A 72089-nucleotide genomic window follows, 5' to 3' on the forward strand; every position below is an offset into this window, starting at 1 on the left:
ATTGTCAAAAACTTTCTAGGCTATTTTAAAAACCCGATTGATATTCATTCCAGCAAATCCTTCAAGCTTTTGTAACTTTCATCAGATATCTGGTGCTGCCTGGGCCACAAATGCCAAATTAATAGCATGGCTATTTACAGGAGCCGCTGGGTCAAATGGATGTAAACTCAGAATGCTTTCTGGAGGTGTTCTAAGAATGCTCTGGGAGATTTATCAGTCCCCTGGACAACCTCAGTCATCTTAGACAAATTCATGGGCTTTCATGCAGTCCCTTTCATACCCATGAGAAGATACCAGTGGACATTGTCCAGAGGTACTGGGGTCCCAGTCAGGCTGGGTGGAGGGAAAGGTCTCCTCTAAGAGGTCTTGGGACAAGGCCTTGTCCTCTGGCCTCTTTACTGAGGCCAAAAAAGACTTTTTGGCCTCCTTTCTAAGTCGCTACCTCTCCTCAGCCGTAAAAAGAGTCAGGAGAAGCTGCTGACAGTTATCCCAGGTGGGCCAGTGAGTCCAGAGTATAGACTCAACCAGTGAGGTTAAAACCTGAGGTTTCTCAGAGAAGGGTGGGTTCTGGGCCTTCCAGTTGTATAGGTCAGAAGTAGAAAAGGGAACATAGACTAGAAATAGGATTGAGCATTCACTACCAGATGGGGTGGTGCCTCCCTTAAGGGGAGAAGTAGGGTAGCCACCTCCAGTCGAGGCTATAGTCAGAAGGTGACAGGAGGAGAGGCCACAGGAGACAAGGGTGAGGAGACAGAGGAGGACCCTAGGGGAGCAGGGGGATTATAGGGTGGGGGTAAGGGGTGAAGAGGGCTCTCCTCCTCCTCAGAAGGGGGAAGAACAGAAGGAGCGGAGAGAGCAGAGGGTTGGGGTAAAGGAGAGGTTTTGCTTAGAAGGACCTTGGATAAAGGACTGTGAATGGCCCAAGATTAGAGCCAAGCGGGGAGGGTTCTAAACTAAGTCTAGCAATTGATCAATATAGAGAAATTGATCAGGTTGTCCAGGCATCCTGGTGATGACCTGCTAAGCAGCCTGAACCATCAGGGGGTCCAAGGACCCTGTTGAAGGCCATCCAGTTCCAAAGCTTGGCCATTTCACTTTGCAGAGTCTGGAGTCTAACTTTTGTAAGGTGGACTCCGTAGTTATCTGAAAAACCTGAGGAGAAATTTTTTAGTATGCACTGGAGGGGAGAGGGGGTTTGAGATGAGGACATACCCATGATGTGTGTCTCCCTCTGATCAGTAATGCAAGACAGACAAGGGGAGGGGTGTCCATTTAAAGGACTACTCAGATGCCCACCTGGCCGCATCCCTCACAGGAACTTAAGTGCCTCTTAGCATTGGCAGGTCAGTATAATACCCCAATTCAGATAGAACTTAGCCCGATTCTGCCTTAAGCCTTATGAGGTCACCATGGAACCACAGGTTAGGGCCCACTCAGACTCCATAGTTTTCACCATGGAGCCACAGACTGGAGGTTCAAGGGCAACCCTTTGAATTTCACATTTACTCGCTCACTCACACAGAGTTTATTACATTCCCTTATAGCCATTGAATAGGAGAGAGACTAAATTCAACAGAGAATCTCAATGACAGAAAGCTGGAACTCTGTCCTCCAGCATCCTGGAGTGATGACAGAGTCATGAGGGAGGACCTCCATCAGGGTGGGTTCCCTCTCAGAGAGACAGAGTCAGATCTGACTTACCTTCCTGGGAACAGGGACTGAGGACTCAGGGGCTGATTTTTAGTGGGCTCACCATCAGTCAATTCAGTTCCCTCTGGAAGACAGTGGGCTACGGGGCCCTGGAATGTCTCAGGCAGCACCTCCCCTATAGTCTACCATTTGTCTAGGGGAGCCTGGAATGAGTTCAGTCTGTGCCCAGTGGTGATCTTGCTGGGGCCTCCAAATGTTATACCCAAGCGAGTTAGAAGGAAGCAACACACTCTGAGTTTCAATTGACAGTCCTTTATTTCCAGCAATGGAGAGTCAGCTCATGCTCAAAACCCTCTCAGCCCTGATGAAGGGGAGGCAAAGTCTTTTGTAGCCATTTTTAGGGATGGGAGGGAGAACCTAGCAGAAGTGGAATTTTACAGAAGCAGAACAAGCAAGTTAGAAGGAGGAGCTGGTTACCAGTTCTCATGATTGTTAGTTACTAAGGAGGGTGATCACAATGGCTGGGGGACTTGCCAAGCAGGGTGTGGTTACAACAGTTGTAAGAATCTGGGTACAGTGTGACCCAGCTGTGCTGTGAAGGGGGAACTGGCGGCAAGAGTGAGGCTAATATGGAGTTCGTCAAGCTCACATTTAAGATGGGAGTCTGTTTGGCTCATTCAATAGGAGATACCTTGAAACTCTTACCAAACCTCCCACCAATGATATTAATAGTCATCAGTGACTCTTGCCTAAATGTACTGTTACTATGATAATAGCAAAATGATTTTTTGAACTCCATAATTTCTTCTATTCTAAGGATGTTGTATTTCTTTCTTTCCTAAGTTCCCTCCCTCCCTCCCTACCTATCTCCTTTCTTCCTTCCACTTCCTTTCTTCATATATATATATGCATACATATATTAAAAAAAGGGAGATAAATAAGAATAAATGCACATATATAAATATGCATATGCATACATAATAATAAATAATGCATATATATGCACACTTTCTCATTTATATGTAAATAAATATATGCATATATACATACATATAGAGAGAGACAGAGAAAGAGAGAGAGAGAGTGCATTCCTTACTTTCTGGAACACAATGTTCTTCAAGACTGCTTTGCTTTTTCTGCCCCCAGATCTGGAATTAGTCATTTCTCCAAGGACTGCTGGTTTCTTTTAGTAGAGAAGCCATTCTGAAACCATAATCTGAGAACAGAAAGGGGTTATTGCTGATGATCAGTGCCAACTTCTAATTAAATTCTAAGCAAAATTGCTTTTACTTTTTTATCTAAATTGCTATTGGTAAAGAGAAGCTATGCAAATATGTTACTTTGAAACAATTATACTCTATCTTTCCTCCAGCACAAATAAAGATAAATAATAATGATGATCTACAAAAACTGAGCAAGGAAAACATCAATCAAATTCTAAAAATTATATTTGTCTTTGATAGGTTATAATGCTGTTGTTTCTCATATAGACTTGAGAATTTCCTGGATATCAAAATATGTATAATACAGATTTTCATATCTTATTTTAATTGAATCAAGAAAATTATTTTATTTTCTTTGAGAAAAACACAGCTTTCTAATATTTCAACATCTAAAAATTGCTTCCTAATAGAAAACATGTGACTTTCCTTAATTGCCTTCATCATTCATTTTCTATTTTGAAATGTAAGAATACCTCAAATATTCACATCCTTTAAGTGCCCACATCAATTCTCACCCAAGCACTTTGTACTGTTTTCTCCTAGTAAGTCCTTTCCTGAAGGCATAGTGCCAAAAAATATTAGCAGATTGTTGTGCTCCATGAAAAGGTTAACATATCTTGACTTAATAATGAGTATATGTGTGTGTGTCTGTGTGTGTGTGGGTGTGTGTGTGTATTTATTTATGTATATATATATATATATATATCACTTTATAGAGATGGGAAATAAATACTTTTAATTTATGCTGTTACTTTGACCGGCAGATTTATCTCATTTTCTGATGGATTCATCTGCTGTGGGTGGTTAGTCACCACTAAACCTTTTCTTTTGCATCCTGGGCTTAGAACACATGTGAAAGTTTTCCTTTCACTGTTTATCTTGAACATACTTTGTGAAGCATTTTCAGTAAATAACTCCTAATTAAGTCTATTGTTTGCAATAATACAATGCAAAAACATGGAGTACGGAGAAAATATTAAAGCACTTTTAGCAAGGATCATCAATAAATATTACAGATCGACACATAAGCTTATATTTAGAGATATAACACCATCAAACTTTAACATGGACATTATTATTTAGGGATCTAGTTACACTAAAACATTGATTAGTAATGCTAGGCAGAATTCTAATATGATTCCCATGAGCATTGCCACCTGGTATTTTACTTGTGATTATAAGTTATGTGGCAAAAGTATATTGTATATGCAGTGAAATTTACTAATTAGTTGACCTTAAGATGGGGAACTTGGCTAGGAAAGCGTAACTGACATGAATCCTTAAAGTAGAGAGGTTTCTCTGGTTGACAGCAAAAGAGTAAGTCTCACACATTCAAAGTGTGAGTGGGATTTAATCAGAGGAATACTGTTGGTGACCTTGAAGGGCTAAATTGTGATATTATAAGAGACGAATGAGGACAATGGCATGGGAATTTGAGCATCTTAAAAGATGACAGTGGCTTCTGGGTGACAGCTTGTAAGGAAGTAGCAATATAATTCTTACAACTGCAGGAAAAGATTTCTGACAACCTTTCTAGTGAGGTCCGAAGCAGATTCTTATAGCATCAGATAAGTATGCAGTCAACCAACACATGGAGTGTGAGATCCTAAGACAAAAATCTAACTGCTGCAATTTGCTATGTCACAGTTTCCATGGATTGGGAGCCTACATGGCTCAACTGGATCTTCCAAATGTAAAGCATTGTATTTATAAAGCTTTGAAAGAATATTCAACGTCTTCAGAACCTTATAATTCTTTCAAGAAATCGATTACAAGGCCACCCCACACTAAAATTCCTTAAGAGAACACACCCCAACTACAGTTAGAGTTTCTGCCTTACAAACAAGTAATACAGGGACTTTTGCATTTAAAAAAATCAAATAGTCTAAAATCAGACAGTGATTGCAACAAACACGTCTTTGTGTGGTGTATGTCTTCCAAATCAGAGATATTTGCTGTATTTGGATGATAATCTTGTCAGTAAACTTTACCCACCTCTCCCTGTAAAATAAGAAAATGGCAGTTACTTCCATAGCCTCTCTTGAAGTTAGGACACAGAAAAACCAAACCTGTAATTTTTATTTAGGGACAATGATATAAAGAATGTCTGAGGGAAAAAAATATTTTGATGGCAAGAGATGTAACAGTATTGATATTCTAGGGTACCAATACAGGTACACTAATGGTGTCCAGGAAAGGGTAGTGGCAGTGTGGGCTGGCTGACGTGTGGTCCTGATTGAGTGGAGCAGGAATGGGTGGGAAGTTGAGAAGGTAGGACAAAACTTATTAGATGTTTACTCTGTCCAAAATCCTGAGATCCGCCATGTACATTATGTAGAAAAGAGTTAACATAGCAGGTAGCAGGCCCCAAACTGTTATCCTTTAAAAGGCCTGCCAGCTAGCCATTGGCTGACATCTGGAAACTTGGCTTTTAGGAGTATTCTCACCATTCACAAACTGCTAGAGTAATCCACTGTGCACCAACTGTTTGTGCATATAATGTGTTCTTCACTGAATACCTGCTTTCATTTTGAGAGTCTGGAATTTTGGTGTGCCCTAGTTATGGGTCACCTATTGCACCCCCCAAAAAAACTCTGGCCACTGAGTTTCTAATGAGCTTCCCTGGGCAGAAACATCATAAACATGTTGCTGCATTTCTGTTGCTGGGGAACAATGTCCTCTGTGTGATCTGTCACGGGAAGGAATCAACATAAGGAAAGCTGCACATCATTTCTTCAGGACTCCACCTGTGTTTTTGCCCTTTTGATTTGGCCATGTATCCTTACTAAATCACAGTCATAAATCTTGTCATGAGTATCATTATATGCTGAGTCCCATGAGTCCTTCCAGTGAATCTCCTAGATTCAGGGTCTTGGGGACTCTGACACACACATACATCATTTACTTTCCCGATAACTATTAAACGGATATATTCCATTCACTTTGATAAATTAGGAACTGCACTCTACATTACTGAAGAAATTGTCCAGGTTACAGTGTTGTGTGACAGCATGACTAGGAGGCAAATCCAAGTGTGTCTAACAAGGTGTTTTGGTTGAATTGTAGCCTATGCTAAAATTGGAATTTAAAGTATTGTCTTGGCCTACATTCCTCCTACTGTATGAACTATTACCATCCTATGTTAAATCCTCATCACTCAGCCACTAATCCATTCAGTAATATGTCCTTTAATAAATATTCATTGGGTTTAAAGTCCTAGCCAAATATGGGCTCTGCTAGTTACATCTGACTACATTTCTGTGTAGTTCAGCCTGTATTTAAACTTTCAGCCTGTAAGAAAAACTTTTTGAACAACAACTCACAATCAGCCCTCTATGTGCTTACCTCTGGACTGATCTCTCATTGTGGCCATCATGAGTAATTCTTCTCTTCCACAGTTCTGAGATTATAAATCTTATATTATTTTTCAGTCTCAAATATTACATACAATTATATCCTGGTTAAGAATTGATACCAATGATAGATATTTGATATTACTATTCTTTTTTTTTTCTTTTTTGAGGCAAAGTCTTATTCTGTCGCCCAGGCTGGTGTGCAGTGGCACAATCTTGGCTCACCATGACCTCTGCCTCCTGGGTCCAAATGATTCTCCTGCCTCAGCCTCCTGAGTAGCTGGGACCACAGGTGCATGCCACCATGCCTGGCTAATTTTTTGTATTTTTAGTAGAGGCGAGGTTTCACAGTGTTAGCCAGGATGGTCTTGATCTCCTGACTTTGTGATCCACCTGACTCAGCCTCCCAAGTCAGGGAGGGGACTATAGGGATGAGCAACCATGCCCAGCCCCTTGATATTACTATTCCTAAACTCAAGTTTTCCAACCTTTTCCTGCAACTCTCAAAATCAGGACTAGATCAAAATTATTTGTCCAGATAAGGGTCTGTCTGAAGAGCATAGTCCCCATAAAGTACTTAAGAAGTCATTGCTCTAAAACACATTCTAAGTCAAGGCCATTTATTCATCATAAAAAGCTCATTATTAAGCATTTTATGTCATAGCTTCAATATTGAAGGTTTCTACACCTGCTGATCATTTGTATTATTGTATTTGGTAAAATGTCTATTCAAGTACTTAGCCTATTTTATTAGTTTTTTAAAAAAACTATTGAGTTTTGGGTGTTATTTATTTATTTTAGAGATTAACCCCTTATTAGATGTAGATGGTCTGGAACTAGTAACAGGGTTACATCCAGATAAACTCATCGTAAGTTGAAGATATTGTAAGTCAAAAATGCATTTTGTATCCTAACTTACAGAACATCATAGCTTAGCCTCCCCTACCTTAAATATGTTCAGAGCACTTACATTAGCCTACAATTGGGCCAAATCACTTAACACGAAGCCTGTGTTATAATAAAGTTTTGAGTATCTCAAATAATTTGTTAAATACTGGAAGCGAAACATATAATGTTTGTATGGGTGTTCAAGGAATCCTTTTTATAAATGGGCATAATTTTTACAATAATTTAAAACTATAATTCAAATTATCATAATTCATGACTGTGTATAGTTTTAAAATATTTCCTCCCGTTCTGTATATTGCCTTTTCACTGTTGATTGTTTGCTTTGTTGATACAGTCTTTTTAATTTGATACAGTCTCATTTGTTTATTTTTTGTTTTGTTGTCTTGGCATTTGTTTTATATTTATAAAATCATTGCCAAAGCCCATGTCATGAAGCTTTTCCTATCTTCTTTTTATTTTAAACTTTGGATATTTTAACCTCAACTTGAACATTTATTTCTTTTTATGTTGACAAAAATCATATATATTTATGCCTGGAGAGGATTTGAGAGATGTTTGTCGAAGGATACTAAATTTCAGTTAAAAAGGAAAAATAAATTCAAGAGCTCTCTGGTTCAACATGGTGACTGTAGTCAATAATAAAATTATATACTTGAAAATTGCTAAGAGAGCAGATGTTAAGTAATCTATCACAAAAATAAGTATATGAGGCAATATATACAGTAATTAGCTTGATTTAACCATTGTACAATGTATTCATATACCAAAACATTGTTTACTACCCTATGTTTTCTTTTAGGGTTTTAGAATCTAAGAATTACATTTAAGTCTAACCTATGTTGACTTGACTTTCGTGTAATATGTAAGGATCCAATTTCATTGTTTTGTATGTAGATATCCAGTTTCTCAGCACCATTTGTTGAAGAGACTATCTTTTCCCCATTGTGTATATCTGGCATCACGGTCAAAGATCAGTTGGCCATATGTGCATGGGTTTATTTCCTGGCTCCTTTTTCTGTTAAATATCACTAATCATCAGAGAAATTCAAATCAACCCCCCTGCAATGATATATCACCCCACTCCTCTCAAGATAGCAATTAAGAAAAAACAAGTGTTCATCATGTAGAAATTTGAACCCTCACACACTGTTGGTGGAAATGCAGATGGTACAGCTGCCATGGAAAACCATATGGAGGTTCCTAAAAAATTTAAAAAGATAAAACTATCATACCCTGTGATCCAGCATTCCAGTGTATTAATATATATTCAAAAGAACTGAAATCAGAATACATTAGCACTTCTCTGTTCATTGCAGCATTATTCCCAATAGCTCAAATGTCTATCTACAGATAAACGGACGAAGGAAATGTGATATATACATAAAATTGAATACTCTTCAGCCTTAAAAAAGGCGTTATGTAGTGCAGTATGACATATTTAATTTGAAAGAATAAAGTTACTTTGAGGAAAGCTCTATAGTTCTTTGCTAGTATGAAAAACAAAAAATGGAGTATCTAACTTAAGACAAAATAATGTTATGTTAAAATTTATTTTTTCTTCTGTGATTATGGCAAAAGTAGGACATATGCAATTCATCTGCATTAATATCATAGATAGTCTAATGCAAGCTCATTTTCATTAAATATAAGTATTCTTCACTTTTGCTACATTATTATTTTATTTTTCCCACCTTAATTCTTTTCCTCAACAAATTTTTATTGTGTTTATGCCATTTTGTGTCCCACAAACACATACACATAAACGCATTACAACTGTTATGATTTTATTATAGTGTGCTTGTTTCAAATCATCAAGATTAATTATTGTATTAGTCAGCTCAGGCTGCCATAACAAAAATGCCCAAGAATGGGAAGCTTAAACAACAGAAACTTATTTCTCCAAGTTCTAGAGGCTGGAAGTCCTAGATCAGGTTGTTACCATGGTAGAGTTCTGGTGAGTATCCTCTTCCTGGCATGCTGATGGCTGCCTTCTAGCTATATATCTTCACATACAGAAAAGACATATTTCTCTCCCTCTCTTCTTATAATGCCACCAGTTCCATAGGATGAAGACTGCTCACCTGTAACCTCATTTACTCTTAATTACCTCCTAAAATGCCATCTCCAAATACTGTCACATTTTGGGTTAGTGCCTCAACCTATGAATTTTAGGGAGGAGGCACAATTCAGTCCATAGCAGTTTTAATGTAGGTCATAAGAAATGGACCCTTATTTTGTCAATGTGTTAACTCTACAGAATTATAACAATTTCATTCATGTTTTAGTTGTCAGTAACTAACTGTAATTGAAATCCACTATAGCACTGATGAGTCTTTGACAGTTGCAAAAGTCTGGAGTAAGGACAGAATCCTGATAGAATAAACCAGCCAACCTTTGGTCATGCAGTAAGATAAAAAGGTTAACTTCATTTCTTTACCTGGACCAAGCTTTGGGAAAGGTCGTCAGCCTACTTTCTCTCCTCATTTAAAAGTCTGAGCAGGTAAGGTTTAACATTAAATCTCCAATTTCCTTTATTGGCCAAGAATTAATCTTTGTTAAATTCTTGAAATATGTCTATGCATAAATTATTAAGCAAAATTAGTAATGACTTTATATTTGAACTTGGTACAAAGAGGAAAAAATAAATCGTATCTAATTCAAAGTGTGATTTCTACGTTTTTGGATAAAGAAAATAATTTCAAGGTAGCATTTTAAATTTACATTTTCCTCTTTGTAAATTTTGACCTTTATTTAATTGTCCAAGTGTAACTTTTAATCAAATTGACTTTGGTAACTGAGTGAGTGAGTTTCACTTTGTGTTACATTGTCATTCCCTTACACAGGTAGATCTCTAAAGTCGGAGGAGTAATAATCCAGGGGAGCGATGCTTCAGACACTTTCTAGGGCCTGATTTTCATGAGGTTTAGCATGTATTCTTACATATAAGATAGTTTAATAAATATTCCTGGAAGTGAATTTGCCTCAATTTGGGAAAAATGTATTTTTATAAGGAGTTTTTACTATATTTGAGCATTTTAGGGAAGAAAATAATGCATAGGTTATAATCTCTACTCCCAATAAAATAAGAGAAACAAGACGTTTACAGGAGAAAGAAAAACACAATATAAAAATCAACAAAGTACAATATAGATTGTAACTTTTGGAAGCCTTCATGGAAATTTAGTAGGTTTAGATTAATATCAAATGACAGAAAAAAATTGTATAGAAGAGTAAAAAGGCATGTAGGGGAAATAGAAATATTAAAGCAAGCAAGAATCTAAGCCAAAATCTGGGGTTGAGCAGAGGGTTTACACTGAGGTGTAGTGAGAATAGATAAAGTAAGAAGGATCCAGTGTGATGTTTTTGAGTTGTTATGTTTTTCCTTCTTAATCAGGATTTTGTATGGTTGTTTTTTATAAATATTGCAGGTTGACCACTCTGATCCTTATTGACACTTCTGTGCTGTAGATATATTTTGGCAGTTCTGTCCAGCTTATCATATTTTGGCAGTTCTGTCCAATCTTTTCTGAGAGCATCTTTCTCCTTCTTTAGGGTTGTCAATCTCTCTGTTCACAAATTAGATTTCTACTGTTTCCTCAATTCTGTCTAGTTGCTTAGACCAGGAGTGGACATATGATCCAGATTGGCTATAGGGATTATAAAACTGGGGGTCAGAGGCAACTAATAACCTTCTCTCTCCTGGTGAGACTGACAGGCATTTAAAATATGTAAGTTTTGGGGAGTTATACTCTGTGGACAGAGAGACCTTAGAAAATTGTTTTGAAACAAAAAGATTGAAATAGATGTGAAAAGAGACACAAGAAGATGTCAAAGAAAGTTGCCAGCTGTTGATTGCTTCCCAGTTCATATTTTTCTCTTTTTCCCCCTTCCTTTCTCTCCTCCTTCCTTTCACTTCATTAGGTAGTTTAGATAGCTTTTGTAACATGTACCTACAAATCAGTTAGGGAAGAGACCATTGATGTTGTGGCATATTTAATATTAGTAGTAGTGCATTTTCTTTGATTAACCTATGGTCTGTACAACCAGTACAAATCAAATATAAGGTACTAGAAATTATAATATACCAACACAGCCTAACACTAGAACTGTAAGGTGAAGTAAGGAAATTAACCATTAAAAAGAGAAACATAGAAAATCTATTTGACTGGGAATACCACTCTCACATTTAACTCCAAGATGGTATAACCTGGGATAGTAGTTTACTTTTGAAACAAGTTTATTCTAGGATGGTGATTTTAACATTGTCAGTTTCCAAAACATGTACTTTTTATTTAGTTTTCAATATTCTCAGAGTAATAATTGGTTTTACAAATTAAACACCAAAAATATACTTGGGAAAATATATTTTAGTACATTTTCTAATTTACCTTCAAATAAATCTATTTGTTTAGTCTCTCAGAAAGGATTCGTACTTTTTAAAAAAAAAAAAACTTTGAAATCTGCCTTATAACCCAAATCTAAATTAGTACATATTTAATGGATGATATTCCTTTATGAATCACAGGGTCAGAAATATCTTCCATCCAGCTTTGTTGAAGTTTTGGAACATATTATTGTTTCTGATAAAAATTAAAGTTGCCATTGTATGAAATAATGTATTTTCAGAAACACTGAATTTCAAAGATATTCTCCTTAAATAGACCTCTCTATTTATGTCTCTTTTTGAAATATGTTCCTAAGTAATATCAGTGTGTTAGATTCAGCATAAATATCACTTTTTATCCTTCATTGAAGTATGTTTTCTCATTTAGCTTTTACTCCGTTCACAGAATTTTGTTCCCCATGTCTTTCTCTCTATTTCAAGAAGCAAATTGAGATATCAAGATGAAAATGGATGTATGTTTGCAAATAATTTTAAAGACTTTCATTACTGTTGTAACATCAATCTATTTTATACAAAAAAAAATGATCATCCAGTGATTATTGACAATTAGGTTTCTGTATGGACACTAATCTTATAACAGGAAAAAACAGATAAAATTTCACAATTTGATCTCAACTGCAGAGAAAACTCATGAAAAGAAAATTTAACAATGAGGTCTCTGTTTAAATGTTCCATTGATGACATATAATATTTTGAGTTGCTAAGTTAGATGTTTTTACTTTCTCTACTGATCTATTGCACCTTTGGCTTTTGACCAAGATGGAGTAAAAGAAACTGAATTTGTACTTCTGCCTTAAATGAGTGACCCAGACACAATATATGAAACAACAGTTTTCAGAAATTGGACAACAGCCAGCTCAGGAAAGTCAACACAGGTATAGACAAACAAAATAGCGCTATAATTGCCCCAGTGTTTTACCTGTAAAGAGTTTCTAAGCCACAATGCATGAACGGGGCTACCCAGAGCCAGTCCTATGTTGAAGAGACAGAATTGTGAATTTGGGAGACCAGTTAGAATTTTCAGGGCAAATTATAGAAGAGAGGAGAGCTGCATGGGCAGCAGAGAGTTGTATACAGAAGATCACACAGGGTTTCCTTTAAGTCCTCAGCTAATAACCAATCAGAGAAGAAATATATATGAAGTACCCAAGATTGGAGACAGACCCATCAAAAAATAACCACAATGAGAAAAATAAGTAAAGGTGACTATATGAGATATGAGGAGTATTTAATTTGCTTGACTACAAAGCAATCACTTCATTGTGTATATTTATATTAAGATAAGTACATCAAAATATCACATTGTAAACTTTAAATATATATAATAAAAAAAGAAATTTCCCTGAGGTTGGTGGATCATGAAGTCAGGAGTTCAAGACCAGCCTGGCCAAGATGGTGACACATATGCCTACTAAAAAAACTACAAATATTAGCCAGATGTGGTGGCAGGTGCCTGTAATTCCAGCTACTTAGGAGGCTGAGGCAGGAGAATGGCTTGAACCTGGGTGGTAGAGGTTGCAGTGATCCTAGATGTGCCACTGCACTCCAGCCTGGGTGGCAGTGAGACTCCATCTAAAGATGACAATGAGACCCTGTCTAAAATAAATAAATAAATAAATAAATAAATTCTCAGAGTTTAAACAGAGCTACAAATAGTTTGTCTCTCTACCTGCCAAAATGGAACAAAACCTTACAATGAATTGAACATTAGACAGGATATTCAGAGATGTATGGACTCAGTAGTTTAGAAAAATTAGCTCTAGACTAACAGCTTTCTGAAAAGCTGTTAAACAAGCTTATAAACAAGACTTGGAAATGTGAGATCTTTCCATTGACTTGACTGTGTCCTAAAACAAAGCTAAGAAATATTTACAGAACACATCAGTATCTAGCACAAAACATGATAAATAGAATACTCAACATCTAAAAAAAATTACCAGAAATACAAAGAAGCAGAAAAATATGAATTATTATAAATTTAAAAATCAACAAAAAGATATAGTTTCAGAAATAACACAGATGTTAGAATTAGTACACAAGTACAATTAAAAAACTTACTGTAACCCTATATATACCACTAGGTAGCGAATGTATGACCATGTTAAAGGGAGAAATAAAAAATTTAAAAAACAAACATCTAAAAGAAAAAAGAAAAAAAGCCTGATATGAAAAATACCCCATATGGAATTAACAACAGTATACACATTGTGGAAGTGTGCTTGTAGTGACAGCAATGGAAATGATCCAAAATAAAACATCCAAAGAGAGAAATATAAAAATAGATAACACAGTACAAGATTAACAGTACATCCATGAACTATGAGACAACTTCAATGGCTTAATATATATTTACTGTAATTGGAGATGCCAAAGGACGGAAATGATGGGGGTGGCATACTCTTTGAGAAATAATAGCCAAAACTGTTCTAATTTGCTGAAATATATAAACATACAGACCCAGAAAGCTTAACAATCCAAACCTCAAGTACAAAACAATATGAAGAAAACTACATTAAGAGTCATCATTGTTGAATTTCTGAAAACCATTGAGAATGAGACAATTTTAAAAGCAATCAGAAAGGACACATTACATACAGGGGAAGAAAATATTACAATAGCAGGAGACTTCTGGTCATAAAAAGATGCAACCCATGAAACAGTGGAGCACTATTTTTAAGGTACTAGAAAGATAAAACTGCCAACTTAGAATTTTATACCTAGTAAAAATACCTTCAAACATAAAGGTAAAATGAGTACCTTTCTGAAATAAAACAGCTGGAAGAATTAATCACAGGCAAGCCTCTATTCCAAAGAATGTAAAAGCATTTTTTTTTCAGTCATAAAGAAAATACCCACTGGAAATCTGAATCTATGCAAATTATTAGGTTCAGTGGAAATGGTAAAATGTAAATAAATAAAAAATATTTTTTCTTGTCTTTCAAATATCTATAAAAGATAATTGACTGTTTTAATGAAAGTAATAAACTTTCTGAGTTAACTGAGTATCCCATATTTTGATTAGGATAGTAAGTACATGGGTGTTTGCATTTCTCAAATCTCATCAAATTGTAAGCTAAAATCTACACAACATTTTTTGTGTAAATTATACCTCAAAAATAGATTTGTTTGAAATGGGAAAGAATTTTTTTATAATTTGAAATATATGGAATATCAGTGATACTAAATTTATATATTTCATCTATTTATTGTTAATTTGTGGTATTTTATGCATTAATTATTTGAATCTATCTTCTAATTTTGTTTCAGAAATTGTTCTGAAGTGTGTGAACATTGTTCATTCCAACTACCATAATAAGATGTTAAGTTCAGAGTAAAAAATCAGTGAATACTTAGAAAATTCCATGTAGATAGTATAGACTGCCACTGTCATACTGTCCAATCACAAAAAAAGTATCCAATTAGATTAGTCTAATTGATTATTAGTAATCCTAATTATCTGTTTTAAGGTAGAAACTGGGGTTATCTAGTGTCTGATTTAATGAATACATTTGTTTCTCTAAATTATACTATGCCATGTGCAGTAAAAAAAACCAAAAAGCCCAAGGAAGAAAGTCTTAAAATTTATTAGTAAGGGGATGTATATAATGTGAAAAGAAGAAGTTAGTTTATAGGTATGCCAAGTTTTGCATGGGATCATAGAATTTCATTATAATTGATCTTCCATAAAAGATTTTTTTTAAAAGATCCTTTTCTTTTATTAAAAAAAAATAGATCCTTGTTTACTAAAAACTGCAGCTCTCTCAGATCTCAAATTCATTTGTGTGGGTGTGTAACTTTTTTCAGCACTGTGCAGTTATTTGAACCAATCTAAAAGGAATTACTCAAATCCCTTAATTCAAATGAATTTTCCATAATGGAAGAAGATGTTGCTAGGATTTCTTTCTAAATACCTGAACAGTAGCGGTCAATTATATTTTGTGGAAATTGCTATCTCATCAATGTCCTTCATGTGGATTTTTTTATTTCTAGTTTGGTAAAGACATTGAGATTGTAATTTCTTTTAAACATCTAATAAATTACAACTGTTTTATCAGAAATATATGTTGTATGTGTGCCACATTTGGCTCTCGCCTCCAATTCTCCCAAACGCAAAAGCTCTATTACTGGAAACTGTCAGTTGAGTTATTTCATAACTGTCAAGCACATTGTTATTAGGGAACCATGTCCCTTTTGCCATATCCAGCATATTGACATTCCCTTTAAATCAGGGGTGACAAGCCAAGTATAGATTTGGCAGTTACCTTAGGGGTTTAATTAGTGGCAGCTGGAGATACTGAATTCCCAATCCCTCATGTTGAAAAAATACTGAATTTCCACCTAATTTGAAACTCTACCTTCTTTTGAGAATCACATTAGTCTTCCACCTTGGAAACTCCTTTATCTACAAATCACTTTTCCTGACTATTGGTTACAATGAATCTATTAAATGCCTGAAAATAGAAAGAAAATGACACTAGTGTGAATGATTGATAGCAAATACATTTTTGCCTTATTTCTAAGCTATTATTTTACATGTGACATCTGACCTTTTCCCCATGGCTCTAGATCAGAGGTTCCAGACTGTTGTAGTTTTTGGACCAACTGCATCCACATAGCCTGAGAACTGGTTAGAAAAGCAAATCTTCAGTCCTGCCACAGACCTGCTAAATAAGAATGTCTGAAGGTAGGGCTCAGAAATTTGTGCTTTACACTGCCATGTGTGTACCTACGCAACTGTCTTGCATGCTCTGCTCATGTACCCCAAAACCTATAATCCAATAAAAAATAAAAAAAAAAAAGAAAATCTGTTCCAAAAAAAATAAAAAAAAAAGAAATTTGTGCTTTAAGAAGTTTGAGAACTTCTGATTTATATGTGTAATACTGGCAGGTTGTGGTAGCTCAGGCCTATAATCCTCGTACTTTAGGAGGCCGAGGTAGAAGGATCACTTGAGCTCAGTAGTTCAAGACCAGCATGAAAAACGTAGAGAGACCTTGTCTCTGCATGTATATATATGTGTGTGTGTGTGTGTGTGTGTGTGTGTGTGTGTAAATAATATGTACATGATATATATGTATATAATACATACAGGTCATATATAGAGCATATATATACATAAAATACACATACATACATAATACACACACATGTGTGTATGTGTTTCTGTGTGTGTGTATTAGCTGGCTATGGTGGTGTATACCTATGGTCACAACTACTTGGGAGGCTGAGGTGGAAGATCACTTGAGCCAGGGCAGTGGACTGCAGTGAGCCATGATCATACCACTGCATTCCAGCTTGTATGAGAGAGTGATATTCCATCTCAGAAAAAAGGGAAAAGAGAAAGAAGATATATAATACTACTGTACCTCTTTACTCATATCTCTTTCTTCAACTTCCCTCCTTTAACTTCAAGATATATATTTTGCTTCCCCAGACTTTAAAAGGAATATTATTTAAATCTTTAAACTTTAGTGTATGAATAAATAAAGGTTTATCAAATTTTTTAAATTCCAAATCTAACATTTTCAGGGACATGTTTTAAATGAACAAAGGTATGCCCTGTTTGTGTCCCTGGATTATTCAACTATGGCCAACAGATAGTAGTTTATATTTATTATAGCTTTTCTCACTGCAATCCTGTGGGCTATGAGGAATAAGGGAGAAATGTAAATTCCCAAAAGAATTAGGTAGATAGGAACATAATCGCAGAGTCCAAGTCTACAATCATCAGCATAAGGAATCCCTACACCCTTAAAAAAACTCACCTTCAACTGTTTCCTAAGTGCTTTATGAACATTATCATACACTAACATTTCCTTCATGTATGGTTTGATGCAGCTCCTGATTTTCATTCCTGAATAACTCAATCAGTAGTAACTCCTAGATGTTTTTATACTGTTGCTGATCTTAATCTTTGTGTGTCTGAATGTGTGTTTATTTTTTTTAATTAATTTAATTTAATTTTAAGTTCTACTATACATGTACAGGACTCACAGGTTTGTTACATAGGTAAATGTGTGCCATGGAGGTTTGCTACACTATCTACCCATCACCTAGGTATTAAGTCCCACATGCATTAGCTATTTACCATGGAGAATTGACTTACTCAATAGTATTAGATCACACTACTCCAGTGAGTTGGAAAAGTTAATATTTCGTCATTAAGATTCCCAAAGAATGACATCACGCTTTCTTGGTAGCTGCTTCTTTCTAGAAACTTGGGACAAGTTTGTTGATGATGTTGGAAAATAGTTGTGTGTTATGTATCACAGACTCATTTCACTCCAATATGTTATCTTATTTCATATCTGAGAATTCTGCAGTAGCTTTTCTTACATCTGGGATATAACTGGAGGGATTAGGTGCTGAATAAAACACAAAGGATTTTGTAGTCTTTGGAAATCATCTTGTATCTTGAATCATACTGAGATGTTGTCCTGATTCAAAGATATATTAAGTGAGTTATACATGTTGAGATTCATTGTCTCTGTTCTATGGAGAACAGAGATCATCCCCATAGTTTACTCTTATTTATTTAATATGACATTGTTATTTATTTATCAATATGTCTTTATTCTTTATTTATCCCAGGAGATTCCCACCCAGGAAGTTAGAGCTGCACACATCTTTATTGTACATTCCAAAAACTTGTTAAAATACTCATCAAATCTACAAGAGAAAATCTCTAACTACAATTTATGCCAAAGAGTCTTTGAAACCATTACCAAAGAATCCTTGCTTACTCTTCTCATCTATTAAGCTATTACAGTGTGATCTTTCTTCAATCATAAGCCCTTGCACTGAGAGAACTGCCTTATACCAGATGAAAAATCTCAGTAAATATACTTTACTTTTCCACTCTGGGTCATTACTAAGGCCCTAGAAAAGTACCATTTTCTAAAACTCAAATTCGTCTCATCAAATTTGTTTTGGTTAAGTTTGGGAAAGGCAGCATACATATGCAGCTAATATAACATGTTCAGATTGCACATTTATACACACTACAATGAGATTTACAAAGCAAATGCAGTCCCCATAATTAATTTGGTCCTAATTATTAGACCCTATCTGCTGACTTATATATCCTCGCCTCAGTCCTAGTAGATGTTATGAAACCACAGAGTCTCCAGTGGCATTCATTTTGGATCATCATAGTAATCTAGAAATGGGTTCCTTCTTGCCTGACATCAGTACTCAAATCAACTAACTTCCAAGTATCCCCTTAGGGTGATCAGAAAATAATGAATTTTTCCCAGGAATAATAATAGCATAAACCAACCTCCCATTTTTCTTAATCTAAATTTACTGCCAGAATTTCATTTCCTCAGGATTCTCAAAGAATGCACTTTTGAGAAACAAAGGAAGAATGATACACAGATTACCATTTTATGAATGACTGAGCTTGAGTGTCATGTCTGAATCAGAACTTTTTGATAGATATGTAATTGTTAGATGTAACTTAGATTTTAGTCTCGAGTTATGATTCTAATTTCTCTATCACCGTCTACCTCATGAGAACTGCTGGGGCATGTATGCCTAGAACAAAGAAAGGGCTCCAAGTGAATTCATTTTCTTGGACACTGTCAATGGTGCAAAGTCTAGAGAATGACTTGGTTGCCCCACAAGCTGTCCTGATCCAAGTCTGAACCAGGACACATAGAGGATATGTTTGTAATTTAAGACATTTAAATTTAGCCTACTACCCACATCTAGTTCAGTGAGCCTCACTGGGTGGTAATTGTGGTAGGCAGAGTAACAGCCCCCTGCAAAGATATCCAAGTCCAAATTTCTGGAGGCTTTGCATTTGTTACCTTATTTGGCAAAGAAAAATGAATTGTATATAGAATTAAGGCTGCAAATCAGTTGATGTTAAAATAGAGAGATTATCCATTGTTATGTTGTTAGTTCAATGTGATCACCAGGGTTCTTAAAAGTAGAAAAGGGAGAAAGAAGAAAAGGTCAAAACTATGATACAATGTGTGAGTGACTTGACCTGCTGCAGCTGGTTTGAAGATGGAGGAAGGTCCATGAGGCGAGGAAGGTCCATGAGGCAAGGAATGTGGGTAGCCTCTAGAAGGTAGAAAAGACAAGAAAGTGAATTATATTGCAGATCCTGCAGAAACAAACAAAGATAGCCCTATCAACACCTTGATTTTAACTCATCAAGACCTGTGTTGGACTTTCATTATAAAGAAATATAATAAAACATATTTTTGTTATTTTAGCCACCGAGTTTGCGGTGATCGATTATAGAAACAATGAAAACTAATTTGCCAATTACAGTCTCAGTGACCCTTTCCTTGGAAACAAGTGGGTAAAGTAGAGAGGGGTACTGGCAGACGGTAATAAAGCTACACCTTCTCCGTTCTAAATGAAGCACGCCTTTCTTAGATACTTACACCCTTTGTACATGCTTCTGTCAGTACAGTTATTATATGAAATTACAGATGGAGATATGTATATCTGATTGTCAATGAGATAATTGGTAATTTAATGACCAGCAATATTATTTTATCTTCTTAAGTTGCATTCCAACATTGAGTATGTTTCACTTAAAATCATAACGTATTTTTAATTTATTCAACAGTAAGTGAGCTCCATCTATGGGCTAGTAGTAACAAAGGAGATTGACATGCAATTAAAAGCCCCCAAGAAGTCAACTTGCTAGCATTACTTGGAAGAGATGGGTAATGCTGAAGTCATATATGACCCCAACATTTCAGTGGCTAACAACAGAAAATGTTTATTTCTTGCCCATGACACATGAGCAACATAGGTCAGCTTTGGCTCTGCTTCATACATTCTCCAACCTAAAATCCAGACTGATTTGGAGGACAGAATCCAGAAATAGCCTCCTTACTCCCTTGCCATTCTCATGACAACAACAACAAAAAGGAATCACCGGGCGTGGTGGCTCACGCCTGTAATCCCAGCACTTTGGGAGGCCGAGGCAGTGGCTCATGAGGTCAAGATATCAAGACCATCCTGGTCAGCATGGTGAAACCCTGTCTCTACTAAAAATACAAAAATTAGCTGGGCATGGTGGCACGTGCCTGTAATCCCAGCTACTCAGGAGGCTGAGGCAGGAGAATTGCCTGAACCCAGGAGGCAGAGGTTGTGGTGAGCCGAGATCATGCCATTGCACTCCAGCCTGGGTAACAAGAGTGAAACTCCATCTCAACAACAACAACAACAAAAAAAAAAGGAATCATGAGCACCTTTGTACTTGTGCTATAAACTTTTCCCTGTAGGTAGCATATGTTACTTTTGCTCACATTTCATTATTCAGAGCAAACCTAAATGGTCATACCTGGAGCCAGTGGAGCAAGAAATTATGATTATCTCCTAAGGAGATGCAGCTAATATTGGTGAGAAACAAACAAACAAAAAACAAACACACATATAATCTAATGCACTACTACATCTTTAAAGATTAATTCTATTCTCGTTTTCTCCAAGAAAAATGGGGACAATTTATATTGTTCACCGCCTCAAAAGTTGACAGTTTAACCACAATGCGCTTTTCTATTATTAATTTAATAGGACTGTATGCTGATTTTGTTATTCTGGCAACACTTAAAATAATTCTGGACATAAAAATGAGTTCCAATAGATGCTTTTTTAGTGTTGAATTTAGTGTTTAGTGTTGAATGAGGTTGTTGTGATATATATGTTAAATATATTTATATTACTAAATATATTTATATATATATTAAATATACATATATATTTTTCCCCAAAATTTAACTGCTATAAAACAAGCCACTTGAACTCTGGTGAGGCTTGACCTAGAAATAAGTCCATAGTGTCTTCATATTAGATAGAATAGAAAATATAATGTGGCTAACATACAGCAGATGCCTGTTTTATGGATGTCTACTATAGGCATAGCTGCAAGGCCACAGACAGGTTAATTATGACTATCAAGCACAAAGAAACTATGTGAAGGGCAGTAATTTTCCATTGGAGAATAAGAGAGGGCATTTAAATAATAATGGTATCATAAAAACTTCTATATATTAGAGATGCAATAACAAGCTTCTAAGTAAAGTTTCTCACAATTTAAAATGCTAATGGGATAATAAACACTCCCACCACAAAGACAGACCCACACACATACACCATATACACATGTGTGCAAACACACACACATGCATGCATACAGACATATACACACAGTGTATGAAACACTTCTGATAATTTCTGATTATATAATGTGATACAAAATCTAGTATTCTGATAAAATATAAAATGGATAATACATTTTAAGGAAAGTTTCAATATAAAAGCAATTTCCAAGAATTATAATTCAATAAAATTCCCTGAATATTAAAGCTCAGCTGAATATAATTTTGTCCTCTCTATTTCAGAAAGCAATTTAAAATCGTGTAGGGCATTAGAAATGTTTCTTATATTTGTAGCCTATTAAATTTTATAAGGTATTTTTCACATACATTGTCTTTTATTCTCACTATGACCTCATGAAAGGCAGAGCATTATTATGCCCCATTAGCACAGCTTATGACATATAATAGGCAATTATTAATAAATATTTGTTGTTGGAGTGAATGAATGGATTACTCTGTCAGTTAGGAGTAAGGTGAACCTAAAGAAGTTAACTGTTTTACTCAAGGAGACAGACCCTGAAGCTAGAGACGTTAGCTTTCAGAGAAAACCTTCTTTCTCTTCACCATGAATATGACCTCCCTTTGAATATGAACTCACCTTGCTCAAATGATGCATAGAATAGAAGAGTGTAAATAGTGTATTAAAATATAAACGGGCTCTAATCACATCTCAAAAGGATATTGTTAAGTAAAACTTTTTTGTAAAATAAGTAATTTCACTTATTACATAAAGTTTATTTGTGCATGCATTTAGTTAATTGAAACTTGCAGAACCTGTATACAGTGCTACACAGTATGCAGAACACTGGCTCCCACTTTCTGTGTCATAAGCTGCTTGGCAGTAGTGAAGCCTAGTGACCACTCAGAATAATATTCTTAAATGCACAAAATAAAATATGCAGGATTACAAAGGAGAGCAATTATTGCTTAAAAATAGTTGTATCTATGTTGATAACCACTGCATAGACAGTTAACTTACGATAATGATTATTATAATTATTGATTATTATCCATAATATTGTAATATACACACTATTAGAAGGAAAACAGAGCCAGTAATCCTTGTATAATACATATGTATTTATTCAAAGAGAAAGCGAAGGTGAACATGTACATTTCAATGCTTAAAATTCCAAAAATACTGCACAGTTAAAATTTAATATTATAGTGTTAAAGGTCATGCTAATGCAAAATTACAGATATTATTTCATACTCTTCTGTGTGGGTCTGAATTATTTATTTTATTTTTAAAACCTCCCCAAAGGGGAGAATGACATACATCCAACACTATTTAATGGATTTGTTGTGAAGGTGAAACATACTAATATATGGCAAGGCATTTTAAAATTTATATAATACTTAAAATGAAAGGTAGAGTTTTATAGAATAAGCAATAAAGTATGAAATTTTAAAAAAACAAGTCAGACCACAACACTTGAAGTTATGACAGGATATGCAGAGTAGAATGGTTCAATAAAACAGTTGAAGAAATGTCATAAAACAGCCAGTGCATGTTTATTGTCAAGTGTGTGGTATAGATAACTAGGATCATTGGAGGCTGTAGTCACAGAAATAAATATGATATCAGATGGTAAAGTAATGCTAATTTAGCAGGAAGTATTTGGAAGGAACGAAGGAAGGAAAGAAGGAGAAGGAGTGGAGGGAAGGGAAAGGGGGAGGAAGGAAAGACCTTAGTCAGAGGGTCATTGAGGAAATTAGTGATAACCACAGTAAGAAGCTTGAAGTATATTTAATGTTTAACCAACAATAGCTGTTATTATAATTTTGCATCAGGCAATCTTTGCAGGAAAATGCCTTTAGTTTGCAACATCACATCTTCCATTTAAAAAAAAAATCTGGTTTTGTGTCACAGGGAAAGACCAAGGAATAACATTCTTCATTAGCAATTATTTATATGTAAGTATTTGATTTCTACTCTAATAAGCTAAAACCACAAAGGAAAACTTGTTTAAAAAATTAAAGTGCCTGATGGAACTCAAGACCCCACAAGAGACTGCAGAAGCATCTCCAAAACCACCAGGACCCAAAAAGCTCCATGAGGTAAAGCATCCACTTTGTAACTATCAGCTGACTTGACAGCAGAGACATTTATATGAAATCCTTTTTGTAAAACATGCTAACTGCCATTCACTGAAAGTACAACTTATATCCCTTATGAGACTTCAGTGTCTTCCTAAGTTCAGAAACAAAAATGACTGTTGTTTTTCTCTTACTTTGAGTCCACACCTCAGACGAATCATAGAAGTCACATACAATACATACATACCCCAAGCCAGAAGATTGTCATGTGTATATATATATATTATATACTACACATAATATATAGGTAGGTTTATTATATAAATCTCTTATAGTAAATAAAAATATAATTCACACACACACACACACACACACACACTACCATAAATCTCTCATTTATTACCACTGCTAGATAGTCATTCCTTTTACCATTGTATGACTCCTTCTGGATATTATTTTGCCGTTAAGAATATTTGTCTTTCATTTGTTTGTATTTTTCTAACATTAACATGAAAGATGACTCACAGTGTTCATACATTGTGGTGTTTATTGTTAAGCTCTTAAAAAATTATTATACCTTGCATTTTTTTAGGACCTTATTACTCAAAATCATTTCTATTCAAGCCTGCCTACCTTCACAAGATGGCTGAGCTATGAATTACTTAAGCATTTTCATATCTATTAACATTTAGATATTCTCCCATGTATTGCTACTGGATATTAAGTAAAAGTTAAAATACACACACACACACATTGTTAATTGGACTGAAGGAAGAATCTCATTATTTAATTTGTACATGCCAATCTTAAAAGATAGTTACAAACTATTTATTTATTTTTTCCTACTTCTGAGGATTACCTATTCATGTTCACTGATGTCATAGAATCCTCAAGTGAAAATGGAAAAGCTGGAACATGGGAACAACCACATTTGTCAAGGATGCATAGGAGATAACAGCATCAAAGAGCTCTGAAAATTGCAGGCAATCTTGTTCTCAGCCAACCAAGCCCAAACATGCCAATAAGAGGATTTGTAGAAGTTGATTTAAGATGATCCTCAGACCAACTTGTATTTTCTCGCAAAATTGGGTAAATTTAAACACTTATTTCTCCTTAATGAAATTAAAAGAAATTCTGTGTTCTAATTTAATTGCACTGTGGTCTGAGGGACTGTCATAATTTCCATTATTTTGCATTTGCTAAGGAGTGATTTACTTCAAATTACATGGTCAGTTTTAGAGTGAGTGTGATGTGATACTGAGAAGAATGTATAATTCTGGGCATTTGGGGTGGAGAGTTCTGTAGATGTCTATTACTTCCACTTGGTTCAAGCCCTGGATTTTTTTGTTAATTTTCTGTCTTGTTGATCTGTCTAATATTAACAGTGGAGTGTTAAAGTCTCCCACTGTTATTATGTGTGATTCCAAATCTCTTTGTAGGTCATTAATAACTTTCTTAATGTATCTGGGTGCTCGTGTATAGGATGCATATATATTGAGAAGTTAGCTCTTCTTGTTGCATTGATCCCTTTACCATTATATAATGCCCTTCTTTGTCTCTTTTGATCTTCGTTGGTTTAAAGTCCATTTTATGAGAGACTAGGATTGCAACCCCTGCTTCTTTTTGCTCTCCATTTCTTGGTAAGTCTTCCTCCATCCCTTTATTTTGAGCCTATGTGTGTCTTTGCTCATGAGATGAGTCTCCTGAATGCAGCACACCAATGGGTCTTGACTCTATCCAGTTTGCCTGTGTCTTTTGACTGGGGCATTTAGCTCATTTACATTTAGGGTTAATATTGTTATGTGTGAATTTGATTGTGCCATTTCGATGCTTAATGGAAGCATGGTTAGGAAGAATCAATATCGTGAAAATAGCCAAGCTGCCTGAAGTATTTTATAGATTCACTGCTATCCCCATCAAGCCACCATTGACTTCCTTGGCAGAACTGGAAAAAACCAGCTCAACCTTCATATGGAGCCAAAAAATAGCCTGCATAGCCAAGACAATCCTAAGCCAACAAAACAAATCTGGAAGCATCACGCTACCTGACTTCAAACTATACTACAAGCCTAAAGTAATCAAAACAGCATGGCACTGGTACCAACACAGAGATGTAGACCAATGAAACAGAACAGAGGCCTCAGAAGTAACACCACACATCCACAACCATCTGATCTTTGACAAACTGGACAAAAACAAGCAATGAGGAAAGGATTTTCTATTTAATAAATGGTGTTGGGAAAACTGGCTAGTCATATGCAGAAAGCCAAGACCGGATCCCTTCCTTACACCTTATACACAAATTAACTCCAGATAGACTAAAGATTTAAATATAAGACCTAACACAATAAAAACCCTAGAAGAAAACCTAGGCAATACCATTCAGAACATAGGCATAGGCAGTTTCAAGACTAAAACACCAAAAGCAATGGCAACAAAAGCCAAAATAGACAACTGGCATCTATCTAATTAAACTTAAAAGCTTCTGCACAGCAAAAGAAACGATCATTAGAGTGAACAGCAACCAACAGGTTGGGAAAAATTTTTGCAATCTACAAATCTGACAAAGGGCTAATATTCAGAATCTACAAAGAACTTAAGCAAATTTACAAGAAAAAAACAAACACATCAAAAAGTGGGTGAAGGATATGCACATGGACACGGGGAGGGGAACATCACATATCAGGGCCTGTCAGGGGCTGGGGGACTAGGGGCAGGATAGCAGGGGATGGGGAATTGGGGAGGAATAACATTAGGAGAAATACCTAATGTAGATGACGGGGTGATGGATGCAGCAAACAACTATGGCATTTGTATACCTATGTAACAAACCTGCATGATCTGCACGTGTACCCCAGAACTTCAAGTATGATAACAAAAAAAAGAAATTAAAAGAAAAATTAAGTAAAATGAGTAAACTGATTTAATAAGTCAATTAATTTCAAGGGATTAAGTGTTCGTCTAACTGCATCAGCTGTTTGTAGATCAACATGCATTCTAGGGCTTTGCTTTGGCATTGTAACATGGTCTTATAGAAAATCTATAACTATGTTACTGTAATATTTGAGATGGCATCCAAAGACATTGATACTTTAAATAAGACAGCAAACCCTAAGAGACAAAGCCTCCTTACTTGCCCTTTGTTTTTCTAATTTTGTGATTGAGAATGAGATAATAGCTATTTCCATGGAATAGGAAAATGTTTCCTAAAAAGTGAAAAATATTTTACCTCGTGGTTATTGTGTTTGCTGACATTTTTTCTCCTTGGTCAGCTAAACAAATTAGTCATTATTACTATCCATCTGTGCAGAGAAACAAAGTCAGTTAAGTGGCAAAGCCTTTGTTTGTATCCACAGTTCACTTTATAAAGGGTCTAATGACTGGTGAGGTATAATAGCAGGACAGGAGGATTTTGTTAAAGGTAACTCGTCTCTATATTTTCTGTGAAAATCCAGATAATATAACCCAATGGAAAACATATCAGATTGTCTGCTTTTTTCTCATTTTCATTCTGTCTTACCTGTTCTAATTATAGATCCCATTTGTAGACCCCAAAATAAGTGCTCAAACCTATGATCATTCTGTATCTCAACTGCTGACTTAGATGCTAGCTGTTAACTGCTGCCATCTCTCCAGGTATCCACCTGAACTGTTCTTTCACTGTCTGAAGTTAGGTCCCTTCCAGCCACCTTGGAATGGCAATGTTTTGTTCACCTGCCACTGAAGTCTGACCACGTGTGCACCAAGTCCTAAGCTTCTACGTTAGTAGCTTACTCTGCTTGTCAAAACAATCACCCAATCAAAGGATCCATAGCATTCTAGTTTAAGTAAGAGTCAAAAGGTCTTGAAGGTTTGCATTAAGAGAATTTGGTTAATGGGTACATATCTATAGTTAGAAGAAATAAGACCTACTGTGTGATAGATTAGCAAGGTGACTGTGTTTATAATAATCCATTTTGTGTATTTCAAAATAGCTAGAAGAGAATAACTCAAATGTAAATGTCTCTAGCATAAAGAAAAGACATTTTTAAGATGATGGATATCCCAGGTTATACTGATTTGATTTTTATAAATTACATGAGTGTATTAAATTATTACATATACCCTTCAAATATGCACATCTATTACATATCAATAAAAAATAAAATTAAGAAAAAATATATATCTGAATTAATTGCATAGTCACTGATTTATTGATGATCATGTAAATGTCATTACTTACTCATGTAATTTCTTAAATTATGAGACCATATGTTCTTTGTAATATGCTTTTCTCTAAATTTTATTAAGATTTTATAAACAACCTTCATATATAGCAATACCACTCATGTTTCTCTCTCCTTCAGAAGTATTCTCTATTTAAAAAACATAGATTTACTGTAAGCAATGTGATAGTAAATTTTTTAATAAATGTGATCTAGTATCTTGAACAGCATGGAGATGGATGATAAATGACTTGCACTGTCATAAATATGAAGGCAATAATATTGGGAAAGTGACTGCTTTGGTTTTCTGTCATACTCTTTGACTGAGGTTGGCACAAACTAAACCTTTTCCTCTCTAACTATACTTTTTAAGTACCTGGAAAAAATCCCTTTAACAAATTTCAGCTATTACATATTTGCCTTTGTTTTACCTTTTTAATTAATATTTTAATATCAATGTTTATCTTCTCTGGAAATTGTGCTACAGGTATTCTTAATACCTTGCTGGGCCACTTGGTCAGTTTTAATGATTCTAAATTTACCTTTCTTCTTCTGCCTGGAATCACCTCACTCTTACCTGGGCATTGCTATTCTCTATCCTGATAGAGTCAATCCCTCTCTTTCAACTGAGAGTTTGACCAAAAAGGATGACCAGCTTTTAGTTTCAGATTTACTCCTACTATACTGCCTTTCCTTCTTGCTTGGGAAAATGCCTAACCCACATCCACAGGCTGAGCTCAGATGTTCTTTGGACCTGTCCTGTCTGTGTAAAAAAGTAAATCACACACAGCACCAAAATAAGGTTAAAAGTAATAATTATTTGGCCAGGCACTGTGGATCATGCCTGTAATCCCAGTACTTTGGGAGGCCTAGGTGGGCAGATCATGAGGTCAAGTGATAGAGACTATCCTGTCCAACATGGTGAAACCCAGTCTCTACTAAAAATGCAAAAATTAGTTGTTTATGGTGATGGGTGCCTGTATTCCCAGCTATCTGGGAGGCTGAGGCAGGAGAATCGCTTGAACCAGGGAGGCGGAGGCTGCAGTGAGCCAAGATGGTGCCACCGCACTCCAGCCTGGTGATGGAGTGAGACTCCATCTCAAAAAAAAAAAAAGTAGTAAGGATTTGAATGTTATTTCTGAAAAGATACTGCAAGTTAAGAAACTATTTATATGGGACAGAGCAGTTTCAAAGAAGGTAACCAGCTGGAGGATAGCCAAGGTTCATATAGCTAGGTTCAGCAATTGGCATGAAAGTGACAGTATAAGATCATCAACAAAAGTATGGTCTCTAGTGCCAACTTGTCTGGGATCAAAGTCCAAACTGGACTAATCATTTAACCTCAGATAAATCACTTTAATCCTTAATACCTTGATAACTTTTCCTCTATAATAGGAAAAGTAATAATAATACCTATCCCCTGAGATTTTTTTGGAAGAATAAATGATTTTATATATCATGCAATTAGAACATTGCCTAGCACTTAATAATACTACATAATGTTAGATGTTGTTATCCTAACTCATAAGGACAACATTATAAATCTGAATTTGTGTATTACCTTGCTGGCCTTGGGATGTTTACTTCTTAGAACATTGTCTTTCAAGACATACTACCTGTAACAGAACTTCTTGTGGGAAATGGTTAAAAATCCAAATCTCCACACCCACAAGACATCTACTCTGATACAAAGTGGAATTTGAGACTACAGCTAAAATTCAGCCATGGTGAAAGGGTTCTGTGTCGAGACCATGTTGTATAATTCCTGTAGCATTTATATGAACAAACTAGGGCAGCAACCTTATCATAGTCAATAGAAGATGGTCAGGCTTGTATCTGCAGTGATTTTGCACAGGTTTCTTCCCTCTTATATTGATGTTTTCAGCTGGATATAGCACACACCGATGCAAAGAGGGAGAGAATAGAACATTTTATCTATTCTTCTTTTTATTGTACTTCAGCCAGGAGAATCTTTCCCTGCTTCCAAAAGCAGCAACAGCCACCACCACAAAACTGACAGAATGTAAGCTGCTCAACACATTTCTGATCTGGGTAAAAAGAGTTTGGCTACTTAGATGATACAGTTCCCTTAGTCATGAGCCAAGGTGAGCCACTCACTCTAACTCTCTGGAAACCTCTATCATTCATCCTTTGAATGACAAAACAGAATACCAAAGAAATAGACGTAGAAATTTCTAGTAAAACATTTTTCTCAATAGTATGAGGAGATGACAGAAACTTTGGCATTTAGAACTTCTTTTTCTGCTTGACAGAATGCAGTTAACAAAGTAAAGTCTTAATATTCTTGTGGTATTTATTTTCCAATAATCTGTCTTACAATTTTGCTAATGTAAGACAAAAAATATTTCTTTAGATAGAAGTTTGACTAGGACTAGTAGGGGGATCACCTGGCAGTGCCATAGTCAAAAAGTCAGGGCAGAGCTGTCTTAATGTAATAGTATATATTTTCCTAGAAACAAATATTTACCTTCACATGAGAAGACAATATCTGGAAAGTCTTATTTCCTCTAAATTATTAAAGGTATATTATAAAATACATTTTATTATATTAAAAAATACTGAGGTAACATCAGGCCAGAATTCCAGATGAGCAATAGATATGACAGGAAAAGAGAAAGCCAGGGAAGAAGAGGAAGATTGCATTGGCTGGAGAACTGAAGAATTGTCTTTTCAGACAATGCATTTATTTATCTCTTAACTTTGTCAGAAATTCACAATTGATGAATATGCAGGCAGGAGTTAAAATTCTGATTTCTCATTGATAAGCTGTAGAATAATGTTCAAATTCTCAATTAGGAAACTTTTAGGAGGAAGAGCAGAATTTCGTTTTCTCGAATGCAGAGGAGAGCTGTTAAGGTCATGATGTGAGAAAAGAAATGCATTAGTCCTTTGGGAGCAAGAGGAAACGAGCATTGACCTCAATTGTGAGGCATGAGGCTTAAGTATGGCTTTAATTGTTTTTTTAAAAAAAGTATGTGACTTTCAGCAAGCCATTTCTCTTTTCTCATTTATTAATGTAGGAATTGAGCTAATCTTAATGTAGAATGAATAAGAAGAGGTTTCTTGGTTAAATGAATATTTGTGAAGGGGAAAAGATTATGATGCTTACAGGAACCAATTCTTCCCATAGTTATCAAATAATTTTAAATGTAATAGATTGCTACGGGAAGAAATATTAGAGATATATACTAATGTATTTGAATGTAATTACATTTCTTAAATAAAGTACTGATTGGGAGAAAATGCGTAAAGGTCTGCCTGAAGAGAAAAGAATATGGAAGAGAGGAAAGGTGAAAGTTCTGCCTAATAATTTTTCTCTTTGCTTCCAAGACTCTACACATTCTATGACTAAAGGATAGTGTTGGGGGAAATGTGCCTAAAGTCTTCTGGGATAGGGTAAAAGCCATGCAAGCAGTGGGAATCCCAATAAAACTAGGCACTCTTTCATTTTTGAGTGTGACCTCAAGAGAAACAAGTGTACCTCAATATTTTACATGATTGTCTAAGGAAGAGAGCTGGTGTCAATGTCAGTAGAGAGAGAAAATGGATTTTAAATATTGACAGACAGCACTCACCAACTTTCAAAATCAATGTGAATTTTATTTTCCCCAATCTTCATATGTGTATGATTTCTTCTTGTTAATTATAATTGTTTAGGATAATCAGAAATTCTAGAAGTTCTGGCAGAAAATATTTTATGTAATTAGTTCCATAGAGAAATCATTAAAAATACACTGATAAAAACATAGATCAATAAACCAAAGTGAATGAAAACATTTTTCAAGTGCAGAATTTAAAATTTGAGCCTATTTTTATCTATTCTTGGTTACATCAAACAGCTACAAAGGGTATTTATAGAGAAGTCTTATAAACATTTCCACATAGTGTATGCTATGATCCAGAAGATTGATTTTTTTCAAACATTGCTGAGATTCTACATTGCCAAATGTAATTTATCATAAATATTTCAAAGTCTTACATACTGGTGTGTGCAGGTTTGGACTCTGGTTATGTACATATATACACACATATCAATGTTATTCTAATGCAACTGGTACATAGATGTGTGTTTTGAAAATATGGGGCTAAAGAATGGTCCAGATGCCATTCTCAGGAAAAAATGATTTAGTCTGTTTCTTTCAAAATTTCTATTTATGTCAATATTCTTAGATTGTTCTGTTTAAAGAAAAGACCATATGATATACCAAGAAATTTTTTTGCACACCAGTCTAAGCAGCAGCCGAGATTTAAGGCTTCAGGTCTCACATTTGGAGCTGTGAATCATGAATTCATGGTATGTGTGTTAGGTGTGAGACAAGGAGGACTATTGTTTAGATAAGTTTGGGAGGCGAAGCTATTTGGTAATCAGATTTTATTGTCACCAGTACTTTATATTGCTGAAATCAAATCATTGGTTAATAGGAAAAGAAATTAAAACCTTTATGAAAAGATCCTCTAATGTTCGTGTATGTGTGTGTGTGTGTGTGTGTGTGAGAGAGAGAGAGAGAGAGAGAGAGAGAGAGAGAGAGAGAGAGAGAGAGAGAGAGATAGAGAGAGAGAGAGACAGAGAGACAGAGAGAGAGAAAGTGTTTTGATACCAGTTAGTTCTTTGCCATCCGAACAGGCTCTGAAACATCATTCAAATCTTGGAGTTAGTCATGCCTTTCACTTTGTGGAAATCTAACCTATTTGTTCCTGAGCTAGATGATGACCTTGGAAAGTGATGTTCCTGAGTATATTTAAGGAATTAGTGAGTTATGGAGGAAGAAAGAGGCTGACCAGTTATGATAATCTTGGGATGACCATGGGAATGGTCTATAGGACAATGGAAGCCCAGAAAAGCACTGCCACCTCACACAAGGAGGCTCATAATTTAGATTGAAAGTCATGGAATTAATAATTTGATTGCTGAGGTTATTAGTTATAATAATTAGTTATTAGTTATTAGTTTGCTACCAAAACAAATTACCACAAATTTAGTGGCTTAAAATGTCAACTTATTCTCTTATATTCCCAAAGTCAGAAGTCTGAAATGAGTTTCATGAGGCTAAAATCAAGAGGTTTTCAAAGCTATTTCCTTCTGGATGTTCCAGGGAAACTCTTCCTTGAATCTTGCAGCTTCTAAAGGATGCTCTGGTTTCTGGGATTGTGGCTGAGTCATTCCAAACTCTGCTTTGTCATCACATTGCCTTCTTCTCTGACTCTGGCTCTTTCTGCATTCCTTTTATAAGAACATGTATAATTATTTTGGGCCCACTACAATAATGCAGTATACCTTCCCCTATCTCAGGATCTTTAGATTAAACACATTTGCAAAGTCTCTTTTGCCTATATAAAGTAACATTAATAGGTTTTCAGGATTAGGACATTGGCATACTTAAGAATCCATCATTATTACACATTATTATACCACACTAAATAACAAATCAACACATCCAACTAATTAAACTTCAACATCCTATTTCCCAAACAGACTTTCTTCCTGCTTTTAAGACAAGCACCTCTTTTCATGATACTTAGAGTTTACATTTAATTCAAAATAACTCAGAAAACATGCAGTAGGAATTATTGTAATTGAGATGGATAGTGAAAAAATATATGTTATATGACACACAAAAAATTTGTAAATTATAGTGGAAGACTACTTTGTTTTCAGGTTTCTCATCCACTGAGCTCAATTGTGACTAATCACTCTGCTCTTGAAAGTTCTACTAGTCTTTACTGGAAGCTACATATAAACAAGAATAAAATACAGCAGATATCAGAAATCCATATGGAGAGCAGGGATGGAGTGGCGTGAAGAAGGGAGCAAATACTAACTTTTAGGAAAGAGAGTAGATTAATCATCTGAAATGAGTCTATCATGTAAGGGGTAATGTAACCTAGACCATTTGTTTCTAGTAGTTATGTAACTTTGCATTTTTATATGTGATACTTTTGATTTTGATATCTGAGTTGACTGGTGAGGTAGCTTTCTAAGATGAGATATTTACAATATTTTGTCAACATTTTTAACTTAGACTCACATATATTTTTAAAAAGTGAGTTTAATCAATCATTAAATATCATCATTCTCTTAGGTTTTATAGATACATTTTTCTGGAGATTTGGATTGCAGTCTGTCTCTAAGTCACTCTGGCATTACAAAATTAAAAATTTTAAATCATCTAAAATGTGTAAAAATTTTTTCAAAAATCAAATTTAAATATTTTGAAAATGTATAAATGTTTCATGTCCTTTTTAAGTTGAGAAGGAACCCATACTGCATTTACTTCCAGCTTTAAATCATTAAAAATTATATTACCAATATGAATTCTTTTTAAGACAAAAAGAAGTAATTTAATGAGAGCACTCCTTGAATTATAGTTGTACATTCATTATTACATTAGAGATGTCATAAGATAAAATGAAGGTTTTGAAATCTAGGGTTTCTTTTTTCATTTAAAACATTCTGTCATTTGAAGAAATCTTTTTAATCTTATATTTCTCTTATCAGCTCTAATTACAGTAACATGCTGCACACTATTATATTTTACCACCAAAAGGAGCAACACATTGATCTTTTCAACAAACTTTTGTTTTATGTCAGATGAACTACAAGGTCTTTAAGTTTCTATCATAAAGTGCTAAGATTATATATGTATATATATGTACATGAATTCAACAAAGAAAGGAAAAAGGTGTTAATAGAGCAAGTGTTTCTTTAACTCATAGTTAGCTATTATTTATGCTAATGCTATTTGGATATGGTGATCCTCTCAAACATAACACATATAATGTAAGAAGGAAAGAGAACAAACATCAGATGTAACTCATAATTTGAATTTACTAAATCTGTTAGTAATTATTTTCTGAGAGGTTAGACAGAAAAGGCTGATTTGGGAAAAAGGAAGTCTTGCTTTGGCAATAAATGTGATTGAGTTTGTACTCAGGTACTATCTCCCACTATGTGAATTTGTGTGGGACTTCAAACATTTTTCACCTGAAAGTCTTATAGAAATGAAAGAAGTTGGACTAGGTCAAGTCTGTGGCCTCTTTCAGAGCTCTAAAATGTTGTCACTTTTTTGTCAAACATGACAAATTTCTGCTCTTTTAGGTTAAAAATATATATTGATGATGACATGAAACAATTATTTAAGCCTCAAATAGAGAACATTTTTGAACTGAGAGATTCTGATAAAAACAACATGTATGTCACTAAATTTCAGGTAGTTTGTGAGCTTCTGTTGACATTTCAATTAGGACATGTGGAATAAAACTTTACTGATTGAAAGTAAATGACCTGTGATTTGGAATGTAGGTTCTCTTCATGTCGGGATCATGTCTTGTATATTTTTCTCACCCTATAATTTTCTCACTACTTTATTTGGTGATTGATTTCTCAGCCAGAGCATACTGTTTAATGTACATAAATGATAAGGCACAGTTCTTAATACAAGAGGAGTTTAATAAAGAAACTGGGTAGCCCCTTGTTGGTATAGAAACATTATCACCAGATTTGAGAGATTTTGTTGAGGAAGACAACCAACGATTTGAAAAAGAACTAGAATGGGATGTACAACTTGCACAGAAAGCTTTGCAGGAAAAACTTTTAGCATCTCAGAAACTGAGAGAGTGAGACTTCTGTGACAACAGTGCAAGCAGCAGGAGACCCAGAATATCTAGAGCAGCCATCAAGAAGTGATTTCTCAAAGCATTTGAAATAAGAGACTATTCGAGTAATTACCAAAGCATCACATGAGCATGAAGATAAAAGTCCTGAAACAATTCTGGAGTCGACAATTAAGTTGGAATATGCAAGGTTGGTTAAGTTGGCCCAAGAAGACACCCCACCAGAAACTGATTATCGTTTACATCATGTAGAGGTCTACTTTATCCAGAACCAGGCACCAAAGAAAATTATTGAGAAAACATTGCTAGAACATTGCTATCTCCAGATAGAAACTTGAGTTTTGATGAAAGCTGTCACAACATAATGAAAGTCACACAAGCCAAATTGGAAACGATAAAACCTGAAGAAGTAAACTTAGAGGAATATGAGGAGTGGCATCAGGATTATAGGAAATTCAGGGAAACAACTATGTATCTCATAATTGGGCTAGAAAACTTTCAAAGAGAAAGTTATACAGATTCTTTGCTTTTCCTCATCTGTGCTTATTAGAATAAAAAGAACTCTTGTCTACAGGCTTATTCTGAGGACATGATGAAGAATTGATATCACATTATAGGAGAGAATGTTTACTGAAATTAAATGAGCAAGCTGCAGAACTCCTTGAATCTGGAGAGGATAGAGAAGTAAACAATGGTCTGATTATCATGAATGAGTTTATTGGTGCCCTTTGCTGCCAACCTCATAATCCCCACCTCTCTCTTTATATCATAAAACTTTACTTCAAGTTGTAATTTTATATGCTTCTGCCCATTTTTTTAGCCTCAGTTTACATAATATTTGGTCTCCTCAGAAGAAAGAAATAGCACAACAAAACTAAGTATTTTAGGAAGCAGATATTCTTGTAAATTAGGAATTTATGGCACAGTTCTTTCTGCCTAATCCTGTCTATGTCTTTACTCATTTGACTAGTGAATACATGCATGTGTAAATTCTTGTCCAAGGATCAATCTAGATCATCTCTAATAGCTATCAGAAACTTTTACGTAAGTGTTCTGCCATAGAAACTGAAATCCAAACCAATGAATCTGCATTCCAATTGTTTGTGACACCCTACCCTCAACTGGCTTCTCTAACAGACTTGGTGACCTATTATAATTTAGCCTTAATTTCCTAACAATTGATTTCTTTACTGTAATTTCTTTCTAGAGATTATTAGCTGATGGAGCAAGTTTCACAGTGAAACTAGCTTACATTAGTTTCAGAAGACTGAAAAGGAAAAGAAAATAAAATCTCATGTTCATTTGTTATATGTTTCTAAAAATACAAACTATTCTAAAATACATTTAAAATTGATGAAAAGAAGTTATATACCTCTCAGTTTTATGCTTCCATCCAGTTAAATTTTGCAATCTTTAAATAAGTTTACTTTAATTCTTTAAGGAGTCCCACATTACCTGTGTTACCTGGATTAGTCCCTTAAGCCTTCTTTGCTTCACTTCTTAGCTCTACTGCAATCCTTGGCTGAATGGTTCAGCCTGCATGCCAGCAAATATTTACAGAGTACACATGCTCTATCCACAGCCAAATTTTTCTCTGACTAAAGCCAAATCCCATTTTGATTTATGTTTAATAATTGTGCCTGTGACATGACTAGGTATTTTTAAATAACTAAAAAGTCAGAAAGACATAAGGTAAGCAAAGAAGGCAGGATTATATTATTTTGTAGAATGGACTTTAGAATAGGCAAATCAGAAATTAAGTTTCACAATGCACTAGAAAATTACCCAGTTAGTCTTTATTTATCACTCCAACACCTAAATTATAAGTTTATATTATTGATCACTTAGGTATTAGCATTTGCAGTGTGCTGCTGTACCTGATAGACTGATTGTTATAATAAAAAAAAATCAGCTCTGTCGACATCTGAGAAATTTTGATATATAGTTTTCATCGCTTGGGCATTTTACATTCTTATTCTGAGGGCCCAGAAGTTCTCTGTCTGGTCAAGTGAATGGATGTCCACAGTTTGGTTTCTTCAAGAAGCTGAATCTGAAATGAGATTCACATATCTGAGAAGTATTAGAGAATACACTTGGGATTGATATCAGTGAGGAGAAAGAAAAGAAGCAGAGTTTGACATAGGAAGGAGTTGAGCTCTGATAATCTCAGCAAATGGCCTATGGTGGTCTCTGAAGTTGGGATGACCTGGCAAACTCTTCATGAGTTTTGGCAAGAAACCCTATGTCAATCAATATTGAATGCTGGCTGCCCAGGAAGTGGGTATGACCATGGAAGGCGCAGCTCCTACGAACTAAGACAATTCAGAAGACTGATATCTAAGACCTGACAGCCAGCAGTAATCCTGGCAACAGGAGGAATAAGTTCTTTCATCCTGAAGAAGGGCGTGGGCAGCCCACAGCACCCACTACAAATATATTTGCAAACTAATATAAACAGATCTCTGGGAATCAGTGTTATTCCTTTACTTTGTAGATAAAGCCTAAACACCTCCAGGAAATATTCCCTCTCACTTTGTTCCTCTTTTGAAATATAACTACCCAAAGAGCAGTATATTAGTCACTTATATTTGTAAATATGTATGTCTGTTATGTCTCTCTGTAAGGAGAATGACTATGATCATAATAGGCATCTCTTTGAAAGGACATAATAAAAAGTGAGAGGGGAAAAGGAATGACAAAGTTAGAAAATGAAGGTGGGTCCTTTCAAATAGTGTTTTGCATAATTACTTGCAACTAAGTCAATGAATCAGTCTTGGATAAGTTGTTTAGAATCAAACATAGGACATATATATCATATATATACATATACATGTCATATATGTATATATATGATATATATGTCCTATGTTTGTATAGGCTATGTATCAATCATAGGATATGTGTGTATGATATACATACATGTATGATATACATATCCTATGATTGATACATATATATATGTACATATCCTATATGTACATACATATACATGTATATACATATGTATAATATATATAATATGTATATATGTATATACATATGTATTATATATATAATATGTATATATGTATATACATATGTATTATATATATAATATATATATATTTCATATATATCCTATAAAAGTTACCCTCTAAAAGCATCACCATTTGATGCTTATCTAAATGAATTTTACACTTTTTATCTTTTCTATGCTTTTAAATACCAGTGGTGAAGGAAACACAGTACGTAATTACAGGATTGAATTGTCCATCTATCCATCCAGCTATCTATTAAAGAAAAACTTGCTGAACCTGTTATATGGCTATATACCTGTGCAAACAAACCACTTGCAATACAAACTTGCTAGTCACCATCACAAGGACTTTACTATCAGTTAAGAAAAGAAAATATAACTGAAACTGAAGAATTGCAGTAGAGATGTGCACAAGTTTTAGTGGTGATTAGAGGAAAGACTGTGGAAAAGCAGAAAGGTTGACACTAGAACTAGATCTTAAACTTGTTGAAAGAAGAGTGAGGAAAAATAAGTAGAATGTATTAAAAAGACTCTCCCATGTAAGTTATACTTATTGCTTAAAATTTCTCTTCATATTAAAGATATTAAGGTTATATCTATCTTATAGTGTGTTCTATATATGGAAGAAAATATAACGCTATGGGTTCATACTAGTGGAAATCCCTAAGCAAAATAGTTGGGAGAATCTCTGCTAAATGACTTTCACTTTAGGTTTTTGGACAGCTGTTATACAGAATCCTTACGAGCTATATTGTATTTCATTTACAACTTCCACCAAATCAATTTTTTAATGTCACCCACTAAGTCTAAGTTTCTCTTGTCTGAAAAATAAAAGATTTGTTTGAATGGTGAAAATGGTTCCTTTGAGGTTCAATATTCTATGAGTCTACTTTAAATCTACATAAAGGAGTTCTTACATCTCTTTCTTTCCATAAAGAAATCTGCATCTTTGGTTTCTTTTGATTCATTGTAGGCACCGGACATAACAGAAATAATGTAAAATCATATACTGAACAAGTCTGTAGAATGTATTTTAATATTTTTATTTGATTTCACAAAAGTCAACTTTACACTTATTTTAAAACTGTTTCAAGTTATTTGGTGAACACAGTCTAGATTTCTATTCCATGTCCTTGGTTCTTGCCCTTGTCTTTCAACAACTGTAACCACTTTTTATGCTATTGAATTTGTTGCAAGTTAGGTAAGCAATTATATCATTAAATGTGTGAAAGTGATTAGCAGAGTAAATTTCACATAATCCTTACGTAATTCACTTAACGACCTATATAAGGAAGGCAAAAGGAAGGAAGGATTGAAGAAAGAGAAGAGAGGAAAGGATAGAAAGAAGAAAATGAAACACCGCATATTCTCACTCATAGGCGGGTGATGAAAAATGAGAACACATGGACACAGAGAGGGGAGTACTAAACACTGGGGTCTATAGGGGGAAAAGGGGAGGGCCAGTGGGAGGGGGTGGTGGGGAGGGATTGCCAGGGGAGAAAAACCAAATGTGGGTGAAGGGGAGAAAGCAAACAAAACACACTGCCCTGTGTGTACCTATGCAACTGTATTGCATGCTCTGCACATGTACCCCAAAACCTAAAATGCAATAAAAAAAATAAAAAGAAAAATAAAAAAAAAAGAAAGAAGAAGAAGGGAGTGAGAAGAAGGGAGCTAAAGAAAGGGAGAGAGAGAAAAAGAAAATGAAGGAGAAAAAAGGAAAGCAGGAGGGAAAGAACTTGAACAAATAGCTATGTCAGTTTAATAAAAATTGAGTAAATCATTTCTGGATTTTTAGATAAGCTCACTTTTATGTGCTTTAGAAGTGGTCAAGTTTGGGCACAGTGGTTCATGCCTGTATATCAGCACTTTGGGAGGCCAAGGTGGGTGGATCACCTTAGGTCAGGAGTTTGAGACCAGCCTGGCCAACATGGTGAAATCCCATCTTTACTGAAAACTACAAAAATTAGCTGGATATGGTGGTGGGTGCCTGTAATTCCAGCTACTTGAGAGGCTGAGGCAGGAGACTCTTTTGAACCCGGGAGTCAGATATTACACTGAGTCAAGATCATGCCACAACACTCCATCCTAGGCAAAAGAGGGAAACTCTGTCTCAAAAAAAAAAAAAAAAAAAAAGTAGTGGTCATTAGTAATGTCAAATTTAAAATATTTGCACAAAGTTCAGTGAAATTCCTTCATTAACATACACCTTGAATATGTATCAGCTTGATTATTTTTATCACTAGTTAATATTTTTGAAAGTGAAACACAGGTGGATTTTTTTTTATCTACATAAGCCAGAATTAATAAATTGAATGGTTATTTATATTTAGACAGGGTCCAGTTAGGCATTGTAAATGGAGATACATCTCTCCAAACTCACAAATGTCATAGACAGATTATAACACTCATATATGTTTTTAGCTATTCTAAATATAGAGCTATATTCTGTAGAATTCAAAGTCCTAATGTATGTGTTGCATTTTTATCTCTAATGGGCTGAGATGTGTTCATTTATTCAAGAGCATAACGTAGAATGTCATCCTTAATGGATTCAGTTCATCTCCTTGTGATTCACTGTAAAAATCTGTGTAATAATGGAAAAACTCTGAGACAAAGTTTTAAGTTGAGTAGAAATGATAATAGAGATATGGAAATTCCTATACAAACAATTTTTAACTGTTGGGCAAGTATCTTGTAAATAGTTTGTATTAGTTCATTTTTACACTAATAATAAAGACATACCTGAAATTGGGTAGTTTGTAAAGAAAAAGAGATTTGATGGACTCACAGTTCCACATGGCGGGGGAGGCCTTACAATCACAGCGGAAGGTAAAGGAGCAACAAAGGCACATCTCACATAACGACCCATGAGAGAGTTTGTGCAAGGGAACTCCCCTTTATAAAACCATCAGAACTCATGACACTTATTTACTATCTTGAGATGGGAAAAAGCCACCCCCATGATTCAATTAACTCCCACCAGGTTCCTCCCATGACATGTAGGGATTATTACAATTCAAGGTGAGAGATGGATGAGGACACAAAGCCAAACCATGTCATAGTTATTAATTCTTGATTAGGTAACATTCCTGAAGAAATATAAATTCCAGTTTTTCCTGCAATGTTGCACAGTATTTACATTACACAGTGTTTGCATTCTCACATGAACTGTACTTGTGATTTGTAAGCAAAATTTACATAATCTTGCTTCCACCCATAATAGCATTTCTCAAACTTAAATCACACAGATACGTCGTCTTAGTTCATTTGGGCTGCTATCACAAACACCTGTTGATAGGCTGGGTGGCTTATCAACAACAGTGATTTACTTTTCACATCAGCAGAGTTGGTGTCCAATGACTCCCTTTCTTAAGACAGCCCTTTTCCCTCTTCAACCTTACTTGATGGAAAAGGCAAAGGGTCTCTCACTTGAGCCTGTATTATAAGGGCACTAATCCCAAACAAGAGAGCTCTGTCCTCATAAATTAATCACCTCCATAAGGCCTGGCCTCTTTTATCATCACCTTGGAGGTAAGGATTTCAACATATGAATTTTAGGGGATGTAAATATTCAAACCACAGCATGTGTGCACCCTTTTCTCAGTGTCCAAGTGCTCTACGAGTGGAAAGGGAGGCCGAGATCTATGTTCAGATTCATAGTTCTAGATTGCTTGTGCTAAACTTGATTTAGATATTATGGGCTATTTTGAGCATCTGTATTATTTAATGTAGTAAAGTGTAGAGTTTCTTAACTACTTTCTGTGTTAAATCAAGAGGTAGCCACTATTGTTTCCCCACAGATTATTTATTAGTTATAATGGAAAAATAATAACTATAAAGTGAAGCAACATATATAAGCTTGCACAGATGATCAAAATTAACATCATCAATGAAAAAAGTTCATTATTTGCTCTTAGAATACACTGAGAAAGGTACAGCATTATTGATGCATTGTTCTGGCTTGAAATTCACAACCAAAATCTAATAATGAGGAATTATTAGCTAAATTAGATAAGAGGAAAATGAATGAAATAATAATAATTTGCTACATCCTTCAAGATTTTCAGTGAAAGGCTGTGGTAATACTTGACATTAAGTAAAGACTCAATAAATATGACAAGTAAATTTAATATTTGAACTTTGACTAGATTTCATACTGGACAACTAAAAATGTGACAAAAGATATTATAGTGTCGATTGAAGAAAGTGGAATAAGGATGGTAAACTGGTTAAAATATCAAATGAAAGTTAAATCACTTCATGAGCACTGTAAGTATGTAAGATAATATCCTATTTATAGGAAATATACATGGCAGTTTTTATTGGTAAAGGGTCCTGATATATGCAACTTCATATCAAATAGTTAAGAAAAAATAGTTAAGTGAAAAAAAAAAGAGAGAATAAGAAATAATGAAGTTAATCAGGCAAAATGTTAACAGGTGAAACTGAATAAAGGACACACTATTTTTGTATTATTCTTTTCTTCTAAACTAAATGTAAGTTTAAAATAATTTTAAATAAAAACTTGAAAAACTTTTAAATAGCTATTATTATTTATTATTATTATTATTTTGAAATGGGGTCTTGCTCTGTCACCAGGTTGGAGTGCAGTGGCATAATCTTGGGTCACTACAACTTCCAGTTGCCAGTTTCAAGTGATTGTGCTGCCTCAGCCTCCTGAGTAGCTGGGACTGCAGGTATGCACCACCACACCTGGCTAATTTTTTTGTTTTTTAGTAGAGACATGGTTTCACTGTTTGGCCAGACTGGTCTAAATCGCCTGTCCTTGTGATCCACCTGTCTCGGCCTCCCAAAGTGCTGGATTACAGGTGTGAGCCACTGCACCCACCCAGCCTATTTCTTATTTTTTAAATGAATATGAACCACTTTTATTAAATTTTAAGAAGAAAAAAAATAATTATACAAAAAAGCCACTGAGTTTTAGAAACAGAATTCAGAGTGAGAGAGGAAGAAAATGTTGTATATGTTCAAAATTACCTTTGAATGGATATCTAATGCATGCTAATACAAGTGTCTGTACTTTACACACACACACACACACACACACACACACAGATATATCTGTTGAATTAGCTTGTTATAGAAGAGGGAGGTGAGGCATGGAAAATTTACTTAATTTACTCGTCTAACTATAACTATATAGAGGTGCAAGCTGAGATTGAAATTCCAAAATGTTGATTGTGTTCTTTGAGTTTCCATTATATTAAACTATTATTGCTCTAATCCAAAGTCTCCTTTTACAAATAAGAGAAGTAACATCTTAAAATATGAAGTGACTTGGCTCACAATACCTGGCTAACTAGTGGATTAGATTACTGCTGTGGCTGAACAATTAATTAACTGGCCATGGATGGAAAAGCAATATAAGTGAAATTTACCTAAATTATTTAATTCCTTTGGAATGGCCAAGGCAAACCAATGTTGTCACAATGGGAAACTGGCTTGAATACACGATACTGGATTACTATTAAACAACCTTCACTCTTTCGAACATGTAGGAATTTATGAATTATACTTCTAAACTTTCTTTATTAAAATATACTATACATACAGAAAAGTTCACAAATCATAAGTGGAAAGTTTGGTTAGTTTTTGTAAAGTTAACAACCTTTATTACCACCTCCCAAATGAAATAACAAATGAAATAGAACAGTACTAGCACTGTAGAATCTCTCAATTCGTCTCTTGCCAAAGGAAAGTACTATACTTAGTTTCCTTTTCTCTGTCATCGCAGATTAGTGTTTTCTGCTTTTTACACACTAAAAATGCAATCAAGAAACACGAGCACTTCCCCATCACTCTTTTGTTTTGCTCAATATTTGTGACAGTTAAACATGTTGTCTGTTGAAGTATTTATTTTCACCATGGTATATTCTTTGTGACTATATCACCATATACTTGTTCATTTTACTGTTGATGGATATGTGGGTAGTTATGAGTAATATGACTGTGTACATTATGTGTCTTTTGATAAACATTATATATGAATTTTGCTAAAGAATATGCCTAGGACTAGAATAGCTGGGATATGCAGCTTTAAGAGATACTACTTAACAATTTTCCAAATTTTGCATTAAACATTCCCTGTAGGAGAGTTCCAGTTTCTCCTAATCCTCACAAACACTTAAAATTGTCTGTCTTTTTCACTTTATTTTAGTTATTTCAATGGGTATGTATTAGAATCACATTACAATTTTATTTACAGTTCTCTGATGATTAATAAGGTAAAATGCCTTTTTAGACATAAATTTGGATATCCTGTAATGAAGTGCCTGATTTTGTCCATATTTTATTTAATCGTTTTCTTATTGAGTAATTATAGTAGGACTTATTCTGCATATGAGTCCTTCCTGGATATACATATTACAAATATTTTCTCCTATTTTGTGAATTTCCTTTACTTCATTTTAATACGCTGTTTTGATGAATTAACTCCAATTTATCCATCTTTTCCTTTTTGATTAGTAACTATTTTGCCCTATTTAAGGAATCAGTGACTACTTATAAGGTCATAAAATAGTCACCCATTATTTTCTTCTAAGTTGTTATTGTGTTATGTTTAAATCTATAGACTACATGCAGATGGTTTTGGGAAATGGTGTGAAGTAAGGAAATAATTTATTAGAACTGACTCAATTTTTGCAGGATTTGCTATTAGGACCCCATCAGATGTCTCCTTGGAATCTCTCTGTCCTATTACTATGTTTCTTGTCCAGCCTGGGTGATCGAGCTATATTAGTCAAGCTTATCAAAACCCTCTGACATGACTATCAAGAGGGTGAAAAATATGACCCTGTCTGCCTGTGCCTGAATATTGCTTCCTGCTAAAGTATGGAAATGTTACTACCTCTGGGCTGGGATAATATTCTCTCCAGGAGAAATTTTAACTTGGGACATAAAGTTAGTTTAAACAAAGGAATATAAATATGCACTGAATCAGATAGCAAGACTGGGAGCTGAATAATGAGGTCAGAAGGAGGCTTGCAACAATAATGAGAATAATAAATTTAAGAAATGCAGGCTGTTTGACGGGAGCACTTCAAACCTTCTCTGTGACTTCTCTGTTGAGTTTGATTTGATATAGCTACCTTTTATCCAAGCATGGGTGTTACTTTGATATGGTTGGTTAGGCTTGTAATCAGACAAATTCCAATACTAAGAGGGACATTTATTTTTCCCCCTTTATTGAAAAATTTGCAGCTGTTCATTTACTTCCCACTTACACAGCATGCCTTCCTCTAATTCTTAGTAGTTTTGGTTTAAAAATTTGCCTTTTTAATAGAATTAACAAAATTTTGCTCCCATCTTAGTCAGGTAATCTGAGCTTTTTATGCATGACTACAGCATCTATTTATCTTTTTGTTTAATGAACAGTCTCCACCGACTTCACATTCATACCCTGTAGAAAGCTTTAAATGAAGGTATCAACACTACCCTGGGTAAACTGAACTGACTTTAGCACTTCAACTCCCTCAAGCTCAAAGCCAGATTTTTTTTCTCTGACTTTTTAGCCAGAGTTCTCCTAGGTAGTCTCTTCATCAAATAGTTTACATTCTTGGAGGCCATTTCACTGCTTTGTAGTAGCCAAATGGTGCAGATAATCACATAATTATTTTGGGGGTAACATTAAATATCTACAAACAATTCTTTCTTTTTTTTCTTTTTTCACTCCAAATTGTTTAAACCAATGAACTTGCTCTGGGGGCTCTGAAACACCAAATGTCACCACAGGAATTAATACAGTATCAAACCTCATATATGCAGTGCTTTGAGTCTCAAACTCTTCCTAAACTGTGAAACTACTTTTGCCTTTGGCCAACATGATTATTTATTTATATAATTTATCAATACTTATAAAGCACATTTATTCCACATTCTCATTTAGGGACTTCACAAGTTAACTATTTATTAACTATTTGTTACCTCTGCCTACCAAAGCTATGAGGTAGGTGCTTTGATGGCTCACATGCCATAAACAAGGATGCACATGATATTAAGTTTTGTTTTGTTTGTTATTTGTTTGAGACAGAGTCTCACTCTGTTGTACAGGATGGAGTACAATGATGCGGTCTCGGCTCTCTGCAACCTCCACCTCCCAGGTTCAAGCTATTTTGCCTCACTCTCCTGAGTATCTTGGACTACAGTCACCTCCCACAGTCACTTAGCTAATTTTTATATTTTTAGTAGAGATAAAGTCTCATCATATTGACCACTCTGGTCTAGAACTCCTGACCTCAAGTGATCCTCCCACCTCAACCTCCCAAAGTACTGGGATTATAGGCATGAGCCACTGAGACTGACCTGATATTAAGTTAAATAACCAAATAGCTTCACTAAGTTTGCGCACTTCAGAATTGGTGAAGCTAGGATTCAAATCCAAGAAGTCTGCCTCCATAGTGTATCCTCTTCAACTATTATACTGATTATTTATTTATTTATTTATTTATTGACAGGGTCTCTCTCTGTCATCCAGGCCAAGCAATCTCAGTTCACTGTAACCTTCAACTTCTGGGTTCAAGTGATTCTCATGCCTCAACCACCTGAGTATCTGAGATTACAGGTGTATGCCACCCAGATGGCTAATTTTTTGTATTGTCATTAGAGATGAGTTTTCACCATGTTATCCAGGCTGGTCTAGAACTCCTGGGCTTATGTGATCCTCCTGCCTTGGCCTCCCAAAGTGACAGTATACAGAAATGAACCACCACACCAGGCCTGTCATACTGATTTTAAAGCAGAGAACATGTTGGGGAATAAGGGGCTCACTCTCTAAACAAACTTGATCCTCTCCTTACCCTGACCTTTGGTGCCAGTTCTCTCATACTGAGGACCTAATTTTTGTTTGAAAAGCTGTAGGCTTGCCTTGTTCCTTATCCAACTCTCCTGATCTCTTTTACAAGCTGTTCTAGAAATGGAGACACATTATTTTCGTTCCTCCTTTCTACTCTGTCCTAGAGAGGGCAAAGTCTTATTCTTGATCTCCAGGCTATGACTGACTGAGACACTGCTTTCTGGTATCAGACATCACTGATGAAGCCCTTGTATCTATGCAGGAGTTAAAGTAAAGTTCATGCTTAAGCATGTGCTTTTATTCAGTTGCTTTTTCAGGATACTCAAATTTGCAACTTTCTGTGCTACATTCACATTAACTACTCACCTACGATGTTACCAGCCATCTGCCACCATAATCCTTAAATACCGTCTTCTAGCTACTTAACATAACAGATCTTCATCCTCTGTGTGAAGTTAGACCAGTTGTGTTCCTTGCGGGTGGATAGGAGGTAGGGCAGAGATGAACAAGACATTTTTTACTCAAATAGTCAACCTACAGTTTAATGAGTACCAATGGCTAAGTCTCAATCTAATTCTCAGAACCTTGGCTTTTCCATTTATAAAATCCAGATTAAAGACTATATATATTCATTAAAATTCTCTTACAATGTTTGGCATATGTTTTTATCATTCCTAGATTTTGTCAACTCCAGTTTTCTCCCTGTATCTAAAATAAAATCTTCCATAACAATATGTGAGGAATGTTGACAGTCTCATCCTTTAAGGCCATAATATTGAATTAGAAGTCCATTATCCAAGGAGTGTCTTCTATTTGTATTCATACAGCTGTCTTCTCTTCAGAGTAAGAACTTAGGAGATTAGTGCTGGGGTAAAACAGAAAGCAGCCATGTAAACTGGAAACACCTAAAATGTGATTTTCTATTATTTTGGTAGAAAGATTTAATAACATATTTCTATAAGCATAAACATTTAATCTGCTTCAAAACTAAGGACATTTTGAAGAATAGGAAAAAGCAATCATCATTCATTTCCTCAACAAATATTTGGTTACTATTTTATATACCTCATAAGCTACATGAAAAATGCTGCTTTAAAAAATACAACAGGAATATTTCTTTCATTTTTGTGATAGTCTAATGGGCAAGAAGACATTTAAGTAAATCGATGAAAAAGTAATGAATTTTTATCACAACTATGATGGATAAAATTGAGATAAGGGGTTCCTTGTAAACAGGGTGATTAGGGGAGATGTCTGTGGATGGCATATTTAAACCCTGATATTATGAAGGAGAAAGATCAAACCATTCCCAGGCTAGGTGGAAGAACACTTTTAGAAGAATATTGTTTATCTTACTAAACAATATTTGGCATAACCTTTTACTCTCCATTTCACAAGAGACTCTTTTAATTGGCTTTTTAGATGCCACACCTTCCTCAAGGTTGCTATCAAATAACAGCAACCAGAACATTTTGCTTTATTTAAGCATATATCCAACAGCTCACAATGCTATTATCATCTGAATTATTGGCAGTTTTAATTTATACATTAGTAATCCCTAAAGTATTCCTGCTTCTCATATCCTTATATTCATCTCTTCCAATGATTGTACCCTCCATTCTACCTACAACATAGACTGTATTTGTTATCAGTATTACCAATCCAGTCATTATTTTCATTTTATACATTCTATAATGTTAATAGCATCTCTGGCTTTTCAATTTTCCCCTTCTAGTATCCCAAAACCAACAATCCAAGACTCTATCTGAACTATGTTCATAGTCCCTCAGATCCTTACTGTCTTTAGTTTCTTCGTTATTCAGCTCAAAATCCAAGCTTAAAATCAATATTTGTCTCTCCATTTTATGTCTTGAACTCCTCCCCCAACCAGTCAATTTATATTTCTCAACAAAACTGCAATCCTGATTAAATCTAGGTTTTATTTTTCACTCCTGAACTCAGACAAGTTTGGTACATGGGAAAAACCCCAACCACATTGATTGGTCTCACTTTAAACTCAAGACCACTGACCACAGGTGGTGCTTTAATGCTAACATACATTCATACTATATATACTTAATTCATTCACTTTTTAATGCTAAAATGTATATAGACTTACGGTACTTGCTTGAGAAATAAATTATCGTATGTTCTTACAGGTAGAAAGAAAGCTGCAAAACCAAATAAATAATCGTATTTTATAGGATGCCATTTTCCTTCATATAAGAAATAAGGTCATTTTACTTTTTGCTTTTTTGAGTTTCATTTCATTTCAAATGAAATAAAATATTCTGGATTATAGAACACAGGTTTCTCATTCTCTTGTCTGTATCAAGAAGCAACCTGCTCCAACCATCACACACATATATGTGAAAGCTGCAGCTTCATCTCCTAAGTGCTTGAAATGTGTACAATGACTAGTGGTTAATAAAATGTACATGCAAATGTGTACATCTAAAAGAATGTACCCAAATACCTCAAACTACTGACAATAGAACACACAGAGTTAAATAAAGCCACACAAAGTTTCAGCGAATGAATGGCTTGGGAAACAAAGTAAGTATTGCAGAGAATATTACAAATCCTTTACCTAGTAAAAAAAATACACAAACTCTACATGGGCTATTTACAATGTATCAACTTGTACCTTTGAGAATCTGTGAAAACCCTCAGTTAATTATAACATGAATCTCAGTGCTATTCTCTACAATGGAATAGATTCTTGGCTACTAGGATTAGGATTTTAGCAAATGAGTACGAAAATTAATGTTTCCCTGGTCTGCAAAATGCAATAGGGAATGTGTACCAACAGGATAAAAGAGATCCTTCAGATAATAGGCTCTTCATGCCCTCCTCATGACTTTAAATTAGTACTAAAGTTTCTTTGTATTTGTCTCTAGATCTTTAAATCCTGGATAAGCATCAAGATCTAGTAATACATTCACATGCAATAAGAAAAAATGCCAAATGTGGGTGAAGGGGAGAAGAAAAGCAAAGCACACTGCCATGTGTGTACCTACGCAACTGTCTCGCATGCTCTGCTCATGTACCCCAAAACCTATAATCAAATAAAAAATTAAAAAAAAAAAAAAGAAAAAAAGAAAAAATAATTTTCTTGTGGAACATTCTGTATTCATTTATTTATGCATGGCTGTAAAGAACTACCTGAGATGGGATAATTTATAAAGAAAGAGGTTTAATTGAGTCACATTTCCACAGGCTGTATGGGAAGCATGGCTGGGAAGGCCACAGGAAATTTACGATCATGGCCTAAGGCAAAGAGGAAGGAGACACATCCTACATGGCTAGAGCAGGTAGAAGAGAGCGAGAAGGAGGAGGTGCTGCACATGTCCAAACAACCAGATCTCACGGTAACTGTATCACAAGAACAGCAAGGGGGAGGTCTGCCCCCACGTTTCAGTCAAGTCCCACCAGGCCCCTCCTCCAACAACTGGGGAATTACAATTTGACAAGAGATTTGGATAGGGACAGAAAGCCAAACCATGTCACAGTCCTTCAATTTTTTTTTTTCATAGATTTACATTGACTGTGTTGATTCTCTTTTCTTTCTACCCCTCTTTTCTCTATAGACGTCCAACATTCTGAAATACTTCTTGGTTTTGGTTTTGATTCCCTGCCATGAAGAAAACAATCTATTACCTTCACAATAGTATCACTAAAGTGTTGGAGTGATAGTCTCATGTGTTTCAGAAATGTTGAATTTTTAAAAACTTATGGATTAAAAAACTCTAAAATGGAAGAAATTCTTGAAATTTCAGGCACTTAGGAGATGAAGCTGCAGATTTCACATATAAGTTGATGGTTGGAGAAGGATGCTTTTTGATACAGACAAGAGAACCTGCATTCTAAAATCCAGAATTAAAATATTTTCTCACATAGGTCTGAGATTTGCAGAAAAACTATGAAAAAAATTAAGATAAAATTAATTTTAAAAAATTAAAAATATTTTAAAAACAGGATTCTTATGTTCTTTAATGTTTCAATTTATTTCCTCCATTACAGAATAAGCTAAGTCATAGTTATTGTGTTCCCAAACAAAGTGCGGCTGCTGCTTCTTGTGGCCCCACAATGGGATGTAGGAAGAAGACTGGGAAAGAAAGGAGTTTATTGCTGCAGCGGGTTACAGAGGGAAGGAGTAACTCACAAGACCAACTCGAAGTTGCACGTTTTTCCTTAGCTCATATATACAATTCAAGCTTTATGCCTGTGTGCAGGAATGTTTTGTAATTAATCTAATCTTCACTAGGGTCTAGATAGGAAAGTTTCTTAGGTTTGTTCCTGGATGAACAAGGGTGCGAAAGTCAAGGTGAGGTTTTAATGGGTTTGTTTTTGCGTTCTAGCCCTGGTACTCAGAAACCATTTTCTCCAGTACTTTAATGTTTGACTTATACATTCATCATGACAGCAAAGGGCTTATGGAGACTTGGCTACTTGTCTCCATAAGCCCTTTGCATGTTATTTTCTAAATAGTATCTGGCTTGCCACAATTGCGTGTTATTTTATAAATTGCAACAAATTTGAACCGTGCAAAGTTCAACATGCCAATGTCTTCCCTTTGGATGCTCTTGTGCCCCCGAATTCTCTTGCCTGACATTCTACCTCCGATAGGGTGATCGAGTATTCTGATTCCTGAGGGTGTTCTGTGAACATGGGACCTCAGTGCTAAAACAGACACAAAACTTAGGCAAAGAGAGAATGTCCTAAGGAAACTGCAACTAATTGGTTACCCTAATTTTCCTAAGGCATGCATTTGTACCTTAAATGTTCTGAATAGAATTATATATCTGAAAACAGGGTTAGCCTATTAGGTTTAAAGACCTCTCAAAGAGAAGAATAAAAGAAGACAACGATAATGCAGGTATTTTTACCCTAGACTGGTCTCTAACTCTGACCAAACTCCTGAAGTTGATTTTGTGGGGGAACAAAATGACTCAAAGCAAAACAGTCAATTTCAGAAGTTTTATCATGATTTATTATAGACCTACTAGCTTGCTCTTGATTTTTCTCTAAGGATTTACAACACACTTTCTGAATCTATATTTTTAATTTGGGCCTCTGCCAAGCACGTGATGTGTCAGGACATAATAAGCCAACAAAAATCAAAAACCTAGGCTTTGGAGGCAGACAAGTCTGAAAATAAACTTTGTAAGAGCCCCTTTTGGCTTACACAATTCTAGACAAGAGTTCATCTATCTGAACTTTAATTGTCTCACTTTCTAATGTCTTTTCCTATAAGAAAGAAGAAAAGCACATAAAACTTCTAAAACATAAAAAGTTTTTAGTAAATGGTAATTTTTATTACAAGTTACGTTTGTGTTTTATAAATTAAGAATTTTAAAACTTTAGTGGCACAAAATTATATATTTATAGCTTCAGGAGGTACACATAAGAATTCGTTATCACCACCAGGCCTGCTTTACAACAGCTTCTGAAAGAAGCAATATACACAGAAAGTAACAACCAGTATCAGTCATCCCAAAAACTTACCAAAAGGTAAAGAGTATCTTCATAATGAAGAATCTATATCAACTAATGGGCAAAATAGCCAGCTAGCATTAAATGACAGTTTAGACTCACAAATATCAATATTAATCCTAAATTTAAATGGATTAAATGCCCCAATTAAAGACACAGACATGCAAACTGAATAAAATGTCAAAACCCATCAATAAGCTGTATCCAGATCCATTTCATAAGCAAGGACACACAAAGACTCATAACAAAAGGTTGGAGGAAGACTCACCAATCAAATGGAGAGGAAAAAAAACAAAACAGGAGTTGTAACTTTTGTCTCTGACAAAATAGACTTTAATAGTAACAAAGACTAAAAGAAACAAAGAAGGACATTACATAATGGTAAAAGGATCAATACAACAATAGGTGTCAATGATCATAAATATATATGCACCAATATAGGAGCACCCAGATACATAAGACAAGTTTTCAATGACTTATAAAGAGACTTGGACTCCCGCACTATAATAGCTGGAGACTTTGACACCACATTGTTATTATTCGATGGATCAACGAGATAGAAAATTAACAGGGACATTTATGATCTGAACTCAGACCTGGAGCAAGTAAACTCAGTGAATGTTTATAGAATTCTTCACCCCAGGTCCACAGAACATACATTTTTCTCAGTATCACATTACACCTATTTTGAAAGTGGACCACATAATTGGAAGTAAATCACTCTTCAGCATTTGCATAGCATTTCACAAACTTAAATGAAATATTGGTTGGCTGTTTGTTTGTTATTTTCTTTCCTTATTCCTTCCTGTCTCTGCTGTTAAGCACAATTATTGGCATAAAAGAGGTTTTTAATACCTATTTTTAGATTGCATTCCAGCCTGGGCAATAGAGCAAGACTCCTATTCTCTCTCCCTCTTTCTCTTTCTGTTTCTTTCTTTCATTAAAAAAAAATTGTTATAAAAATTAAATGAAAATATTGTAGTTTACCATTTTAATGTAAGAATTGAATAATGGAGATTTAGGCCCCAGAGATACACATTTTCAGCTGAAGAGCAAACCTGCCATCTATAAACCATATAAGTTCCTGTTCTTGAAAATATTTGTGTAATTGTAAGCTTTTCCAGAGTCATTAAGTCACTTTAAGAAATGTTGATTTTCTTGCACAAAAGTGAATCCAGATGATATTGGAAGAATTGTTATATGTTCCCAGTTTTCAGGTCTACCACTCTTACCATCTTTTGTTTGTTTTATAATCTTCTTTACTTTAGTTTCTTCTATTTGACTCAGTGTTTGATATGCTTTCCTGGCTTTCCATTTTCTTACTTCAAATAGTTCATTGCCTGCCCTCACTAGCCCCAGACCAGTATTACTTTGACATTATGGTGATAAATTGGTATAAGATAGCTAAAAACCCCCATTTTTATCTCATTTTGCATATAGACATACACACACACATACAGACACACACTATACGGTCTCACAGACTATACTGATAAGGCATGGGCTGATCCCCAATCTGTTTTGGAACAGACAAATTGTGATGATTGCTTCATTTTAGCTTTTGCTATTTTCTAAATATGTCTTTTGGTTATGGCCCCATCTCAATATTTCCTAGTAATCTAGTCTAACAAGAATGCATATTACATTCAAACACATTAACTAGAGTTTTAAAAACATTAAATCAATGCATTATTTATTTAACTGGCTATTCCTTTACCCTCTTAATTATCCATAGGGATGAAGATTACAAATGGCCTAAACTACAATTAATTGGAAATTTGATTCATAGTCATAATTTTTCATGTTCCAAAATACAAAAACTTTTTGTATTCGCTTTTAAAATGAGAAGATGAGTTATGATCAATTTTAATCATAGAAAAAAAAAATAATTACACAGAAAAAAAATCATTACAAAGACCACGTCCACTTTGTGGCTCACAATACTAATGTTAAAACAGTTTCTAAGATTGTCCTAAAGCTATCTATTCATTTTCCAACACAAGGTTCTTAGTTGTGAAACAAATGTGTTGGCAGAAGATGTGCAATAGTCTGCAATTCAACTGACTCTTCAATTATTTTTGAAAATTATTCACTTTTGGCTGTGAGCTATTTTGTGTGACAGAGTTCCTGATTGCTCACTTAGCATGCACTCTTAGCCAATTTAGCCCTGAGCATTTTTCAATAATTTTATAATTCCTTAAATGAGTAAATCCCTTGCCCACATTTAGAACAATCATTTGTGACGATAACTACATTAAAATCTCACATGTTTGCTTATCACAGAATGGCAACTTTCAAGACACCAGCTTTCTTCCTTTCTCATTATTACTCTATTGAATAATATATTTTTAATTTAGAATAGTCATTTCACAAACAATATTTGCTTATTTTAACTAATTGTTATAATTGTTAAAGTAGCTTTCTTTCTTTTTGTGTTACATAGCAAGAAATGAAATCAATTATTAACAATTACCTTCAATTAAAAAGAGTCATGTCCTCACAAGCCACAGTTTTGAAATAAATGAATGATAAAAGAGGATTAATAGTCCGGGTGCGGTGGCTCAAGCCTGTGGTCCCAACACTTTGGGAGGCCGAGGCGGATGGGTCACGAGGTCGGCAGATCGAGACCATCCTGGTCAACATGGTGAAACCCTGTCTCTACTAAAAACTACAAAAAATTAGCTGGGCACGGTGGTGTGTGCCTGTAATCCCAGCTACTCAGGAGGCTGAGGCAGGAGAATTGCCTGAACCCAGGGGGCAGAGGTTGCGGTGAGCCGAGATCACGCCATTGCACTCCAGCCTGGGTAACAAGAGCGAAACTCCATCTCAAAAGAAAAAAAAAAAGAGGATTAATAATATATGGTATCAAATAATCAGGAATTTAAAAAGCATCTTTAAAACACTTAGGATGAAATGAGAAGTGAGGCATCTCCTTAGGAACACAATAGGCGCAAGCTATTCATAAGACAATCTCAAAGTACACTAGGTAAATTTTCACTCTTCTCTCTTCTACTTTTCTGTATCAGCTCTTGTGAGATTCTGTTTAGATTTTGTAGTTGTTTTATGCTATTTTGCATGAATGCAACTCTGATAATGCTTTCTCAATATCAGAATTATGCTAACTCATTTCTATATTGGTACAGAGGAGTCATTTTTGGGTGTTATTTCTCTAAGAAAACAATGTTACTTCAAGGAGATGATCATATGGGACTACTAAACATGTAACCTTTTCATGAAAAAAATTCTACCATTCTAAAAATAAAAATGCAGATAATAGATGGCAAAAAAATAGTTGCAAGGGGTATGAAAAATAATGAGTAAATAGCTATAATATTAACAAACTTGTAAAATGAATTAGAAAAAAGGACAGAAAAGCACACAATAATAAATTTGGGGAAAATATATAAAAGGCAATTACAGAACTGGAGAGAAAAATAGCTAGTGAAAGGTCTTTAACTTTTCTAGAAGGCAAGGAAATGAAAATATAATTTTAAATGAGATATTATTTTCACCATCTGAGCATGAAAGGAAAAGAAAGGAAGAAAGAAAAAAGAAACAAAGAGATGAAGTGAGGAAGGAAGGAAAGAAGGAAGGAAGGAAACAAGAAAGGAAGGAAAGGAGGATTGAAGGAAGGAAGGGAGAAAGGAAGAAAAGGAAGAAGGAAGGGAGGGAGGGAAGGAGGAAGGAAGGAAGAGAGTAAGGAAGGAAAGAAGGAAGGAAGGAAGGTTGGAAGAAAGGAAGGAACAGAAGAAAAAAGGAAGGGAGGAAGGAAGGAAGAAGGAAGGAAGGAAAGGAGGAAGGAAGGGAGGAAGGAAGGGACAGAAGGAAGAAAGAAGGGGCGGGAGGAAGAAAGGAAGGAAGGGAGGAAGAAAGAAAGGGAAGGAGGAAGGAAGGGAATAAGGAAGGAAGGAAGGAAAAGAGGAAGGAAGGAAAGGAGGTAGAAAGGAAGAAATGGAAGGAAGGAAAGAAGGAAGGAGGAATGGAAGGAAGGAACAAATAAAGGAAGGAAGGAACCAATGAATGAAGGAAGGAAAGAAGGAAGGAAGGAATAAACGAATGAAGGAAGGAGAGAAGGAAGGAAGAAAGAGAAGGAATGAAGGAAGGAAAAAGGAAAAGAGAAAGAAAGCTTCATTGTTTCTGGAGATTTGGGGATTAAAACACAGCATTTTTATTCACTGCTAGTAAAATACGTGCTGTTATACAAATTTTATAAACTCTTTGGACTACTTTTAAACATTTCCACTTTGAAGAATAAAAATAAGAATGTTAGAGTATAGACTGTTGCATCATCTTACAGGGTGGGAGCCGATAAGAAATATGTATTATTAACAGGGGAACAAACCACCTAGTAAATTGTTTTATAGACAACCATATATTTATTATATAGTCATAAAAAATAATGAGTTAGAGCTTAATTAAACTAAACGAATTTCTAGAATCATGTTAAGCCAGAATAAAAATTGTGCATTATGTTATCAGATCATATGAACATAAATTATAACAAGACTATTCTAAAACATGATGTTTAACTTTGGATATGTAGAAAGTATGGGATGTGCAGGTCACAAGATGGAAGAGAGGAAACAGGAATGGGGCACTAATAAATGGAAACTAATAGATAAAATGATTCTGAAAACAGAAACATAATGCATAATATAATCCTATTGTTATCAAGTTATATATTTAGCTATATATCTAAGCTTGTGCATAGGCATTAAATAGTGATTACCAAAGAAATGACATCCATACTTATCCTTGAATGCTGGAATTTCCAGTGAACTTTGACTTTCTTCCTTTATTTTCTGTGTGGCCTTGAGCTTTTTCAAAGATTAACTTGTATAATTTATATAATCAAGAACAAACAGCTATTTTAATTTTATAAAAATCATGTTTCAGAAACAACACTTATTTTTTTAACAACTCTGTATGTGATTTGCTTTTGCCTAATGTGTTCAGTGGTGAGATGTGCAAACATAATTATGTAGATGTGGAAAGTATCTCTCAAAGTCTGATGGCCACTCATGATTTTTTTTAATGTGCATGTGTGCCTGTGGGTGAAGGGGGAGAGGATGCATTTTCCAGAATAAAGAATAAGTCACTTCCATGTAACCTCTCTTCCCCTAAAGAATGACTTCAGGTGTAGTTTTTATGTTCTAATGGCCTGAACAATGTACACAGCTATGTAGCTTTAGTTAACTGATTAAAACTTACGTACATTTTACTCTGGACATTAATTGAGATAAAAACAGAGGAACTTGGTAAAATTCCCAGTAGATTCAGCTCATTCATATTTGAAAGGTAGTTCTCTTCCTGGCTTGAGCGTAATTTTTTGAAAACCGTAAATAGATCTTACGCAGTACCTAGGAGAAAGCCTTTCCAAACCACACAAAAAGCAGTCAGGGTAGCCAGTCCCTGTTTCCAGAAAGATCCTATGGGACGATGGAAGAGATTTGCTAGAAAGGGATTAAGTCAGCAACATGTCAAGGCAATAGTTTTACTCCCTCTAATTAAGTATTTCAGAATGTTTTTTCCTACTGGCCTGAAGTTATTTTCATCTAAGAATTATTTTACTTTTTTATTCTCAGTGCTTAATACTGAGCCAGTTATTTAGTAGACATTAAATCCACACATATCAAATGGAACTATTTAGCTAAATTTATTTTTTTGTTTCTGTGGGTTTTGTATTTTTAAGTAAACGTTTGTGTTCTTGTAATTATTTTATGCAATTTTGCCATTTTGTCATCCTTGAATTTAGATCAGGATAGGTAGAAATAACAAGTGTGTGAGGAGGAAAATGCATATTGAAATTTGAATGACACCAATAGGTGTGACATTGTCCTCTTTTCTATCATCAGATAAAATATATTCAGAATGTGGGGACCCCTGAATTAGAATCATTTTAATGTTTGGGAAATTTAAACAAATGAAAATGTGGATATCGAATGGAAACTTTTATAACTTACTCTTAAATCCAGCTACTTAGTTCTGAATTATGTCTTATAAAATAGGGTTGGCAATATACCTCTTCTTTTGAAAATAAATAGGCATATTTTAAGTCAAAACAAACTTTGTGTTATTTGGGTAGTTTTGTGCAGAACCACCAACTAAAATTTCTAGTGTCAATCAATTCTGTTTTCTAAGGCTATAAATAGCACCTGAATTCACAGAAACTGTGGCAACACTGATTCTTTCTCATATTCCTTGACATTTTATCACAGTGATTGATTTATTCATTGCCCTCTAGTCTTTTTCTGTAGCCTGGCAAGTCTTTTTTCTTTCTTTTATGACATTCAAAGTAAGCCCTTTCAAATTAACTAGTGGAAATCAAATTTCATGGAACATGTTTACTAAAGGTCACGTTTATGAAATGTTCTGTAATTCTTTTACTGTTTGGATTTGTATTGAGGAAAACTGAGTTAGGATAATTACTACATAAAACAGAACAAATAATCGTGTTGCTCACAATCATTCATTTAATTGGGCTCTTTTTAAAATTGTATTTCAAGTATTAGAACATCGGGTTGATGAAGTGCTAATTTCCAGATGTATCATATCATCTAATACTTTATGAGAAGAGCAATCCTAAGACACATAATCATCAGATTCACCAGGGTTAAAATGAAAGAAAAAATGCTAAAGCAGAGAGAAAGGTCGGGTTACCCACAAAGCGAAGCCTATCAGACTCACAGCGGATCTCTCGGCAGAAACCCTACAAGCCAGAAGAGAGTGGGGGCCAATATTCAACATCCTTAAAGAAAAGAACCTTCAACCTAGAATTTCATATCCAGCCAAACTAAGCTTCATAAATGAAGGAGAAGTAAAATCCTTTATGAACAAGCAATTGCTCAGAGATTTTATCACCACCAGACCTGCCTTATAAGAGCTCCTGAAAGAAGCACTAAACATAAAAAGGAACAACCCATAATAGCCACTCCAAAAACATACCAAATGGTAAACACCATTGGCACAATGAAGAAACTGTGTCAGCTAATGGGCAAAACAAGCAACTAGCATCAAAATGGCAGGATCAAATTCACACATAACAATATTAACCTTAAATGTAAAGGGGCTAAATGCCCCAATCAAAAGACACAGACTGGCAAATTCGATAAAAAGTCAACACTCATCGGTGTGCTGTATCTGGGAAACCCATCTCACGTACAAGGATACACATAGGCACAAAATAAAAGGATGGAGTAAAATTTACCTAGCAAATGGAGAGCAAAATAAAGCAGGAGTTGCAATCCTAGTCTCTGATAAAATAGACTTTAAGTCAACAAAGATCAAAGAAGGGCATTGCATAATGGTAAAAGGATCAAAGAAACAAGAAGAGCTAAAGATCTTAAACATATACATACACAATGCAGGAGCACCCAGATACATAAAGCAAGTTCTTAATGACTTATAAAGAGACTTAGACTCCCATAGAGTAAAAGTGGGAGACTTTAACACTCCGCTGTCAATATTAGACAGATCAACCAGACAGAAAACTAACAAGGATATTCAGGACTTGAACTCAGATCTGGACCAAGCAAACCTAATAAACATTTACAAAATTCTCCACCCCAAATCCACAAAATATACATTCTTCTCAGCACCACATCATACCTGCTCCAAAACTGACCATATAATTGGAAGTAAATCACTCCTCGGCAAAGGCAAAAGAACAGAAATCATAACAATCAATCTCTCAGACCACAGTGCAATCAAGATAGAACTCAGGATTAAGAAATTAACTCAGAACCACACAGCTTCATGGAAAACTGGCTCTTGAATGTTGACTGGAAAAACAATGAAATGAAGGCAGAAATAAAGATGTTTTTGAAACCAATGAGAATGAAGACACAACGTACCAGAATCTCTGGGACACATTTAAAACAGTGTCTAGAGGAAAATTTATAGCAATAAATGCCCACATAAGAAGAAAGGAAAGATCTAAAATCGACAACCTATTATCAAAATTGAAAGAGCTAGATGAATTAGATCAAAAAAACTCAAAAGCTAGCAGAAGACAAGAAATAACTAAGTTCAGAGCAGAACTGAAGGAGATAGAGACACACACACAAAAAAAAACCCTTCAAAAATCAATCAATACCAGAGCTGGTTTTTTGAAAAGATCAACAAAATAGACCAATAGCCAGACTAATTTTAAAAAAAGAGAAGAATCAAATAAATGCAATAAAAAACAGTAAAGGGGATATCACCACAGATTCCACAGAAATACGAACTACCATCAGAGATTACTACAAACAACTCTATGCACATAAACCAGTAAACCTGGAAGAAATTGATAAATTCCTGGACACTTGCATCCTCCCAAGCCTAAACCAAGAAGAAGTAGAAACCCTTAATAGAACAATAACAAGGGCTGAAGTTAATATCCTACCAACTAAAAAAAGCCCAGGTCCAGATGGGTTCACAGCTGAATTCTACCAGACGTACAAAGAGGAGCTGGTACCACTCCTTCTGAAACAAGTGTCTGTGGATGACAAAAAATCTTAGGACAGCCACTGTTAAAGTCACAACTAATATGAAAATTTGGTTATTTCTGTAGCATATAACAATTTTATATAACAATTATAACAATAATATATACTGTCATATCAGAATTATAGAAGTTTACTGTTATTTTGGAATGTTTAACAACACATTTATATAAATATAGCACAAAGAAAGCCAAATACTATTTCATATTTCATAATGCTTCCTTTTTGATTTTTTTAACCACCCTAAATTTTATATACTCTTAGACTCTGCTAAGTTGGGCCTCTAACCTATGGTCGGCCAGGCATCCTTGCATTTTATTAAGAGGGGCCTCTAACCCAGTCTGTCTTAAAAGAGACTCTAACTCCCCTATGTTGGGCCTCTGATCCAATCCTATGCTTTACCTAGGTACCCCACCACTTACCAAAAGTCGGCTAATCAGTACTGCAGTCTATTTCCTTTTGGCGGGGGATGGGGGATGGTCTCCTTAGTACTCAGTATCATCTCTTCCATAGTACACCAGAAAGATGTCACTGGACCACAACAGTTACCCAAAGTTAGCTGTTGGGTATGGAGTTTTCATGCTATGGTCCCTTCTGTGGTTGCCAGAAAGAAGTTACAGGAAAAGGGTCCTGATCCAGACCCCGAAAGAGACTTCTTAGATCTTGCACAAGAAAGAATTCAGGGTGAGACCACAGGGCAAAACAAAAGCAAGTTTTTTAGGAAAGTAAAGGAATAAAAGAGTGACTACTCCATAGGCAGAGCAATCCCTAAGGGCTGCTAGATGTCCATTTTTATGGTTATTTATTGATGATATGCTAAACAAGGGATGGATTATTCATGCCTCTCCTTTTTAGACCATATAGGGCAACTTCCCAACATTGCCATGGCATTTGTAAACTGTCATGGCACTGGTGGGAGTGTAGCAGTGAGGATGATCAGAGGTCAGTCTCATCACTGTGTTGATTTTGGTGAGTTTGGTCTGGCTTCTTTACTGCAAACTGCCTTATCAGCAAGGTCTTTATGACTTGTATTTTGTGCCAACCTCCTTTGCCATCCAGTGACTTAAGATGCCTTAACTGTCTGGGAGTGCAGGGTAGGTTTAAGCCTCACTTTACTTAGTTCCTATTGGAGTTGCTCTGGTTTATAAGCCTCTGACAATAGAAGATATTATTTGCTGGATGATCTACTGTATGGTTTCTAGGACTTGAAAACTCAGACCTGCCTCATTGTATATGTTCTTAACACCTTGAATTTTTTTAAAGAAAAAGATATCTGAAGACCAATGTTAAATAAATACATATTATATGGGAAAGAAAGATCATGGAGGGATTTCAGCACCCTCTGCTTAATTTATTATCCATCTCATTAATAAAGAAAGTGACTTATTGGGGTCCACGATTTGGATGAAGAGACCATCATTTGGATAGGAGGTGGTTTGCTTTGCAGAGCAGGATGTCCTGATGAAGAAAGCCAAGAGACTGGCAATTTTAAAGGAAGGTAAACGTGGTTGAGGAAATTTTCAGGGAGACCCATCTAGTCAGATAACAGCTGGACTGCATCCCAAAAGAAACACAAGCCTTATGGTGGAGTAGAGGGAAAGGTGGTTTCTGTATCATGTTTCCTAAGGTTTATCAGATCTTGTTCTATGTTTAAAAAAAAAAGCAAAGAGAGTTCAAGTAGATACCCAAGTAGAGACAGTAATGTGTGTAGAAAAAAAGCACTTTTAGTATCAGAGGAGCTGGGTGTTCACAAAAAGAGCCAAACTTGGTAAAATATTTAAAGAGATATATCCAGAACCAAATATGAGTGACCATAGCCTGATGCACAATCTCAAAGGGTGTTGAGAACATATGCCCAAGATGTTTGGGTTATTTCTTGATTTTTATATATTTTCAGGAGACATAAGACATTAATCAATGCATGTGAGTTATACATTGATATGGTCTAGGAAGGTAGGACAACTAGTAGTAGGATGAAGGACTTACAGGTCATAGGTGGATTCAAAGATTTTCTGATTGGCAATTGGTTGAAAGAGTTATTATGTAAAAACCTAGAACCAATAGAAAGAAGTGTAGGATTAGGCTAAGGGGTTATGGAGACTAAGGTTTTTATTATGCAGATAAAGTCTCATAGGTGGCTGCTCTTAGAGACAATAGATGGCAAAAGATTCCTACTCAAATCTTTAAAAAAAGTTGCTAGACTCTCAGTTAATCTCTGTAGGACTGGGAAAGTCTGGAAGGGGAAAGATCGAGTTATGTTAATAGAGATTCTTTATAGATGCAAATTTTCCCCCACAAAAGACTTATATGTAGGTCCATTTCAAAATATGGCAGAGAAACATATTTTACAGTATTTTGATTCTTGTATTTATCTGTCATGTGTTACGATGCCAGAGTCAGGTTGAAAAGTAAGCCAAATTATATAGGGTTAAATAAAACCCACCTGACAAGATGTTATGGTTTGTAGGGTATGACTTCCCAGGTCTCTTATATAGGAATTTGGGCAAGAGAGGAGAAAGGTCAGAATTTAGTTCTGATGGGTCTAATTTCCAAATTTACCATTTATATTAGTCATGATATTTAGCCATTCTAAACTTCATTGCAGAAGTTCAGAAAAATGAAGATATTTAAATCTAACTCACAGTTGAGAATGTAAGTTAAATGGGACCGCATATATGGAAATTTCTGTAAAAATGCTAATTTCCTAATAAAAAATGCAAATGTTAACTGTAATTGTAGTTGCCTGAAAAATTTAAGGGAAGAGAAGTTATCATTCTTTTTAAACAGTATTTGGAACTAACGTTTTCTTGAATAACCCAAGATAGGTATATAGATAGAAAAAAAAAGATTTTGATAGATTTTAACAAAAAAGAAAAAAAAAGAATATACACACACATATTATTTTCCTCGATTCAAATATAAACTGTGTGATGGCTCAAAGACTAGTTTTAAGACATACATGTAATTTCATTTAATTGCTCTTTTATATCTACTGGGAACCCCAAAGCCCTTCCCCCTAGATTTCTGTGAATTCCCAGAGGCTTACATTCTCTGTTTTTTTTTTTTTTGAGACAGAGTTTCGCTCTTGTTACCCAAGCTGGAGTGCAATGGCGTGATCTCGGCTCACTGCAACCTCTGCCTCCTGGGTAGCTGGGATTACAGGCACACGCCACCATGCCCAGCTAATTTTTTGTGTTTTTAGTAGAAACGGGGTTTCACCATGTTGACCAGGATGGTCTCGATCTCTTGACCTCGTGATCCACCTGCCTTGGCCTCCCAAAGTGCTGGGATTACAGGCATGAGCTACCGTACCCGGCCCATTCTCTGTTTTTTATTTAGCTCTTCTTGCTCACCTCTCATTTTCACTTCAGTTTCATCTCTAGTATCTGGGGCAAAATTTGTAACATAGTCCCTCAAAAGCACACTAACAACAAGGTATGTGTTTGTGTGTGTGTGCTTGAATAAAGTTGATGAGACTGTGCTGAGTTGTGGGTATAAATAATCTGTAATTAACTTTGTTACCCAAATATTTATTAATTGTGTGATCTATGTACAAGACTGGTAATACTAGTTTTAATCTTTGTCCTTTACTTCTCAAAATTTATTACCTATTTGAAAAATAAAATATTATTCATTTTTTTCTTCCATATCCTGTTTTCTTGCTCTGAGCATTTTCAGTTTTCAGAAAGTCACCTTCAGGGATAAAGATTTGTGGGTTTAGCAGAGCTAGACAAAAGAACTGGCCTTATGGCATAGAAGCACTTGAAAGGTTCTTCAAGGATGTAAAATCAAGTTCAGTACTTTTAGGTACAATAGACTTGAACCATCTTACTACAAATATTTGTTTTTCTTTTGTCTGTTTGTTGCTATAAGCTAGTTTATAATTTTATAATGTCTCAATCATCAATAACTTTTCTTCATAAAATTCTTGAACCAGTACCGATATGGACAGGAGACAGCGAATACTTGTCCCACTTGAATACTTGGGACTTGAGGTCCCACCCTCAAGCCTGGACCCATGACCCAAAATGAGAACTTCACATCTCTGTTTTCCCACTTGAATGTTACCATTTCCAAAACCACACTGGCCCACCCAACCACCTCCTTGTACCCATAAAAACCCCAAGCTCCACTGGCAGAAATGCAGAGTGAAGGGGTAGAGGAGAGTAGAAAAGAAGCAGCTGGACATCAGAGAGAAGCAGCTTGACTTCAGAGGGATGGCTTGACAGTGAGACTTCAAAGTCTCACTTTTCCATCTGGGTCCTTTCCTTCTTAGAGCCACTTCCACCACTCAATAAAATGCTCCACATACACTCCCCTTCAATTCATTCCTGTGACCTGATTCTTCCTTGACACCAGACAAGAACTTGGGTACCAAGAGGGCAGGGTGTAAAAGGCTGTCACCTAGACCCTCCAGTGAGCTGGTTTAACACTTAGCCATCTGTGGATAGCAAATGGTAAAAGAGCACTGATTGTAACATGTGCCCTTTTGGGATGCGGGGGTCATTGATACTCTTTCAAGGACAGCAGAGTTAAAAGAACATTGTAACATGCTTGGATGCTGCTTCGGGGCCTGCACAGAGTCTGCTCCCACCAGGGAGGAGTGACTGACCAGTTCCAGTTTTTGTTTACCCTGGGTCCTACACCTGCTCACCTGAGTGCTCCCCATCTCATGAAGTGTTCAGAGCTGCAGGCTGAGTAAATGAGCCACCCTTTCATGATTCCCATGAAGGGTCAAGGGAAATATCCTGTCTCAGTTTCATGATTAATTTTATGTGTCAACTTGATTGTATTAGGAGAAACACAGAAAGCTGGTAAAACATTATTTCTGGGTTAATCTATGAGAGTCAATTGATTAGTATAAAAATCAATTGAATAATTAAAAAATATCTCCTCTCACCAATGTGGGAAAACATCATCTAAACCTTTGAGGGCTCAGATTAAAAAAACAGCAGAGGAAGGGTGAATTTGGACTTTCCTCTTGAGTTGGATGTAAATGTCCCACCCCCAACCTAGTTTTCAGGTCTTGAGCCTCAGACTGAGAGTTTTACCAGTAGCTCCACTGGTTCTCTGGCCTTCAGACTCAGAGTGAATTACATCACCAACTCCCATGATCCTCCAGCTTGTAGATGACATATTGTAGAACTTCTCGCCCGGTGTGGTGGCTCACGCCTGTAATCCTAGCACTTTGGGAGGCTGAGGTAGGCAGATCATCTGAGGTTAGGAGTTTGAGACCAGCCTGACCAATATGGTGAAACCCTGTCTTTAAAAAAAAAAAAAAAAAAAAAAAAAAACAAAGAAAAAGAAAAAAGAGAACTTCTCAACCTCTATGATAATGTGAATCAATCCCCATCATTAATTTTTGTATATATCTCCCCATATATCCTAACGGTTCTGTTTTGCTGGAAAACTCTGACACAACTAGTACATATTTACTGCCCTGCAGATTGCCTTTCTTATGCTAAAAAATTATATTACAATTGTTCTTGTTGTGTCCTTTAATGTTTTTCCTGTGTACATATCTGTATGGTTGATATATACAATGATTTCACTTTTTAGCATACTAGTTTCATATCTTAATCTATCATCTCTATGTCTTTATATATTTGATATACAATGGGTACAAACATATTGAGTTCCTATTGCAACCATCAATAATGTGTTGGCTTATTTATTTATATTATTTTGAGCAATAATGTTATGTGGGCTTAAAATGTACTTTATTTATATTCACTTGAATTCCTGATTTTCTTTGTACCTCAGTGTAATTCTTAAAAAGGGTTTAGTAACCTTGGTTCAAATTCTGTTTTAGTAACTCACCATTAGTATAACTTCTGGCAATTTAATCTACCAAAGCCTAAAATTATCTACTTTGGACACTTGATGTTATAGTGCAGTCAGTGCTTATAACAATTCTTCAGGTTTTTGCTGTTGTTGTTGTTGTTTAGATAGAGCTTTTGCCTCAGCCTGCTGTGTAGCTGGATTACAATTTTGTGCCACCATGCCTGGCTAATTTTTGTATTTTTTCTAGTAGAGACAGGATTTCACCATATTGGCCAGGCTGGTCTCAAACTCCTGGGCTCGAGTCATCCACCCTGCCTCAGCCTCCCAAAGTGCTGGGATTATAGGCACGAACTACTGTGCCCAGCAATTCTTCAACTTTTGATAATTTTATTTAGTCTCATATCTTTCACAAAGTCTATCTTGATAATCTTGATATCAAAATAATAATCTTGATATCTATCATTTCAAAAATATTTCCTAGAACTTGTGTTTTGCTCAAATCTTCATTATAAACTGAATTTAGTGTTTTTATTGTCCTATAAGTATGGATTTTTTTCTCATAGTAAGATTATAGTTAGGTAGTAAAATATCTTGATATGGGCTTAGCATAAATATCTTTATTTATTCTCCATTTGTCAAGGGTAATATGTCACATATTGAAATCACTCAGTAAATATTTGTTATTGTTTTTATTTGTATTTGCATTGAAAATATATGATGAATTTCAATAATAGTACTCATTGATAAAGTTGTATGAAAATCATTGGCCCAAAATGTTCAGGCCATTTCCTATATCTGAGACAGCTTTACAAACGTATCATTTTGATAAGCAGTCTGATCTGAGAAAATTAAACAGTGTCATTCAAAACACATCCTCCCCAAATTTAAAAAACATCAAGTCAATCTCCTGGTTAAATAGTAGATGTATGTTTCAATGGATTTTGAAATGTTATGTAATAATTTGAAATTATAAGCTTCTGGCTCACAACTTGACTGACAAATAGCTGTTTCATTATTTTTAACTAGCCTTTCTTGTACTGTATATATATATATATATGTATATCATAGACAAAAGAAAGATAAAACCTGAAGTAATCAATTCAACAGTTATCCTACACAAAAGTATGACAAAATTACTGTTGCAAAAATTTAACTCATCCAGCCTGAACTGCTGACTTTGAACAATTACATGAAAGAGTGCCACTGTACTGAACTTATACACAACTTATACACAAACAAGGGTGGCGTGTATTCTGACCACTGTTACAATAAATTATCCTTATTACCTAGTATATCTATACACCCACTCTATTATTTATTATTCCTATATTTTTACACTGGCATCAAATTAAAGTTGCTAAACACAACTTTTATGTTCAAAATTTCTATGGTGTGCCTATATAAACAATCACTAATCCTCAGAATTAATTATCTATTAATTTGTTTTTGACATATTTATAAACATAATTCCTTATCATAATTCATGCCAAACCATCCTGCTCTGAATACTCAGACCTTTCTCTGACCTTTGATTTTCTACGTTTTATAAACCAGAGTGCCATTAGTTAGGTCTGAATGAGTGATCTCCTCTGAAAACAGCAGGACTTTCAGAGCTTATATTCTTCAAAGCATTGGCTAAGGGGGCTTCCTTACACACAGCAGCCTAATTGTGGTTCTGGCTTTCCACTAACTGGTGTGCAAGCAACAGATTTTGTGTTTTTCTAGGCTCACCAGGAGCTAGAATTTGCTTGTATTAGTCTGCTACAAAATTTGTCATTATTTGTTACTTGAGAGGTAGAATAATCAAAGTAAAATATTCTTATATTCAATGGAGGAGTGGAATTGTCTTGAGCATGAAAGAAGATGGAAAACACCTGCTGAGATAAGACAACCATTATTGATAAGCACAGAACTTTATAAATTCTCAGAAGCAAAATGCTAACTGCTTGCTGGGAGCTGAGCTCCAGTTTCTTAGGTAGAAAAAAAATCCGCTGAAACCATGATGAACTCTGTCTCTGTATCTGTAGGAAGATGTGTTCTGTGGGAACCTGAGTTGTAATTATTATTCTGAAGTAACAATTTTTCCAAATGATACCTCTGCTATAGGCAGTGCTCTTCCATATTATTCTACAAAAGGCGTATATTTCTATACTTTTATTAATCTTTTGCCTTTTCTTGAAATCTCATCTCTGTCCCTTCGTACCATCAAATCTCACTCATTCTGCATTGATAGCTGCAGACTAAACTTTATACAAAGCTTTTCCTTATAATCTTTTTTATCTTACGATCATCAGTCCTTATTTGTTATTATTTCCACACATTTCTATTTACTGCATCTGTCTTTGAGTTATTCATTTCAAATAGGTTGGAGGTTTCTCCTCAGTTAGATCTTCAGCTGATTTAGAGAAAGACTTTATCTATTACAGGACTCATGCAGCAAGTTAGGGCTCCACATGCTTTAGGTAGAGGGCAAGCCCTACAAGTGCCAGTTGAACCTTAGAGCTATCAATTGTTAGCTGGCTATGTCAAACTGGGCAAGGTATTAATCTCTCTGTTCCTCATCTGCACAGTGAAGATAACGAAACCTCCCTCATAGGATTTTGTAGAGATTACATAAGATATTCCAGATAATCATTTAAATAATGCTTGGCATGTATGATAGGAAGTCTAAATGTTACCTATTCTTACTAAGTATTGATTTTTGTCAGTATTATTTTACCTTTAAATGAGGTATTCACTGTCACTGAACACAGAGAAATATATATATATATATATGCATATATATATATACGCTCTGCATGTATCTATATAAATGAAAGGGTAACCAACCCTGAGAATCAAGAATTCTGGGAAGGAGGTTATATAACTCTTGCATTTGTGCCTTTACATTGATAGCAATTAGCAATACAAAGAAGTTACTGTAAAGCACAAATAAGACAGAATGAGTTCAAATATCAGCTCTATTAGTGATGTTGCCTGAGGAAGTAATTTATGGAAAATTTCAAATGTATACAGAAATAGATGGAACAGTATACTCCCATCTACCAATTTAAGCCTCATGTTTAATTTTTGCAATGAGACTGTATCAAATAACACCCAGCAGGGAGAAAGGAAGAAAAGCTAACAATGCATTAAAATTTGGAGAACTAAATAGATTAACAGTCAAATATTTTACTTATGGAGAAAATCTCTTAAAATAGAATCCCCAAAATACCATATATCTGCATTTAGCAGAGTGCTCAGCCATCATTTGTTTCTTAGAGAAAAAAGAAAGATAAGGAAACAAGTTAGTTCCAAGGCTTACTAAAGCAAACCAGAGTAAATAAACACATATAGGTAAGTGCAACGTTTTCTGATTTCAAATTTTATTCTTTCAGATCTACTATGCATCTTGCATCTTCAGCTACTGTCTCAAATGAGAATATTTGAATAAATTTTGGCCTTAAATCTCTTGATACTTTGACTTAATTAAGGCAGAAAATAGAGTTCATAAAATGTAAAGTATTTCTGGCAGTAGGCAAAAACAAACAAACAAACAAAAAACAGATTTTTTCTTTATATCTTGTGGTATCAAATAATTTTAATTAGTCAGAATTCCCTATTCCTTAATCATTCTTACTCAGGAGATATCTACAGACATTCTAGCCTTGATATCTTGCTGTCTAATATGGTCACTGCCACAAGGGCCAACAGAATACTTGAAATATGGCTGGTGTGACTGAGGAACTCTTTTTAATAATACTTAATTTTGGTAACTGATGGCTGAATAGGAACAGCTCTGGAGTGCAGTTCCCAGAGAGAACAACACAGAGGGTGAGTGATCACCACATTTCCAAATGAGTTTTTACTGCCCACAGACCAGGAGACTCCTGGGCTGAAAAGCGCCGTGAGTTTCCAGCACAGCTGTTTTAGCCAGTGCTGTGGGTTCTCCACAAAAAAGTTCGCACAAATCTGGTTGGCTGTTTTGACTGGCACCTGGAACACCTGGGAGACAGAGCCACCCACTCAACTGAAAAAAAGGGTCTGAAACAGGGAGCCAGGTGATCTGGCTCAGTGGGTCTCACGCCAACAAAGACCAGCAATCTGAGACGCTCTGGATTTAGAGTTTTGCAGAAAGTGCAGCTGGACCTGGGACAGTCCAGTTCAATGTGGGGAAGGACATCGGACATTACTGAGGCAGTCCACCATTACCAAGGCAGTCCACCATTACCGAGGCAATCCACCTTTACTGAGGCAGTCCACTGATACCGAGGCAGTCTATCATTACTGAGGAAGACTGCCATTACCAAGGTGGTTCTAACTGTACCTCTGTAAACAAAACCACAAGTAAGTTCACACAGCAGCAGGGCAGAGCCCACGGCAGCTCAGCAATACCTCTGCTGGCAGACTCAGACTAGACTACCTCCTTGCTGGACTGGGCAGTTCTGAACACAGGCAGCAGCATGTCAGGAACTTATAAATAAAGCCCCACCTTCCCAGGACAGAGCATGTGGGAAAAAAGGCAGTTATGAGTTCTGCTGCAGCAGACTTAAATGTACCTGCCCAGCAGCTCTGAATGGAACAACGGAGCTACCAGCTCAGTACTTGAGCTCTTATAAAGGACAGAATGTCTCCTCAAGCAGCTCCCTGACTCCCATATATCCAAAGAGACACCTCAAAAAGGAGAGCTCAGGCTGACAACTGGTGGGTACCCTTCTGGGATGAAGATAACAGAAGAAGAAACAGGCAGCAACCCTTACTGTTCTACAGCTGCTGCAGGTCCCAGGCAAGCAGAGTCTGGAGTGGACCTCCAGCAGCAAAGGGACCTGGCTGTTATAAAGAAAATTATAAAACAGCAAAAAATAACTTTAACATCAACAAAAAGGACATCCACTCTGAGACACCATCCAATAGTCACCAACTACAAAGACCAGAGGTAGATAAATAAATGAAGATGGGAAGAAACCAGGG

General features: G+C 35.3%; 1 pseudogene; it reads left to right on the plus strand.

Moving 5' to 3' along the window:
- The first annotated feature begins 35240 nt into the window (after positions 1 to 35240).
- Positions 35241 to 36334, plus strand: LOC100894695 (ubiquitin carboxyl-terminal hydrolase 25 pseudogene; annotated as a pseudogene).
- Positions 36335 to 72089: the final 35755 nt, after the last annotated feature.

Source organism: Callithrix jacchus, chromosome 14 (assembly GCF_049354715.1).
Source record: "Callithrix jacchus isolate 240 chromosome 14, calJac240_pri, whole genome shotgun sequence".
In the NCBI taxonomy this organism is placed as follows: Eukaryota; Metazoa; Chordata; class Mammalia; order Primates; family Cebidae; genus Callithrix; species Callithrix jacchus.